Raw genomic sequence first — 62,430 nt, 5'->3', positions numbered from 1 at the left:
AAACACAAAAACTTTTTAATGAGAGATTTTTTATTTTGGTTTGTCAGTAAATGGCATGGCTCTTTGAAAAACACAATACATGTAACACACAAACGACACGTCCACTAAGCTGCCGGCAGACTTGGCGGTAAAGGCATGCGTACTTTCTACGTTAATTAAGATATTTACCATCTAATAAAACGGACGAAAACAAATGCTCATCGCGGTAAACAACGCTGAAGTTATGCTTACTTTTAAAATATAGAATATTGTTCAAATTCACAAAATGTCATTTTTCTTTAACTGATAACGAATTAAACTTTATAGACATTTGGGCCCAACGGCCAAAACAACAAATATGCCCAACCAAGTGAAAACATGTCCTTATTATAAATGCCCAACGGCTCAACATAAAAGTGCCCAGCAGCTAAACCAATCGTAGATTGCCATATACTTGTCCTATAATCAGGAAAGTTTAAATGCTCCGTATGCCATAGGAATCTATGAAAGAGCCGACACTGCCAAAAATAACTTAATATATGTTTTGCACGATACTTTTCAAAACTGAGCCAATCTAATAACAATGAATAACAAACTTTTTGTTAAAAAAAAAATTCTTTGTGTAAAACATGACTATATTTCTACAAGGGTTCGGTTTGCAGTAATATGCAAAAAAAATCATTCTGATATTCTGGCTAAAAACAAGGCATTGCCGGCGTCTGAAAGATGCACCCAATCCGCTTTCAAGAGGGATGTTATTTTATGTGTTAAGTAACGTCCTCCATTTAGACGCATCTTATTCCTTACACCGCAGTTTATTCTACGCCGGGCGTTTCCATTGTCTTTCAGTTGTGTGAAAATCGCCCTTGAGTTCTTGAAAGTATTTGAGAAAAAAAACACTAATTTGTAAAAGGAAACAAAAGTTTAAAGCAAGCAAACATTTTCTCAAGCAAATTTGAGATGATAACAGTTTTAAACATCCCTAAGTCATTTCCACCACAGTGAGTTATAAGAATTACCGGATCATCTGAAACTGTCTCTTCCATAAATCTTATCTCGTTTCCTAAATCACTTAAATTCATGCCCCAAAATCCCTGCCACCACACATTCACGTGCCTGAGCTCACGTTCATTCCACGGTGTATAGCAAAAGTGAATGCCCCATTTACGATTGACGAACCCAGCATCCAAACGTCAGTTGTTGGTCCTAAGCCGGGAATTAATTAAAATACCAATTAACAATATGTTCATACTTTTAAGAGAATACTGGCAGTTCAATGACTGATTCCATTGTGGATATATCCAGTTTATTTGGATTTAAACATACAGTTCATCATCCATTAACATGATCATACATATAAACAATAGTCAATATACCATTTAGTATTACATTTAGAATATATTACACACATATCAAATATATACTATTACTAAGGAAAACATGCATCAAAACATATTATCAAAGGCAATATTATACTTGTATGATTGGTAACAAATATTTAATTTATAAGCATATAGCATAGTTTGAATTCTTATCTTTTATAAAAATACATGATGCAATATGTATCTGAACGCCAGCGTCCGGCCGACACGATGACACGCGGAATCATCAGCCCGCCCGCACAACGACGTTCGTCATTCTAATAACCAGTTTTCACTATTTAAAAACCTGGTTAAAAATTGCTTATGTGAATTTAAAAGACATCATGTTGTCACAAGATTATCTCCCCTAAAACAATCATCTAGTTTGTTTTTTTTGTTTTTGTTTTTTTAAATCGTTTGAATTTTATTTATATTTAATTTTAGGTTTTAGTTAGATTTTCATTCAACTGACAATTTAGTTAATTACCGGCGGATTTGTAAAGCGATCTTTGTTCTCTGGCCTTAAAAAACAACATTGTATTTGTACAGGCTGAAATTGAAAAAGAATCGTAATCGCACGAAGCTTTTGCCTAGTGGCTTATAAAGCGGGGGCAGCAGTTCCCCTTCCCCAACTTTGCCGGCACATGAAGCCTTAAACCGTAACAATTATATTGGCAAAAGTGCACAAAATAAAATGATATCAAGAAACAATCTCCAGCTTCTGATAACACCTCAATCAATCTGAAAATAGAACCAGCATCAAACAACCCAAACCTTATCCATCCATCCTGGTCTCTGGCGCACCCTCGCCTCACGTCGCCGCTGCGGAAAAAAGCATATATATCGTAAGAAACTGCAGGCACCACTTCGTTAATCTTTGCAAATATGATATGACTGCGCGTCTATGATCAACGAAATTAGATTTGAACGATGCTGAAGCTTGCGGTGCGGAAGCCACTGGTGCACATGGGGGTACCATTCCATCCCTCTCACCTGTCGAGTCTGGAATCATAACACACTCTTACTCAGCATCAGACGTTGTGCCAAAACCTGGAAGTCTGGACAAAGCATCCGCATCAATGTTTAACTTACCGGAACGGTACTTGTTGGAAAAATTGAAGGCAGACAAAGCAGCTAGCCATCGCTGTAAAAAAGCATTGGGTTTGGCCGTGGTGAAGGCGTACGTGAACGGATTGTTATCCGGACCTCAATCCGGTTACCATAAAGGTGATCATAAAACGTACTGACCGTTCCAAGGCGGTACCTTACAATCCTTGATAAACATACCTAGTTTTTATATGTAGAATAAATGCAATGTGATGTTTGTGGAGTTTTGTGCTGTTGTTCCATGTTTCTTGTTTGTGATATTTTGTTTTTTGTGCTCAATGCTTGTTTCTGTAGTTTTTCACGTACGTCAACCACTGCCCACTTAAGAAACAAAAACGTTAGCTTATGCGCGGGGTAGTTGCGCTCACTTTGTCTCAAACCACTCGAGGCGTACGCGACAACACGCACGGCTCCATCCACCTTCTGGTATAAAACAGCTACAGCCCGTCTCTACTAGCATCAACGTTAAATATAAATGGTCTGGAGAAATCAGCACTGGAGCAGAACATAGCTTTTGAATGATAAAATCAAATGCATGTAACTGTTTCTCGCCCCAAATCCAGTGAACAGGGCTTCTGGATTGCTTCTGCTTTAGAAGGACCATCTACCAGCAGCTCATTCAGAGAATTTGCCAGCTACGCAAAGTTATGAATAAAACTTTTATTTAGTTTATTAAAACTTTCCAAGGTATCGCTGATAATTTCGTCTGGATATATCAGATATCCTTTAGATGCAGCTCACCCATACAGCGCTCCATGAGCGTCTGGAATGTGGCTGGGGCGTAAGTTAAACCTAAAGTAATCCTTTGGCATTCGTAAAATCCCAAAGGATCTACAGAAAATGCCGTCCTAGGCTTATCAGACTCCTTCATCGCACATTGCCAATACCAACTGTGAAGATCAAGTTTGCGGAAGAACTTAGAACACGACAAAGAATCAATGGTCTCGTCGATCCCGTTAGCGTCCATCACATTTCTTCAGGTGGTTTACGAACCTCCTCAAACATTCCCAGTGTAATCCTTCTATATGGTTCATTAAAAGGAGTTGGATCTGTCAAGTTGATCTCATGTTCTACCAAAGAAATACATCCAAACTATGTAAAACCAGGCGAAAACAGATCCTTTCAATCAGAAAGAAAGTCCTTGGCTTTAATCTGATCTCCCTCAGAAAGTAAACACCTGACTCCTCAAGACTTTTCAGAATTCCGTTAACTTTCCCTCAAAAGGATCAACCTGTCGAACTTCATCGACTTTTTACAAAGAACACAGCACAAATTTCGGCAGAAGTGTAATGGGCCGTGCATACTCCCGGTTGATTTTAGCCCCTTCTTGTTTATTCACCCGGCTTATTAGAACTATTACCAGAATATGAACCTGACCTAGGACCACCTCTACCTTTACCTGGTTCCTCCAGCTTCCCCACCCTGGTGTTAAGCTGCTTCATCAGCGTACTCAGCTCATGTAAGTGTTGAAGCATCTTGTGTTCCACAATATTCATATGTTCAATCTCAGTAAGCTGCTTGTTCTGAACTGGCTGACCAGATAAATCACCATACAGTGTAACAATAAATCATTGAATGAAATATCACAACAAATTCACTTATTTAACAATCAAAGTCGCAATTATTTAATAAAGTTATCATAAAATGTCAGTAGATTCACTTGATGAATGTATAAACTGTATATGAAATTGTCACTCTAGATATTTTCATTAAAATGTATTCCAAGTTGTTGAAATAAATGTTAAATGACAGTTTGAGAATTTTCAAAAGGTGAAGGTCACTATCACTGACGAAAGATGAAGCTCAAAATCATGTTAGTTATCAATGCAAGATTGCAAATGCGAATTAAATCAATCACTCACATATAAAAAATCACAATACCCGCATTGGTAGTCCATGACAATGCATATAATCACTAACATGTGTAGAAATATTCAACCTATGCCAGCTTTCCAATGTTTACAATACCACTTCCGGAAGAAAGCGTTACACTAAGCGCTGTCACATGGCAGACCACGTGGTAATGGAACCCGCCGCAGCGATTGGCTGATAAAGAATCGCACTTACGAAGTTCGACCCAGACTAACAATCCCAAACTGCAAACGCTCAGCGAAGTCCAACAGCAATACAAACCCGAGTCCAAACTGGTCACCAAATGTCGCACCCAGGCGTGCTGAATAATAGAAAACAAAACACATCTGTACTGTTCAGATTGCCATGGACGTGTGCCTCGAGACAAATACACAATATATGACATAATACAAACATACAGTACTGTTAAGACCAAACTTGACAGTAAGGGCACTTTTTGTGCAATCTTAGGTCACCAGAATTGCATAAGTGTAAGGCAAGGGTTAGCCAAGGGAAAGACTAAATGGAGACAAGGGGCTGAGCATATAAGGCTTCTTCAGTCTATGAAAATGTTATCTTTACAATTAAACTTAGCCTGATGTGTGAAGTTTCAACATATAATTTAATATTATTTTATATATAAAGAATAAGGCTTAAACTATAGCGCCTTATTTGAATGTACTTCTTGTATACATGTCAACTAGTATGCGATGTACCATATCAGATATTAATTATGCATTACTGTATTTCTGTATTATAAATTGTGATGAATTGCATGATTATCAACCACATTAAGTTGCATATATAAATATTGAACAGCTTAAACATGTACTAAACAAATATATTAGGTAATATCATTGTATATGTTTATCAATTGAAAATACGTTTTGCTCATCATAATTTGAGGAAATATATATATATATTATATATATTTTGATAATATTTGAAATAGTTAAACATTAAAGTTCACGCCTTATTGTTCCAAGTTTGAACTGTGAAAGTGCTGTGCCATTGTTGATTTATTCAAGGGATATATAAACCAAGATTTTCTTCCATTTATTCTGAATCTTTCAACTTTATGTTTATTCTTGTGTTGCAAATGTGTTCGAATTTAAGATGACAGTCAGACCGCAATGATTATCAAGTAAGTACACCATTATTAATTATAGTTGAAATTTCTATATTGTACCCAGATTTTATAATTGCATTTCTAATTTGAAACTCCATATAATATTGATAAACACTAATTTTAGAGGTTTAGTGTATTTGGTATTGCAGCTTCATTATAAAATTAAATACTATCCATTGAAGGCGTAATTTAAGCTTTCTTTAAGTGCCCGCACACCCTCCCCATAGTACACAATTCTGTGTGTTGATCTTTATCTTGATTTTTATCTTTATTGGCTGCAGCTGTCTATCAAATCCCAGATTTGTCAGTGTTAGCTGTGCAGTACTGGAGGTTTTATTAAAGAAATCAACAGAACATCTGATCGTTTCATTTTGTTAACTTTTTAAATCATATTAAAATCATTATGCTTTATAGTAAGAATAAGAGTAATGTGAGATGTTATATATTATAGCCCATTAATATGATTTATATTGTTCAGCATAAATGGAATAAAAAACTTTTTACTTTATTTGTTTATTATATTCTTCCCATCAGTCAAATTAATACATTGCCTATGCATACATTGTTTATGCAAGAATCGGTTATGTATTAATGAGACAATGATATTTTCTACTCTAAAAGTGTCAACTCTTAATGGCCCTGAGCCAATAAACAAATACCCAGTAAATTGGCCCTTGCAATGACATTAGTGCAATAAACAAGGGATGCACAACAGAGAATTAACATGACAATCATTCCTTAAACTAGGCTTTTAAGGAAACTTAAATCTATATCTATATCATCATTTTCAATCAAAGTGTTAAGAGTATAGATGTAAAAAAACAGTTTGTTTCTTACCATTTTAATTATGTACATCTTATTAGGTGAAAAGACTACATATTTTTTTAACAAACATAAAATTGCAATTGGTAGATAATATGCTGTTTTTTTTTAAATATCGACAATGCATGTCATGTATTTTTACATCAAATAGAAAGTTATAATATGAACGCATATTCATTTTAATGCCTACCCCTTTTGAGTCCTTTTTAATGTTATCATAGCAGGGTTCCTGACGCTTCCTGTGTATTGTTAATTGAATCTGACCTATCTGGGCTGACACTATTACAATGGTAATCTCATTACAAAAGTACAAAAGCATGAATAAGCTGTTTTATAATTTTGCTAAAATTCAATTCATTTTAATATCTGGTTTTTGGGTCATTTGGTAGAATATTTCCCTTTTGTGCTCTTACTTATGAAATTATGCTTGGGTTATGGGGCTTACACTTATAGACAATCTCTTTCAAAACATTTAATTCAGCTTACGCATTTATCATTTCACAGAATTCAAAAAACAGTCTCAACTCGAGGAGTTATTTTGTTAAAAACTTGTTTAATCGTTTGTGTCAGTTGGAAGATATGTTTATGAAAAATGCAAGTGAGCAAATCAGCTATGGACTGCAGAAGGGACGTATTCCCAGTGAGAAGAATGATGCGATACGCACAGAGGTGATGTGAGCACTCCCATGCATTCCATCAGAAGAGAAATATATGAGGTCGGAATGTGTGCATGTAATAGACAAAAACAATGTGTACTTGTGGGCAGTTGTTGAGAAGAAATTTGACATTTCATCTGTGCTTGATTACATTTGTTAAGGGGGCAAAACTGTGTTGTAAATATAATGTGTTGTAAATATTATGATAGTTATAGTGCCGTTCACTTATATACGTAGTGACTAATGACTTTAATTAAATGTCTGAATTACCAAAAAAAAATACAATTGTTCAGATGTTACAATAGTTACACAATAATATTATATAACACTCCTATTTCAAAATATTGGCTTACAAATAAATTTATTTATTTAAGAAATGTTTTATTCTTTTTTCATCTGCATTAAAATTAAAAATTGACAAACAAGACCAGTGAATGACAGGTATAAACCCCTTGTCTTTACTTAATGGCCCAGTTAAATGGCTTTACATCCATAAAGCCATCAATAAATACTAAAATATTTTATTAGTTAAATAATGAACTGGTAGAGGAAATGATCTTATCTGAGAAATCAATATAGAAAGGCCAATCTGAGTGGACCAGAAAATCAATACTGGCTCATCTAATAAACTATAGACTACATTAGTTTATCCATAGTGCACATCTTGTTTACTAGGAGTGCACTCCAAGTGCACAAGGGTGTAAAATTTGGCCTTAACTACTGTGAAATGGAATGTAAATGACGTTTACCTGAATGAAAGCAACTTTTAAGTTTTTTGGAAGAAAACAAAACATGTATGTACTGTTTAGATTTCTATTAACGAGTGCTTGGATTCCTCGTGTAAATGTTATATGTTACAGTTTAGGTTATATACGTAATAAGGAAGTAAAAATGATAGTGATGTATGATTAAGTGTGAATAAGGAAGTGAAAATATGATAACAAACAGGCAGACTGAAAGTGAAAGCAAAAGGTTAGTTATGAGGTTAGACACATAAAGGGACAAATACAATGTCAAACACATCGACAAATGACCCGGCGACAATATATTTATCTAAACTTTGATAAAATCATTAAATAATGAAACTTACCGTGAAAGGGAATATTTGTTGACACTGAATGTTATCAGAAATGAAAAATACAGCGTCCTTTTATTCTCAATATGTTATTTTGACTTTATTTTCATCGAGTTATTACTTCCTTCCGGTTGTCATTCGCTGCAAGCAGAAAACTTGGAATAGGAAAATATTGAGTTTATCACTGAATAAAGACAGGTAAGTTAAGATGATCAGAATGTTTGTATGTACTTTTGTGCATAAATATGTCATTGTTACACGACACAGTGAAATATCAGTACGATAATCGTGTAATAAACACAGTAGAGTGCATCGTTTTGACACACCCCTTTGACCACGCCCCCTCTTTAAAAAAATCCAAGGCGTATTAATAATGATGGAGGAACTGTTATTAATGATAAATTACAAAGATAAAATAATAAAACATCCAAAAACTTTTTTAAAATTAATTTTAATTGGACTTTCACTAAGCAAATGACACCTTCATAGCGGAGCTTTCTCGCATTTTTTCCATTGATAAGTGTAACAGAAGATTCAAATGCTCATGATGGACATGTGATGATATATGAGCATCAGATAACAGCACCCCCTCATTTACCATCAGGCGCTGACCACAGAGGAAAGCTTTGACACAGTTCATCAGTTGTAAAGGCATAAATGCTAAGTTACCTAGGACACTTAAACATGCTGCTATATATCAAGTTGCATGACTAATTGGAAGGCCTGTTATTTCCGATAATTTTAATCGTCTATGTGTGTCTGTCACCATTTCATAAATACTTTAATTAAACACTAATAAACGTCTCAAGTTCTAGCAACCATACAAGACATGCCTCTTTGTATGCAATGTAAGTTTGTTCGCAGTCAACTCTATATTTTGAGGATCTGTTATAGGTGGCTTGAAATGGTAGCTATGGTATCCTTTATAACACAGATCTACAACGCAGTTGCCTTTAACATACTAAATGTACCATCGGTTTTGACTCAAAACTGGCTCACTGGTTCTTATCTGAAACATAAAGTATTTAATTGATCAATATAACCTTAAATATATTTACTTAATCTTATGTTTTAAATAGGGCATTGAAATTTCATATCACAAAACATTTTGTTTTACAGTTTGCCTACATGTATACTGATTTCATTTTATCAATAGCAATAGTTTTACTGTCCTTAGCCGACAGAAAGATAACCCAAACGATAAACCTCAACATTTATTTATCGTAGCGTAGTAAAAACTGAAAAATACAAATAAGGCAATCCTAAACACAATTCAATTTATAAATACATATAGTACATTTTTATATTCAATACATATGCAAGTTACATGTACATCAAAACGTATTATCCATTTTAAATTTAAAAAAATCAATAATGTGAATAAATGGTAACACACATGAGATTAACAATCTATTGTTATAAAACAAAACTTCCAGAATTATTTAAACCTACGTCGTGCATACTCTAGGATCAGTGCAAAATGTGAGGATCTTCAATACGCATTCTGTCACTCGGAGCTGTAAATTACCAAAAATATCGATCTTATTCATAATAAAAAACAATAAAACCAACCTTAGATTAATTAAGTCATAGTACACATACATTGAAAGTTTAGTCTTATAAAATTGAGTTAGACACCAATTAATTAATAAACTCTTAGTTAAAAATTATTAAACTCTTAGTTAAAAATCACTACGTCCGAATAACTATAGCATAAGTTTCGTCCGAGGGCGGTGGTAGTTATATGTCAACACTGAACTCACTTACAGATATACATATTAAGATATGATAAACATAATGCTGATAGATTTATAAAAATATACTGACACAATAGGGCAATAAGACTAAATTTAGGGAAAGCTAGAGCTCGCTATAATTTTCAAATGACTAGTAAACAAGGTAGCACACAACAGTTTTCAAAAAAGTGAGGACGTTTTAAACCCGGTTGATAACAATTGAAACAGACAGAAGCGGCTTCAGAAAACTAAAATGACTTTTAGAACAAACATAAGAGGAATAATATGAATAACGTAATACTGTTTCAGTACAATAATTGCTCTTTTGCATCTAAGAGCTTTTCTGGGGGTTCATCTATTTTACCTTTTTTAGTTTACTTCTTTACAGCTTGTTTTTGTTGTTTTGGTTTCCCCATTACTAAACATAGCAATTCAAGTTACATGTATATTTAGATATAAACTTTATAATACAATAATTAACAAGGAAATAAAAGATTTTAAACCTTAAAATTTACATCGAAAATATCATAAATCCATCCTGGAAATGTCAAAATGATCATTCAACACATTAAAATGATTACTGGCTTAAATAATAAACTTGTTTTACAAAGATACCAACAGCTCATACGTTTGATAAAATCCCCCATTGAGTCTCAGTTTGAGAGTAACTTGACCCATAACTACCTGATTGATCATTTTCATATCTTAACATGTGGCAATTAACACAGTTGGCGAACTTAATTTTTCTACTTTGGGTTATATAAATGAACATTTTGACGTATAGTTATGGTTCATTAAAATAATAATTAATGGTAAAACTTCGCTGTCTTTACGGAAAAGTTTCCCGTACTTTTTCAAGAGCAAGTGCGCATGTCAGATTGACTTTCATAAAATTAAGTTGTGAAAGTCGAAATTTGTATATAAAAACTTGTTGGATTTTTTTTTTAAATCTTTAAATACCAACTGTTTACAATTTTTTGATTCAAAATTATCATATATGAATTTTTTCAATTGCCTTGATCCAAAACTAACCAAGATCCGGAATACACCAAACAAGTATTAATATTTCCTGTAGACGTGTTGTTTATTAACATGGTACACACACTTTTGAAAAAGTGTAGGAAGCTATGGGTTAATGACGTGTCGAAAGGAAAAAGTATGGTGTCCAAGAAACAGTTTCAATAACAAAAGCAAACTTTAAAGATTTCATTGTCTTAGTTTGTGTTTGTGTTGAAACTGGTGTAGGTTTCTGTACAATATAGTGGCATTCAATTTGATGTGATATTCACCATGGCTTTAAACAAAAACGGAGGTATAAAATTTTGTTTTGGTCAAGCCAGTGGACGAAATTCAACCATAAAGATCTAAAAGAGACGCGTATGTCACACAAAACAAACTAAAATACTAGAAAAAATATCAACTAATATAATATAAAACGCTATCAAATTGTCAGAAAACAAGTTTCTTCTAATAGGAAATATCTTACTAACTTTGTGGTGAAACGTTTACTTGTTTTGAAAAGTGAATAAATCAAAATTATTAAGAATATCCGAGTTTAAATCATCAAGGCATAATTCAAAATTGACTTGGAATAGAAAAATGAAATTTTTGGAGCATTAATATCATATGTGTGACTGTGTTAAAACGCAAAAAGTAGTTGAAAAGGGTATGTCACCGTATGTTCTGAAGTCAGAGACTAAAAAATGTGGCCTGTTTTCAAACAGTAAAGTTCATGACAATGGTTTGAAAGACATTAATGTTCGAGCTGTCTGGGGCACAATAACATCAGGTAGAGGTCCAGCCCAGTTATTTTAGCTATGCGTCCAATAAATAAATAACTGCTAAACTAGCCTATGTTAACGCTTCTATTGCACTGAGAGGAGAAATCGATAGATATCGCGGTTAGCCTGATAATCTCCAAAGTTGCCAATGTTTGTCCTTTCAACCAGGGTTGAAGAAACTGATAGGGTTTTGCCAAGACATTATCTTTGCCATTTCATTATTATTATTAAATGTCATTATATCTTTATTCTGTGGTGTGTTTTGTTAACGTTCAATATCGCGTAAAACTATTCTGAAAGACTGATGTTAGCATTTTCCCCGAATTGTTAATGAGGGCATATCTGTCGTAATCATGTATATTAAACAATGCCAAACAGGGTCCTCTTATGTTATTTTCAAATGATATAAGTCACGATTCATCGGGTTTTCGGTGGATTTCTCCTTTAAAGTTGTCACACACTGGCTCATCTTAATCATTAATTGGTGGATCAGGTGCCCGGTTTCTTCCTGGAAAGTAGTCACAGTTTTATCAATACAAAAGTTGTTATTACTTTCATATTCAGTGAAAAGTGCCCTTTACTTATTCATCAAAGCAGAAATATCGTCAGTCAAAAATGAAGTTGCGCCATTAAGGCATGATATATACAGTATTAAAGAGGACCTTAATAACGTAAATACTAAAATTGGTACAATAGAGAGCAAACAATCAGAAACCAATCATAAATTAACATATCTCGAGGATAATATATCAACCATCGAATACAATACATGCGTCCTCCAATCAGATATGGGAATGTTGTCAATGAATGATGAACGGAATGGTGAACGGCTTGATAGGGCGGAACAGCAGTTAAATAGGATAGATACAGAGAGACTTAAGTGTTCTTTGCGCGTCTTTGGGGTACCTGAAGGGGAAACGGATGACTCTAATTTATTTGACGTCGTAAATGATAACCTTTTTGCGTCATGAAAGTGACGGTTTGTCAAAGTCTTGTATAGAATCGGCTAAACGCATCGGCGAAAAGAATGATTTGAACCCTAGAATGATCATTGTAGAATTTAAAACGGCTGTTGACAAATTCAAGCTATTTGGGTATCGCGATGATTTGCGGGCTAGGGGGATTCGTATTTCCAATGATCTATCTTTTTCACAAAGGCAACACTTAAAGGATGTCACTAAGCGCGGCCTTGTTGGTTATTTTAAGAATGGCGAGTTGATTATCAAGAAGAAAGATACATCTTCGAACAATGAAAGCGGACGTGTTTTTCGACGAGGAAATCGACGTCTACCAACTATTGATGAACGCGCTGAACAAGCAAATATGGATGTTACATCTGCTGATAATTATTCTGAATATGGTAAATAGGGAAGTGGTCAAGGCCCAAATCAGTTTGAAAATTTGAGATATTACATATATTTTTTGACCTGGAATATTGAAGGACTTAAATCTAAATTCCATGTTGATGAGTTCATTTCTTTTATGTCACATTATGATCTTATTGGATTTGTAGAAATATGGGATGTCGATAGTAACTACTGCACACAGCATATGGTTGACTATGACTTTATTAGTAGTAATATAAAATTGTCTAGTGTTGGAGGAAGATGTATGGGCGGAGTAACGGTTTTTGTTAGAAAATCATTATCAAAGTATATTAAACGGATATGCGAACATTTTGAATATGGGGTTATACTGCAGATTAGTAAACATTTGACTAAAACTTGGAAAGATGTAATTTATATATGCGTCTATTTCCCTCCTGAGAAATCGCCATTATCTCGTACATATAATCAATCAGGGTTTAAAACACTGGAGCAATGTTTAATAGAAAATGAGCTATTGACATTTGATATAATCTTAACAGGGGATTTAAACGCTAGAACTGGATGTGAAAGTGACAATTTAGTACACGTAGACAATGTGCCACAACTACACGAATATGCTGATTTTATTTGATAATAGCGAAGATACTTTAAGGCATTCATGTGACAGATTAGTTAATAAATTTGGCCGAGAATTACTTGATACATGCAAAACATTCGGTCTCTCAATAGTAAATGGTCGGTTTGGAAGTAACGAATATACCTTTATGAACAGAAATGGATGTAGTGTAGTGGACTATTTCATTGTTTTAAAAGATATGATGCCTATCATTGACAATTTTAGAGTTCTACAATCTGAAGAAAGTTGCCACATGCCTATAGCAATAAAATTAAAGACAGATTTTAAAAGTACGATAGGAAATGATAAAGAGCAAAATAAAAGCAAGTTCTATAATCTAAACAACACAACAGCTGGAAATTATGAAGATATCCTTATTCAAAATATTAATGAAGGGCAATTTGAAGAATTGAATAATATGTTAATTGATGACAATACAGATATAGACATTATTGTAGAAACACTTGAAGACAAAATATTGCTTTCTAGTGAAACATTTTTAAAATCAGTTAAATCAAAACGATCAACAAAATCCTGGTTTGACAATGAATGTCACAAAGCTAAGAAAACAACTAGAAAGTTCCTACGCGCTTTTAGACTTAATAAAAGCCAAATTAGTCTCGTAGAATATACCAATAAGAAAAAAGCTTATAAGCTACTATGTAGGCGAAAACGATATCAGTATGAGAGGAATTACACCAAGAAATTGGAGCAGAATATTAATAACTCTAAATTGTTTTGGGGTGAAATTAAGAAATTATCTAACAATTGCTATGTTGACAGTTCTAATATTTCCTTAGATACATGGTATGAACATTTCAAACAGTTATTTTCTTCTACCGACTCGAGCGGCAACGCAGAACCGATGGGAGAACGCCAACCAGATGACAGTGTTGACGATATTACAGACTATATTTTTAATTCCCCTATTACTGACATTGAAATAATAGAAAGTGTGAAACATCTTAAGACTGATAAGGCAGTTGGTGGAAATTTGAAGCCAAGACATTTAATATATGGTATTAAACCGCTGCTTCCATTTATTGTTAATCTTTTTAATAGAATATTCACTACGGGTACATTCCCAACAGCATGGACAGAAACAATTATTATACTTGTTTATAAAAAGGGAGATAAGTACAATACTAATAACTTTCGAGGTATTGCACTCATTGATGTGTTGAGTAAAATATATATATCAATTTTAACTGCACGTCTGACATTTTATGTTGATATGTACAGTAAATTATGTGAGTCACAAGCAGGGTTTAGAACCAATTATAGTACAATTGACAATGCATTTACTATGTTATCTTTCATAAGTAAACAACTATATGTCCGAAAGAAACCTTTGTATGTCGCCTTTATTGATTTTCAAAAGGCATTTGATTCAGTTATTAAACAAAAATTGTATGATGTTATTAGCCAGAATGGTGTAAAGGGAAATTTGTACAATGCTATTAATGCTATATATTCTTCTGTTAAAGCTTATGTTAAAACGGATGAAGGATGTTCAGATGTATTCACATGCCCTGTTGGTCTACGTCAGGGTTGCAGTCTTAGTCCTGTTTTATTCTGTATGTTCATAAATGAGTTATCTGTATTTATGTCTAATAATGATGTCAGAGGTATTCAACTTTTTCCGGATTATACAGAGATATTCTTATTGATGTTTGCTAATGACATAGCTCTACTGTCGGATACGATAAGTGGGTTACAAAAGCAAATTAATTTACTGCATAAATATTGTCTAGAAATGAAGCTTACTGTTAATATTGATAAATCAAAAGTTGTTGTTTTTAAAAATGGTGGTAGAATCGCCAGAAGTGAGAAATGGGTGTACAATAGCAGATGTATAGAAGTTGTAAATGGTTTTACGTATGTTGGTGTTCATTTTACAAGTAGATTGTCAATGTATAAAATGTCAGAATCTGTTGCCCTTAAGGCAAGACGTGTACTAAATCATATCTATGTTTCTCTGCAGAATTTGTGTTATGTGCCTTACTCGATGTACTATAAAATATTTGATACTAAAATAAGACCTATTCTATTATATGGATCAGAGCTGTGGGGACTAAAACATATGCAATGTATTGAATCTGTACATGTTACTGCTTGTAAACGATATTTAAAAGTCCCACCCAGTGCATGCAATGATGCTATATTAGCTGATCTTGGGAGATTTCCTATGTTTATTATGTCTGCCAAAAGATGTTTGAAATATTGGATTAGAATCCTGAATTTAAACAATGACAGATATGTTAGGAAATGCTATAATATGCTTTTGTATTATGACAACTTGGGCATTGAATCATGGGTGACACATGTTAGAAAACATTTGTATATAAATGGTTTTGGATATATATGGGAATGCCAATCTGTTGCAAATGAGAAACTTTTCTTGCATCAATATGTTCAAAGGCTAAAAGACCAATATGTGCAAACTTGGAGAGAAAGGATATTCTCGAATAGCAAGTTATTTCATTTTGCAAATTACAAAGATAGCTTTGAAGTTGCATTATATGTACATGTTATTGATATTGTAAAGGTCAGAATCTGCTATGCAAGATTTAGAAGTTCTTGTCACTATCTTATGATTGAAAAGGGGAGGCATTATAAAATAGATAGAGACTATAGATATTGTCCATATTGTGAATGTATTGTCGAGGATGAATTTCATTTCCTTCTTGTGTGCCCCCTTTATTCTAAATTACGTGTTAAATACATATCTAGCATGTATCATGAGTTTCCAACATTGCAAAGATTTTATAATTTGATGTCAAGTCGAAATGAGCTAATTTATAAGAAATACTGCTATGTTTGTATACCATGCTTTTAAACTACGAAATAATTATTTCCATGATTATTATGTATAGGCATATATTTATGTCATTGTGCATAGTGTATTAATCATGAATTGAATGTTATATCAGCATATGAGATTGATAAAACTTTTTGCCATTTTACGCATAGTATATCAATATTACCTTCGTATGTGTTGAATTATAAGAAATGATGCACATTGTTAAATATGTCTATGTACTTACACTGATATGTTTGTAAAATAGAACCAATCTATAATATCTATATTACGTTATGAATAATGAATATTGAATTGCATAATTTTCATGACCTGTCATACCTGTTGTATTGATTTATATATATATATATGTATATGTAAATGATTGGGCCGGAGGCCATATATCATAATAAAATTATATATATATATATATATTCAGCAACGCAGTATTACAGTTGGCTGCTGATCCTCATACATAACAAGGTTGGCATAAAACATTGGTGTAATGATCTTGAGAAACGCGTTCATTTTCTGTACATCTTCTGGAGAAAGTAAGTCAATGCATGTCTTTGACTTGGAGCTTTGAATTATGGAGCAAAAATGACAGGTACTTGCTGTTTCTAAGCATCTCTTTTTGTTCCTGTCTCCCTCTACGAATTGCTGATGCTAGTACTGTGAAAAGATGTTACTATGACTCTTATTTCCAGCACAAAACTTTGCTTTGTCTGACATTAAATTCAGAGTGTGAGGAAAGCAACCAATTTGAATAGCTATGCCGACTGGTTTGCAGCAATTTTCATAATACTTGCATTGTCTGTAAAAATCCCATGTACTTAAAAGCCCCAATCAATTGCAGCATTACTAAGCTCTTCCCTGTCACTTGAGAGCGACTCTTCCAGTTCACGTGTCTGTAGTATCTTGGAGCACATTTCAATGTTTTCTGTGATGCAATAAGCTATGATTGTGACGTAGGACCAAGCAGCAGTACTGGTCTAGAAAATGGTAGTTAATACCTGACATTTCTGTCTTTTCACCCTGAACCACAGTCGTATATCTTTTGGAATTAGGTTTTTTCCTTGAAGTATTTCTTGAAGTAAAGTATCTGTTTCCCTGCCAGTACAAATCGATTTTTCCCTCTGAAGATTCTGGCGACTCTGATTTAGGCTCTATATATTCAGCAATTGTTGCTAGTGGTGTCGGTACGCTAGCCGCATCAGGAACTGAATATTTGACGTTAAATGTGTTCATCAATCTGTTTCTACAACTTTTCTAAACTGACAAAACCAATTGCTACCGCGCCTTACAGAGTAACATTGAAGCTTACAAACTGCGCTTACTTCACAAGACCGAAAATAATAACTTATAGAACTTGTGCAATAACGCTTATAAACTTGACATTACTCCAGTTCATGTAGAAAAGTTAATGTAAAAACTTTTAATGCATGCACGGGTAGGCCTTTTACTGATACTTTTATGTACTATACACAGCACCTTCTCACTCGCTCGCGCACGTACACGCACACGCACGCACACGCACGCACACGCACGCACGCACACGCACGCACGCACGTACGCACGCACGCACGCACACACACACACACACACACACACACACACTTTTTATCCGCCAAGGAAGATCGGAAACAATTAATGGTATAACCTTCATTGTAATTAATGTAGAATAAATTAAAATATAATACACTTCAGTTCTTCGAATAACAGTCTAGTTGAAGGAAATCCTATGCTAAATGCTATGTCCAGTATACCCCAATCACATGGAGTTACCCTCAAACAGCGATGACGTGTTCAGGCTTGATAAAGCCTTGAACCATAACCCCCTTGGCCGGTTTTGGCAAATTGATTTTGTCCGTTCTCATTGATAATCAGTTTTCAAACGGACACTTTAACAGTATGTATTGGAAAAGCACTGCTTGATTAAACCAGTACATGTCCAGGTACTTAAAGAATGTTGTCCAGTCAGAACAATACATAAACTGTATGTTTGTCATGATGTCTAGGCTAGACAACAGGCCTTTTTTCTCTCAATGCCCGACAGCAATCTTTATCTTGTTTTTAGAGTAATAAAGAATCATGACGTCCCGAGTACACAGAGACTTTGTTAAGGAGCCTATGGGAAACAAGTCTGCAACGGCGCTGCCTGGGATCGGTATTGTGGCAGGACGAAACCTGAGTGCGGCAGGATACGCCAAGGTGAGAAATAGTTATCAGTTTGAATGTGTATGCAACAAAACACATTCGTTTGGCTGCTTTTATGAACATCAGTTAAATTCATAATCTACTATGCACAGTCATTTTATGATTGTATTTCAATATATTTCAGGCGTCCAATGTTTTTGGCAAGTTCCTGGTTTTAAACCGAGATGAAACTCAGTTTAAAAAATGGTTAATGAGTACTGCTGGGGCAAATACTGGACAACAGAATCAGTGCTACCAATGCCTTGTAGAGTACAATAGCAAGTGGATGTAGTGACATGTTCTTGTAGTAGTGACATGTTCTTGCAGTGTTTTGACATCTTCATGTAGAAGTGACATGTATTTGTGGTGAGACGTGTTCTTGAATGATGTAAACAGTAAAAAAAATTGTTGTTTGTTTTTTTTGTCAAAAAGCCTCTGACAACCCAATTACTTATGTATTTTAGGCACGTATTGTGTTATCAGACTGTGTGAAAAAGAAAAAAAAAGTAAACTACCTTTACATGGGAACAGACCGAGTAAACAGTTAGCATAGTAATATTACATACATAATAATTAAAGAGAAAATCTTGGGGATCCTGAAGAAACCATATAATTGTGTAAACAGACGCTATTTGTTCAGGTAAATTCGCAAATCCCTATACGATTATGATATTGAGAAGTTAGCAGATATGATTGTGAATTTAACACAATAGACAAATGACGAAATTGCAAAACTTGAAATAAATCTACTGTCTATCAAAACGATGACTCAGAAAACACAGGAGAGTGTAAGCAAACAAATAGATGGGGTAGTGAAAGCACACGCGGATACTGAAAAATCTGACAAAGCTTCTAAAAACAGAGTTACTCAATGAATTAAAGAAACAGATAACCATCGGGATGGAAAAATTAAGAGAACATTTTCAAAAAATGGCAGACGAACTCATTGACACAAATGAGTTACAAATAGAATTAAACAGAATTTCAAACCAACATCGTACTCGGTGATTTGCTCAATATACTACTTTAGACACAAAAGTAGAAGCAAATGATTTTAAAATACAAGAGTGACAGAATCGATTAGTACTGGGGACGAACAATTTAATAAACTCCGTAGAACCGTTAGGATCAACAACAAATACTGCTTAGGTTTTAGCTTTAAAAGGGGAATTTATAAAAAAAAATATGAAAAAATGAATTTAAATGTTGATGAAGGAGTACGTTTATTAGATGAGGTGAAAACTTTAGAAACAAATTAAAAATCGCTAAAACGGATGCTGATGATGTGAATACAATACAGTAAAAAAGAATTGAACTAAAACAGCGACTAAATTGTTTAACCTATATGCTTGGGTTATTCTTTATGGTCAGCTGAAAACTCAAAATATGTCAAAAGTTAACGATACATATACACGTACAGAACATGTAAACCCTGCAATCTTTTCCCTTGGTTAATCTCTTTTATCAAGTGTCACAGTTCTGGAGCTAAACTTTTATCCACCAGCACATGGTGATGGACGAGTGATTCATATCTTTGACTTTTTCAACACAAGCAGACGAGGCAATACTCTTTCAAGATTATTTAAAACTGATGCCTATTATCTTGACATTATGATTCCTATCGGTGTGGCTGTTAACATATCTGGAACAATAAAAGTAGATTATCATTATAATTAATATAAATGGAACAAAACATATTGCTTTAATCCGTAAAGGCTAGACAAATTGATTCATCAAATACACCAAGTGAATTTACAACTAGATTTGACCGACTAATTGTTATGGATAGAAATGAAAAGTATCTTATTGAACTAGATAAGATTAACATAATGACTTATTCATGGTACAATATAGTTCAGATTACAAAAACACAGTAATTAAATATCACAACGGTAAAGAACCTAAAGACATACGTGGTGGAACATATGATTATCATGATGGACTCACCGGGTTTACCCGCTGGTTAACCCACTAGTTCACTAACAGGCTCTGGAATATGGAATTGTGAATATTGGATCCACAATTGCATCAAGAAGTATTCAAACAGCTGCAAAAAAGGCACTTGAAACAGCCGGGAAGGGAGCATTAGACACTGGAGCAAAAGCGGAAGGTGATGAAATGGGAAAATATGTTGAAAATAAGGCGATGGAAAAACTGGGGTCACTTAAAGCAACGCAAGCAAATTAAGTCACACCAACCGGAAATATAATAATGAAAGACTTCAAACAGAAAGAAACATTACACAAACCTACTATTATAGACAGGAATAAAATAATAGAAGAACTTCTGGTTACGGTCAGGAGGTTAAAAACAAACAGATATAGTTAGCGAACAAACAGATTATTAAAATAAAAATATTATAAATAACACATACCAGTTCAAATAGGTACGCCACTTACTCAGCCAGCAGATGGAGCAAGACACACAAGAGTGATTATACTTTTACTATAAATGATAGAAGCTCAAATTGTGATTGGTATTACGGCTACTTTCAAGAAAACCATAAATTAAATAATACAGCAGATTTTTAGAATGTTCATGTGTTATGGATAATTACATGAAACCACCACAGTGGACGCACCTACGCAAAATGGTGCAAGAATCACAAAGCAGCAGACAAAAAGAGTTAACGTTTAGCAGAACATCGAGTGTTAAATCCAAAATATATTTCAAAGGAACAGAAAAAGTACAATTCAAACACGAAACCAACACAACTAGATACATTTAAAGTAAATTCTGATAATACAACTTGTTCATTACATTTTGCTAGACTTGCGATTGGAAATGGTGTCTTTTATCTTGGCTTTGAGTATTCAAGTAATGATATGCCAAGAATATTTAGAGATGCAAATAATTACGACCACAAACTGAAGGATAGAAATACAGGAACATAACTAAATATATCAAATGTTCAGAGTTTGTTTGGTTTTATTTACTTTATCTGCAATTTAAGAGTTTTTCCATTTATCCCGACCCAAGCAAATTGTTTTACGATACAGACTAAATAGTGTATCAGGATCAGATTTCTTGGTATTTGCGATAATTTTATGTACAAAAGTTAATACTGATACCATTGGAACTTGTTATAATTGAAAGAAATGATATATTTATAATATGGCCTACAAACTATATCCAATACATTTAACGGATGGGCAAAAAATTCTTTAGCAAAAACGTATAACCAAAATAGTTAATTTACTCTTAGAATAAGATATGAACAGTTGCCCGGAAGCCTTCCTATTGTGTTATTAGACATACAAATAAATAACGTTAGAAAAAAACAATAACAAATAAATAGAACTGGGATGTACTAAACAAATTCAAGGGACAAACTAGTGCACAATCAAAGAATGGTGGATTTTAGGGGGTTTAGCAGGACTATGAGCAAAAACAGTACTTCCAATGGCAAGAAAGTTTGCTTCAAAAATAATGGCTGTATTAACTACGGGCGAATTAAGTAGTTTGACAAATAACGGAAAAGATAACCTATTTGGTTCAGGTTTTTATTGATAAAAAACAAACAATTTTAACAAATGTTGTTCCATATCTCTCAAAGAGACAACTTAGTGCGCTAACTAAATCAAAGGGGACCGGTAACATTCCACCATATCGATTGAAAAAATCTCAACAGTAAAATGGAAGATTTCTTCGTCTAATTTAGGAGGTATTAGTCGCAAGAACATTACTTGGAAGTATATTTGGGAAAGGACTATTGATCGTGGTCGTGGTCTTCAAGTTGACCTTGGTCGAGAACAACACGTTGATTCGCAAAAAGGCCATTCAGAAGAAATAAAAAAATCTTATTGTATCTAAAAATATTCCCATCTCTAACTATGACATTATTTTATGGATAAAGCAGTTAGGAATAAAAAAATAAGGGTATCTACAGTAAAGATTGTTTAAATGAAATAATATTACAAGTACTCCCAGTGCTAAACTAGAAATGTGTCCATAGGACACGGATGCCCCCACTTCGATTTTTTGTCACAGAAAATAAGCCATAATGATTATTCAGGATAATCTGCACAAGGGCAAGTCCTTTTCAAAAATTAGATCGGATAAGATATTTTTTAAGTATTGTTGGGAAATAAAGGGCCCTAACTCCTAAATGATTAAAGCGATTTCCATGGCTATCGAACTTGATCAAGGTATTATGGTCACAAACATGTGTTAAAAGTTTGGTGAGGATTGGACAAACAGTTTTCAAGAATTAGATCGGAAACAATCTTCGGGACGTATTTTTCAAGTCTTTTTTTGCAAATAAAGGGCCGTTATTCCTAAATGACAAAAGCGATTTCCATGGCTATCGAACTTGATCAAGATATTATGGTCACAATCATGTATGTAAAGTTTGGTGAGGATTGGACACATACTTTTCAAGAATTAGATTGGAAACATATATTTTTGAAGTATTTTTGGCCAAAAAGGGCCGTAACTCCTAAATGACTAAAGCGATTTCCATGACTATCGAACTTGATCAAGATATTATGGTCACAAACATGTGTTTAAAGTTTGGTGAGGATTGGACAAACGGTTTTCAAGAATTAGATCGGAAACAATCTTCGGGACGTACGTACGTACAGACAGACAGACGTACGTACGGACAAGGGCAACCCTATATGCCGCCACTTTGTGGGGGCATAAAAATATGAATGTCTGATCTTCAATCTTGATGATAATCCTGGCACATACTAATTAATTTCAATTTGAAGTTTCCTATCTAGGACTGCCTTTTGCAAAAATACCTTTCCCAGAAGTTGTTATCACTTTTATATTGAGTGAAAAGTGATTTTCCGTAATTCAGCAAGGGTTGGCTGCTGAAACTCATACATAACAAGGTTGGGGTGATGCAATACTGATCATGAGAATTGCTTCTTATTTCTGAACCTCTTTTGTTGAAAGCAAATAAACGCAAGTCATTGACTTGGAACTTTGAAGTTTTGAACCCTATCATCTAACATAGCAGACATAACAGGTACTTGCAGTTCTAAGAACCTCTTTTTGTTCCTGTTTCTCTCGACGAATTGCTGATGATGAAGTACTTGTGTCAAAAAATGTTATGATGACTCTTATTTCTGACATTAAATTCAGAGTGTGAGCATAGCAACCAATGTGAAAAGCTATGCCGGCTGGTTTGCAGTGATAATAATTGCATTGTCTGTAGTAATGCCCTGTACTTAAAAGCCCAATCAATTGCAGCATTACAAAGCACTTCCCAGTCACTTGAAAGCCACTCTTCCAGTTCACATAGCTGTAGTACCTTGAAGCACATTTCAAAGTTTTCTGTGATGTGATAAGCTGTAAATGTGACTTAAGACCTAATCGCCGTACTGGTGTAGGCATAGGTAGTAATTGCCTGACATATATGTCTTCACACCCTGAGCCACAGTCGTATATCTTGTATATATGAGTATGGATAACATATATAATTTAAAAAAAATATACGAATTAATAACGATGGGAGAAATAGTAAAACACATTACGTTGATTATGACTGTAGCTTCTACTAAACAAAATATTAAAACAATAATTTGAGAGACGATTAGAAAAAAAGCAGGAATACGAACTATAAGAGAAAATGGAGAATATTTTAAAAGGATTATGGATATAATAAAAAATATCGCAGATGTAGTCCGATACAAATTGTTGCAATTGGAAGAAACAATGAAGCCAGCAGAATAGAGTATAGAAGTATGTATGCTGCTGGAAAATATTTGAATATAGAGCCAGGATTGATTAAAATGTGCTGCGACGGTACAAACAGAGTCAAAAGTGCCTTTCTAAAATTGAGAACAAGATGGTGATTTGTGTTCCTAAATGCGTAAATAATTTCTTTTTAAGTAAATTAGGATGCGATTTCTAGAACCAATTTTAATGGTAGACAAGATGGTAATAACACCGATACAGGTATCTAACCATAATAAAATTGCTGAATATGAAGGTAACATTTTCAATTTATAAGATCCTAAAATACAGTTGGAGAAAACTGTTAAGCCGGTTTCTATTGTGGTTCATAAGCACCAGCAGCATGGTTAAAAATTTAATATACACTTAACATCGCATTTATTAAACCAAATGAAGAAAATGAACAAGTTGGTTACTTTCAGTCAAAAGCTAAACGGCTTTTTAATGGAAACAATACAGTTGAAATGATATAAACAATGAACTTCTAAATACAACAGCAGATTGGATTTCAGAAGGATTTCAGAAGGATCTGGTTTGACAATTAAAAGTGTTGATAAACATATCATAACCGTTATTAAGTATAAGCCTCTAAGTGGTACTAAAATCTAACACTACCAGTATTCATTCAAAACAGAAACCTAATATTAAAATTAAAAGGACAGTTGATGTTTTCGCTGGTGTCATTTGGCATACACCTTTCCCACACATAGAAACACAAAGATTTACTGAATAGAAAGATCACATAGAACAACTTAACTATGAAGGTATTCAGGTTCCAGTAAAGATAAAAATATCCCTAAAATATAAAGATCTGATGAGATCGGATTTAATTTCATTTCATTCATGGAGTTCATTTTACCAACAAAAGTTATTCATTATATATTGCAAAGACTATAGTACGGAATGCCGTTTGGGCCATCGAATGTGAATTTGTTAATCTAAAACACGATACTCGATAGTACGATGAAACAAAACGCGAAATCACGAAACTATGAGAACGAAAACGCGACAGTGCGATGGTGACAACGCCACAGTACGATATCGAAAACGCGACAATACGACAGTACGATGATGATAATGCGATATACTGTCGTGTTTCCATCATCATACTGTTGTGATTCAATCAGCATCGTACTGTTGCGATTTCATCGTCGTACTGTCGCATTTCCATAATCGTACTGTCGTATTTTCATCATCGTACTGACGTGCTATCAATTTGCACTGTCGCTTTCCTGCACGCATGCGCAAAGAAGAATTTCCCCTCCATGTGACAATTTAAATGTCGGATTCAGAGTCTGAAGGTAAACATTAATCCTGATTCATAAATCCACATGAATTTGTATATTAGATATATGTTATTTACGGAATTAAATTTGCCATCTTTCATCTTTGTATGTCAGTTCAGTTGTTCCAAAGAACAATTGTCAAGCCCGTGGGGACTCAAAAGAGGTTGTTGTTTAAGAGAGGGCTGCTGTACACATAGAGAGGTTGTTGTTCAAGAGAGAGCTAGTGAAAATGCCTTTCTATAAATGTTAAAGCCACTATGCAATTCTCCTGTCTGAGGGGGATATATATATTCTCAATTGAAATTAGTCTGTTGATATGATTTTGTATATTTATGTTTGTGTCTTACTATTGATAATCTGGTGTAACATAGATAGATAGATAGATTTATTTCGGCATAGGAAGCATATACATAGTTCACAACATAACATAGGATAAAATAATGAGCATTATTAAATGCTATATCACATACGAGAAAACTATGACATACACACCAACACCAAGGATAACACAAAAAAGGGCAAGCCCTTATTTCCATTGTGGTCCTTTGTATTGGCGGCATGACATAGAGAGGCGGACCTAAATATAATCATGTTTAAAAGTACTATTGAGTCATAAAAATGTATATCACAGTCAAATCTTGATTTAGTGACACTCCTGTTTGCAGCTAGGATTTAAAACACATTACTAAAATTGTAAAAAGATATTAGCAAAAAATTTAAAATCCTGAGCCGAAATAGGTAAAAACAATTTTAAATACTGGTTATAAGATGACTTTTGATGGCAACCTTAAAACTTTGTAACCTGTTGATCTCCGTTAATTCTACAGGTAAATCATTCCATAGTTTAATTCCAGAGAAAGCAAAGGACTTAAAACCATGACTTTTGACTTTAGGTAGACAATACCCACCCTTTTAACTAAGTCTTGTACTATAATTATGTACGGAATCTTGCGAAATAAAGTGTTCACCCATGTAATCCGGAGACAGGCCATTTTTTATCTTAAAAACATGACACAACATTATCTGTTCAACTCTTCTGTGGACCGGTAACCAGCTAAGGGACTTAAAGTGGGATGGGTCAATATGGGCTCTGGAATCCAAGTCAAGTACAAATCTCATTATTTTATTTTGACAAGTTTGTAACTTATTTTTTTAAAGACTGTGTCAAGCTATTATACCAAACAGAGCATGCGTAGTCATAGTGACACTGGATTAGAGACATAACCAGAAGTTTCTTGGTATGCTGAGTAAGAAACTCTTTCTTGCGGTAAAGAAATTTTAACCGAGAGTTGGCCTTCTTAAGAACAGACTCGGCCATGGAGCAAAATGACAGATTTTGGTCTATAGTAATCCCAAGATACTTGATAGATGAAGTTGATTCAATGGATGTACCAGAACAGGTTATATGCAGGTTAGATTGTGACCTAAGCTTTTGCCTGGACCCAAATAAAATTGACTCGGTTTTACCCAAGTGCAGTGACAACTTATTGTCCAATAACCATTGGCTGACCAATTCCATATCATCTGTCAACGCCTTTTCAACAACAGATAAACTTTTACCAGATACCATGATACCAGAATCATCAACATATAAAAGCAATTTATTTTTGACCACAGCTGACATATCATTTACATAAATTAAAAAGAGAAGGGGTCCAAAGATTGAGCCCTAAGGAACCCCACATGTTATTTTGGAATTGGAAGAATAAGTACCAGAGACATCTACAAGCTGCTGTCTATCTGATAAATATGATTTGAACCAATTTAGGACGTCAATACTAAGACCTGATGCTTGCAGTTTCATTAAAAGAATGGAATGGTCGACTGTGTCAAACGCTTTCTGAAAATCCAGCGGCACCATACTAACAACATTACCTTTATCGTTGTCATACCTGATAAAGTTTGTAAGGTGAACTAGACAAGTATCAGTAGAGAAGCCACTCCTGAAACCTGATTGTAATTTATACAACAGATCTTTATCCTTAAAATAAGCTTCAACCTGGTCATAAACCACCTTTTCAAGGATTTTAGATACAACATTTAAAATGGACACAGGCCGGTAATTACCAACAGACAATTTGTCGTTCTTTTTATAAAGGGGAACAACTCTTGCAGATTTAAGATCATCAGGGACTTGACCTTGGATAAGAAATAAGTTTATGATATGAGCTAATGGACCAGCAATAACTGGGGATCCATCTCTGATAAAACGAGAAGGTATATCATCTAAGCCAGTAGCTTTTTTGACACCTAATGAAGTTAAGTATTTAAGAACTTTACTTTCAGAAACAATGGAAAAAGAAAAACTGTTTGCAAAAACACCCTTATTTGCATAATAAGTATTAACAAAATTCTTACTAAATTTATGCACACTTTCTGGCAACTTTTCAACAAGTTTACATGCAACTGTTGTATAAAATTTGTTGAATGATTCAGCAATAAGTTTTTTTTCAAAACACACATTATCATCGATATTTAAACAAATATTTGAACCAGTTGAAGATGAACCCTTCTTGGAAGGCAAACCAAGATTTTTAACAGTTTTCCATAAAGAGGTTGAGTCATTTTTGTACTCCTCGAGTGTATTAGTAAAATATTCCTTTTTTGATTTGACAATAAGATTCTGAACTTTGTTCCTGAGAGTCTTAAATGATTCATAATTATCACAGTTTCTATCACATTTATATTTATTAAAAGCTTTATCCCTATCATTAATCGCACTAAGAATGTCTGAGTCAATCCATGGTTCTGTTCTCTGTTTAATTCTAGTCTGTTTCACAGGAGTTATATTGTCTATCACAGATAAAAGTAACTGTTTAAATATATTCCAGGCATCATTTACACTATCACTCAGCAAAACAGGAGACCAGTCAGTAGCTAGAAGACTAGCCTGAAAGTCATCTTTGTTATATTTTTTCAAAGATCTTAAAGTGACATTTTTATGAGAACAAATAGGAATTTTACTGACTTTTCTTGTACAAAATATTAAGCTATGATCACTAAATGAAGTATGAATTACACCTGACTGAGTAATTTTATCATTATCAGACACAAATATCAAATCAATAATAGTTGCACTTGTAGTACTAACTCTAGTAGGTTCTGAGATCAATTGTTTGTAATGAAACATATTAATAAATGACTTAAAACATTGCAAAAGAGGATAAGACTTAACTTTAGACACATCTGTATTAAAATTTCCTAATATTATAGATTCACATTGTAAAAAGTCACTACTTGACGAGCATAAAGAGTCTAAAATTGTATAAAAGTTGTGTTGCACAGGAGGTCTATAAATAACACCACATAAGATAGGTTTTGATTTTGGCAAAAGTATATCAATCCATGTAGCTTCTAATTCTTCATGATTGAGATCATCGCGTGTGTTGAATGATAAATCCTTCCTGATATATATACAAACGCCACCGCCTTGTCTGTTCCGATCCCTGCGCTGAATACAATAGTTGTTGATGTTAACCTCTGAATCTGGAACTGAGTCATCTAACCAGGTTTCGGAAACACAAATACATGCGGCTCTAGATGTACGAGCTACAGAATTAATTTCATGTAGTTTTGGTAAAAGACTTCTAGTGTTGACACATGTAGTAATATTACTGATAGATCTTACTGATTATAGTGTTTGCCTATCTTAAACTTTCTTTCAGATTCAAAGATTGGTGAACTTTTGATGCGTCTTGGGTACGGGGAGAATGTTCCTGCATTTCAAGCTCAAAGGGTAGATAATTAAAGCTTTCCTTTATATTTCAAATGTGTAAGTTATATCTGTATTTTGAACTGCCTCTGGTCTGCAGGGTACTGTAAAATGGTCAAAAAATAATAAGGTAATCCCTTTACAATAGCTGTTGTAAAATAATTAAAATTCCGTGTAGTTATCTGGTTGCAGCCAATTGGAAACTGTTTTTTCTGTTTCTAAATCTACAAAACATGAAGATTTGATATTTGGCATGTGACATACTATGATAGGTCATATTTGATGGAATACCCTTTTTCGTGTAATTGTTTCTGTATTATCTACATAAGGACTACTACAGTACAGGATACTACAGTTGACTCTCCTTAACGCAATTTTATGATCTTCGCCTGTTGTGTCTGGCTTTTCATAGGAAAGTCCAGTACTGGTAATATTATGTCATTTTTAAGCTTCATCTTTGGAATTTAAACCATACAGATTTGTGTGAAGAATGATAATTCTAAACTTTCACAGTAATATTGATGATTTCGAATATGACCCAGTGACCTACATTTTGATCATTTAAAGCTGCACTCTCACAAATACAAAAAGACTATTTTGACTGTTTTTATTCTAATTTTCTGTGATTGAGCCAATTTTTGCATAAATGCCTGGAAACCAGTGGTATGTGACTGTTGACAAAAATATCATATTTCAGTATTTCTTTTTTACATTGGATATTTGATGTTTTCGCTTACTTACACATGATTTTTTCTACAGTTTCCAAACTATTGAGATCGGTTATATAGTGAGTTATCTTATTTGCCTGAGCTGAATGCACTGACACCATAATAAGCTGATTCTAATACAAAACAAAAAATATCAGAACTGTCAAACTGTGAAAGTGCATTATTTAAACAACTTTTATCATTTTGTGTGCTGATTTCAGATCTATATTGGATGACTTTTGACTTTACCTAGTGCATTTCTGTAATGTTTGAATACATCTATTCCAGATCAAGTTGAGTTCATGTCCGTAGAAGATTTTCACAAAGTAATAATTAGATATATAAAAATAACGACATTTTTCCTAAGGATCGAAATTCTTTGTTTATAGACTAATACACCACTATACAACCATCGAAACAGTTTGTTTAAAAAAAATGGCACAAAGGTCCACCACACCTAGACATTTGCTAAACAGTCATATAACGGGTAAGCCTGTGCTGATAAGTTAGTTCATTTCCGATGTATAACGTTAAAGGTGAACAGTGGTTTTGAAAATTTGATATAACAAGAAAATGAGCAAAACTGTTGACCGACATTGGTCAAAAACATACATATCTGCATATAGTTATGTTTAAAATATATAATAGAACAGTTTATTAATATTATAATTTATATATATACACACACAAACAATGTAACTCGTCTTCCTAACCACATACTTCAAAACAAACTTGGTGAATGAACAGGTAATACAAACTTTGAAATAGTAGCATATGGATATAAGTAATATAAGTAATATGATGAAATAATGTGTATGAAACAGTTTTTGCCAAATGTGACCCACATTTACACGAGGTCGAGATTTTATCAAGGGATACATCCTGATCAAGTTCATATATAACTAACCAATCCGTTCCAATATATGGTTTCGGACGGGAAAAAAATGTGACGGGCGGACGAAAGGACGGGTGGAACGACGGACAACGCCAAAACAATATCCGCCTCCCGACACAGCCCAAGGTTCAATGCATTTATAATTCTGATCACACTGTAATGTCGATTCAAACATTTATTTTCATAAAAATAAGATAATCAGACAATATTCGATACAAATTGTCTTTATTGGTAAAATACACTCTCTAGTGAATCCTTTAGTTGTTTAATGCGTTGTTAATATTATGTTTTTATTACTTTAGTTTTGTACTCAATATATGTATGATGTCCATTTGCTTCTACACAGAGAAAATCGCTTTAATTGAAAATAATTAGGCAATCCCTTTACAATAGCTGTTGTAAGATAATTAAAATTCCGTGTAGTTATCTGGTGGCAGCCAAATGGAAACTGTTTTTTCTGTTTCTAAATCTACAAAACATGAAGATTTGATATTTGGCATGTGACATACTATGATAGGTCATATTTGATGGAATACCCTTTTTCGTGTTATTGTTTCTGTATTGTCTACAATAAGGACTACTACAGTACAGGATAATACAGATGACTCTCCTTAACGCTTTAATTGAAATGCAATACTTATGTGAAAAACTACAGAAACCAGCTCAGTAGCTAAAATTTAAACATAAACCCCGTTGAATGTCACAGGGTAAACGCCAAAGACATAGAACACAGAAACAAAAATATCGCAAACAAGAAAATGAAACAACAGCACAAAATTCACATTCCAGTCTACGTGCACACATCTCACGTTTTTACCAACAATCCTGAATAAACAAAAAAAAACGTAAAAGGTTAAACTTATCAAAGTATGCATTATTTCGAGGAAAATTTAATAATAAAACAAATAATGATAAACTTATAGGTTAACCCCAAGTACTTCAATTATTAGAGATCCCAACTCTATCTGCAGACGGAAGGATACAATTTAGAGTATCTAATGCAAAAACTTTTCACGTTTCAACACATTTTGTGTGAAACAAAACAAAAGTAACATAGAAGTCAAGCGAAATAATTAGATCTGTGTATTGATTCACATCTTCTAATTGCAGGAGACAACAATTATTGAATCATTTAAAAGTGTAAGCATTTGAAAACACATACAAGCTTGACTAATAATTATTACTAAACGAAAACGAATTACTTTAAAATATTTTGTCTTTTAAATGGTTCAGGGTAAATTTGCGACAGTCTATTTTTTAAATCATAACTATTCTTTTGGTCCAATGTGGCATGTCTGTAAATTAGTATACGCTGGTACTCTCATGATTCACTTGATCATTTTCCGTGTTTGGATCTCTTGTTTTTTAATTTCTTGTTAGCCGCCTTATGGCCCCGGTCACCACCGTCTTTAGGCACTTCAGGCTCGGTTGATTTGACAGCAGTTTTCCACAACGTAAACAAAGAATGCAGCGGTGATTCCAAATGGAACATGTCTGAACAATCAGTGATTGCCGATGTGTCGAGACATTTGAAGACATTGCACATGAACGTACAGTTGAAGAGAACTCCAGGGCTGGGGAGGTCCACAGGAGACATCAGGGCCTGATTTAGGTACAGTACACTCAGGTAGCAGGTCTGTAACTGTGCGAAACCGTGAATTATCTGTGTTCCTTTGCTTCCCCATGCTGCTTGATCAGTACGTGCGTTTCGGTGAATTGCCATTTTACTAACAAACTGTTTCACTCGAGTGTAACCTTGGTCTTCAATTGCGTTTACGATACTTGGGACCAAGCATGGTGTGTTGGTGCTCCTTTTCATTCCCATAATTGCACAACGTGCAATAAAATCAAGCCGATTACAGCGGCATTCAAATGGTTATCTGTAACCTTCGGATCTGCTTTTGTCCACCAATAGCGTAGGACACCTATGAAGAACGTAGAACACGGGTCGTCAGACACAGATTCAGTTAATTCTGAATTCAGTCCTAAAGCACCAAATATTATGTTTTGCCTTTCCTCTACGGTAATATCTGGGACATTGTGCAACGATGGAACCTTTAAAGATTGAAATCCATACAAAACCTCCGTCGTAGGCTTAATATAGATCTTCATCCTATCGCCTTGCTGTCTGTCGCTTTCTTCTATGCAACTTTTCCTTGTGCCTTTTGAATCTACTACATTGTCCGTCTTGACCTTTGCAGCTTTAGATTTGGGCCTAAGGAATACCGTTGTTAAACCATACAGGACACTTCTGATGTATCGGGAGCAAACATACGTTGAAGGTTCAGCCAAATGTTCTATCTGACAATCAAAGATTACTTTGTGGTTCACAGCTACATTTTGCAGAAAAGTCGCCATTTGGCAGGTTCTTAACATCTCAGAACTCCACACTGGCAATGCTGTCTTAGTGATGTAATCATTCAGTGTTCCTAAATCGAGTTTCGATATGTCACTTGTGTTTGAAACGAAGAACTTGGCCACATCCATACTGGTGAAATCTGCGATGTTTGTGAAACTATCTATAGAGTACCGAATGGCACCTCGCATTTCCGATTTCTGACCGGTTGGTAGGTCTGCAACATATTCCAAAACGTACTTAACAGCGTCTTCTACCAATTGTACGCCCATTGACCAATGTACTACTGACGTCATTCGAGCCCTGGCCCTCAGATTAAGAGGAATATCTTTATACTGTCTGCATATTGCTGTATAGAAATCCTTCAAAATGTTTTCATCTACATAATCATTACCACTAAATGTAGCAAAAATTGGTAGGAACTCACGCGGACCATGGACCCTCTCAATTAAACGGCTGTATTGGTAATGCTTTACAGAGATGTATAAATATTCATGTTCGGTTGGTAAAGTCCCTGGTTCAAGCATGGTACACTGCTCTGTATGTGTGTTATAAAGCCGCAATTTCATGTCGATATAGTATATACCGCCATATCGGATAGGTATAAATCCTCGATTCAGCTGAAAAGTGAAGAAATCGCTATCATTACTAAGAACTGGACAATTCCACTTGTTGGCCAACACTGCTATTTCTCTGTTTGCCTCATATAGACACGTGACGTGTGGTATTTGAAGCTCACGCAAGATATGGCAGAACGTTTCATCACATAAAATCGGTAGAACGTGTTCATCGCTTGCTTCAGGGCCCTTCTCACATATTAGACCAGCGCGCTCTCTTCTAGACGCCTTACGTTTTACCACAGTGTTCCATTTTCTATTATCTGGGTTATACCCGCCATCCATGACAACGTACGGCTCCACCTTACATGCCCGGAGTGTGCTGAAGAATGTTTTACACTTGTTTGCATAATTGTCATAGTCCCCACCATATTCGCTTGGTACATGATAAAAGTTATATATGAAGTGGTGCAGATTTGAGCCATCAATGATGAGTCGAGTGTCGTGTAGTTTGAAATCAGCAAGGAGGACATCCTTGTTTTCGTCTATTAGTGAAAATAAACCTCGCACGCCCATCGTTCACCTAACAGGATATGGAATCGAACGCTCTGCAATTGGATAACGTGTTATCGTAAGACATTTTGAGATAATACAACGAAATGTGTCCTACTGACCTTAATGCTTTGGTCATTGTTTTTCAAAGTTATCTGACTTACGCAGCAATTTTGGTCAAACTTTGGAAGATCATCTTTACAATATTAAGTATGGCTATTTCGATGAATTAAAATGTTTTGAACCGAATACGTAAAGCAGTTATATCAAATTTGAAAAATTAACTTCCATTTTAGGTAGTATTTCCCACAGGGACTTATCGGGTGTCGGTACTGACATGTCTTCACAGACAGAACCGGATCCCCGATACCCCTTATTTGGTCTGGCATGCTTAATCCAGGCACGCGATATGTCATAAAAGTTATGCAATAAACCGTGAAACTGATCTGAATTCTGCCTGCCGGAAGGCTGTAAATTATCTGCTCCATCTAAAAAAAATAGGTATTTATTTCTAAATGATATTATAATTCGATGCAGTGTAGTTTACTTTACATTTTCTATTTAACCTAGTAATAACGTAGTTTTTTATTAGAAATTAACCGGATGAGTTAAGATAAATGATATTATTATGTCACTAAATAAATTATCATTGTTGGCGTTTGTATGTTGTTAAATTAAATATAAATTATTAAATTATTGTAAGGTTTTTAAATGATATTCTTCCGTATTTCATACATATGGTTGAAAGAGTGGACAATATTAGTGAATGAAAACTTGATCATTTGAATCTGGCTTGAGTGAATTGATATCATTTGATCATCATCACTCTGGCGTGAGAATAACCACTTTATTCAAATATTTAGTACACTTCTGGTTAAAATTCATCTTTTCATTCCTGTCACTCTCATGTAAATGCGAATTTTCAGCTTGACCTTTGGCCAACTGACTCTAAAATCAATAGATTTTATATCATGGTCATGACCTACCTACCTAGAAAGTTTAAGATCCCTGAGACTAAGTCATCTTCATATAGTGACCGATAACCGATTTTCAATTCAAGGTATTATTCAGGTCACCACGACATTGCCCTGTGACTAATTGGCATTAAAATCAAAGGCATGATGTGCGTGTCATTACCGACCTGCCTACACAGTTTAAGAACACTGGGTCACAGATTTTGATCGGAAACCATGGGACCGGACGGATGGACGTACAGACGATCAGGTTTATTAGCTTTATGCAACCCTAAGGGGCAATGAAATCCCAGCTGCTGTAATACTAACAATTATAAACTTAAGGTTTAATGTTTTTAGATATGAGTTAAGTGTTACACAAGATTAGGATGAATTTCAGAAGCATATATGTGAAAAATAATCTTATTCGATATATATTTATTTTCGCTAAATTCCGGCATTTTTCTTGCTTAGTCGATGTTTCTCATTTTGGCACAGGTGTTTCTCTCGATTGTTTTACCCTATATATAATCTAATGACAAGGGATATCACACTGATTGTTTTTAGACCTTAAAAGAACAATATTGAAACAGGCTGAAACATTGTACAGGTTGAAATCGAAAAAAAACAACGTTATCGAACGAAGCTATTGCGTAGTGGCGGAGCTAGCGAGGGCAGAATGTAAAGTTTAACTACTTTTTATGTTTTCAAGCAAACGCCGTATATCGTTAATCGTAAGTAAGATTGCCATACTTAATTTATAATACTAGTATTCATTTTACAATTGAAATTTCTTCATTTTACAAAACTGATTAGATCCGTGCACCAACTGTATACATATCCATAATAATATTTTTTACGGTTGCCCCAGCCCCAAATATGAATTTCTGGAACCGCCACAGTAACCTATATTATGAATTGATTTCCCATGGACTCAGATTAAGGAACAAACACAGAAGACTGTTTCGGCTATACACTGCAATTCAAGGTTCGGCTTTAGTATCCGATTTGGCGTAAGATGATTTTGCGTTGATATTCAATTACATTGAAGTGATTCTACGTCATTGACCAGTGTATAAAAACTATGTGCATATTTCACTTTTAAGATGCTGGTAAGTTTTGATGTCTGCCGGAGAAAGAGTGTCTCCATTTCCGTAAAATATTGACTCTCCCTTTGAAATAATGACTCCCCACGATCGTGTCTAAATCGGAAATTTCATTAACCGGGTTTTCACATTGTGAAACCTAGTTATTAGAATGACGAACGTCGTTCTTTGAACGGGCGGACGGACGGGCGGCATCACCTATAAAACTGAAAAACTTTAGCTTGGGTTGACATATCTTGACCAAACTTGGTATATATGAAGAGTTTATGGAATGTTCTTTCCCTAACGATTGGTTACATGATGAGTAGAACATAAAGGAGGTCAGCGCCTCTCCAATGGTCTTTATAGAGTCCATGTGTGTGTGACCTTAGCACAAATGCCCAAGAGAGAGAATTTACCCGACTCCCCAAATTGTCTAGCAATACAGATTTTGGTTATTATTCTTTTACCGAAACAGACATTGCCTTAAAATGGCTTGTTATACAATTTTAAGATAAAATTACAAAATGTTATTTAAGCTTTAACAGAAGTAACCACTTTAAAGTGACACTGTTATTTAAATTCAACACATACACATTTATAATAAACTTAAGTTTTAAGTGTTCAACCTTTAACTGCTTTCTAGATAGTGCATTTACAAAAAAACTATTAATTACTGATAACAAGATTGTGATTTTTATAGCTGAAAATGCAAAAAATAATAAATAATTTATGAGTTCTATAAGATTTAGAGTGATCTACTATCGTTTAATAAGATAGAAATACCGTGTTTTCTGCACCTTTCTTTCAAATTAAACACCGTATCCTTCATAAGAACCATTGTTTTTGATATTTATTTTATCCTTTTCGGTATATTAAAACAATTGTTTTAATTATGGTACATCTTTAACACAAAATATTTATATCGCTTTATAAATTATATAAGAAAATTAAAACATAAAATAAAACAATATTGTACTCACAAAACTATTGAACTAATATATTCATCTATCATCCTTTGTGTCATAGAAAATGTAGTCTATACGGTGCTTTCTCAAAATATCTTTAGGTCAACTTAACGTTCGCTCCCTCAGCGAAATTCTAACTAATACATAGATCTACAACTGTATCAGTGAGTATCCAAGTTTATATCAGTAACAATAACAACGTAATACAGGTAAATTTTCAGAAAATTGCCGTGCACATCATACTGCAAATTCTACCCTCTACGTTCGACACTTGTTTTCTGAAAATCTGCTTGTGATTATTCCTGCACATAAAGAACCATTTACACACACATATAATTTTCCCAGGAATATTACTACCTGGATACTTGTAACGATGAAGTAAACATCCAAATGATGATATAAAAAGTGCAGTCATCTCTGAAAACACGCACAAAAAAACAACTTATATTTGTTTTAGCTTAAACTGGATGTTTGTCGGGAATTATATTTATATATATATATATACATCAAGATATATATATATCAATAACATACAGTACTATTTCGCTCTTCATGACTATAATTAAACTGTACATGGTTTATCAACTGTCATATAGGATAAGTACTTTGAAAATAAATAAAATGAAATATACCTGAGAGGTAAGGATAATTGTTTTGACCGTATTAAGTGCAATATCAAATTCCGTTCAGACGATATGCTTTCAATAACTTGTCCCTTTTTGCCAGATATCATTTTTTAACCCTTTACTATCTGTTTTCTCATAAACATACATATCTGGTTTGCCCCTGTAGTTTCCATTCTAATAGTTCTACTGTCGATATCATACGATCAAGAGAATACATCTGATCAGTTACAAACGATGGTGAGTTCACATTCTTTATGCCAAGCGCAAAACAAAACTTTATATTGGCTGCTTACACAAAATATCCTGAGACCCTTAGGTCACCTTCATGCTCGCATCGTCAGCGAAATTTGTCACTCACTGGAAACCATTGTATCGTAATTGTCACATTCAATCATGCTATTATGGAAACAACTTTTGGGTTTATCAACCATGCCATAATAAAAGCAACCTATCTGTTTGCGTATGTTGTTGATTATTAAAGAATTGTATGTGTTATCATATCCTTAGGTTATTGGCTGTAAGTAGTAATCATAAAATGTAATACTTTTGATGTGTAAAAATACTTAAGTCATAAAAACATATATTAAATATTATTTATACGATATGCCCTGTATAATGATTCACCAGTACAATTAAAGGATATACAGTTGCAAAAAATGTCTTATTTGATAATGTCACCTGCTTGGAGCGTTATCCTATGATTGAAAGATGCTGAAAGAATACATTTATCATGAGATTGATGCTACAAGAGCAGTAGCATGCATTTCAATATTATTCAAAGAATAAAGCTAATCGTTAGTATTTTGCCTTTTTTTAGTTTTAGATATTTGATTCGAAAACGGTAGTGTTGTCTTAAAGTGTTATGCAAAACATAACTTGGTAAATAGAGGTACGAAATAACTGTAACTTAAAACTGTTGATTTGCCATTGTATAATCTACGCTTAAGAACATGAGGCAAATCTGAATTCAGTATCACTGAATAGCATCAAAGACTTCATTTGCTAAGTTTACAAAGGGAAATTCAAAAATTAAAGCTTGCCGGACCATAAACTAGTGATTTATCGGTGGGAGTTTTTGTTTGACCTATAGTTTGTGCTTAAAAATAAACAACAAGTGGTAGTAAATGCATTTGTTTTAAATACTACCAATTAACCATACATTTTATTGAAAAAAAAAACGAAATTTGCAATAATGTGGCTTACCGCACTGCTCCATGCCTCTAAATATACATTAGAGTTTTAGCCATGTTGTAAACAGGACATGGTGCGGAAGAACATTGGGCACACTGGGTCGGGCTATGAAGAACTTGAACATAATGAATTGGTATTTTTTATGTTATCACTGCAGTTACACAAAATACCAGTCCTGGTGATGGTCAAAATCATGTGACTGCCTTCTAAAATGGCACGCATACAATTAGGCGCGCTTTTTTTTTAAATCTTTAATTTAATGTAATTTTATAATAAAACAATAGATAAAGTTGGACTTTCTATATATAATTATATATAATATCTTAATATATAAAATATGAATTATATCTCTGCTGTATATCTATGAACGGTATAACTTACGCACAAAACTTTGATGTTTTTATGATTCGTTAATAATAATAATGTACTCTTCATGTACAATTAAATCCAATAGTTAATGCCTAGTTTAGACTGAGTTTTTTTCTTTAAATCTATGGAACACAAGAATCAAGCTCGAACGCAAATAAGCATATTTGTCATCCATATGAACGTCAACTTATTTCGATTGCCTTATAGATCTATTTATTGTAACATATACATCTAATATAAAGCGAACATTAATTATAAGCTTAGTTATATTTATTTATAAACATAATGAATAATAATATGTAATCGATATGAAAGAGTATATTTTAAAATGATTAATTAACTATACTGATATAGAATTAACATAATTCGACTTAACTAAACCGGGTTTATGTTTAAACTTTTTGCTACTGAGCATGTTTTTGTAGCTTTTTGCATAAATATTAAACGTGGAAGATCACTGACCCTTCCTCAACGAACTTAATTCCAACATTTTAGTGGTAGTTGTGTCCCCTTGACCAACTTAAGTCGCAATGGAAACCCTCTAGGCTGATTATTTACTGGCAAATTTTATAATAAATCAAATTGTTCGGTACACAAGGAAGTCGGCTAAGTATGATATTAAACTATATCAGTTTTACTATCTTTCATGTAGAAACACTATGTTGATCTATGCTGTATTCACACTCGCTCTTATTTTACTTATTTTAAAAGCATGATATCTATATGCTGATAAATTATTAAAAAGTATTAACATTCTCAGACTGAAAAAAGTTGTACAGTATTATACATATTGGGCCTAATTCTTTAATATCGTTTTATAATATCTATCTTTGATATTAATATACATGTTACATTCCATCAACAAACGGATTTCACCCTCAAGCACTTGACAGAGAAAACAGATGTTACTTTATCTTCGTACATTTGACCATCTTCCTGTTTCGTTATGTAAACGATGGGAATTAAGTCTTAACCGAGTCGTAGTAGTTCTGTCTTTTTCTACATTAACAATGTTCAAGTATTTTTGCAATTCAATCTTCTGAATTATCTGTAAAACGTAGCTCTAGATGATTCCTTTATCTGACTAAAAAGCTTTTGAATAAAGTCATCTTTGACTCTTTGTTTAAACACGCTTATAAATACATTTTTGACACCATCACCGTATGCATACCATACCTCATTGAAGCCAAAATTACACAGCAAACCCTCAGTAAATTAACATTTTACTGACCGTTCCAAGGCGGTACCTAACAATCCTTGATAAACATACCTAGTTTTTTTATATATAGTATGTATGCAATGTGCTGTTTGTGGAGTTTTGTACTGTTTTTCCATGTTTCTTGTTTGTGATTATTTGTTTTATGTTCTATGTCTTTGGCGTTTACCCAGTGCCATTAAACCGGGTTTATGTTATAACTTTTTGCTACTGAGCTTGTTTCTGAAGATTTTCGCATAAATAATGTATCTTACACTGGCAGTCTAGTTCTTTTTCTATCAATGTCTCTTAACATCATTGTTAACACATTGTTGATAAGCATTCTTATCAGTGTATATATACTAAACTAGTTTGTGTGCACAAGCCCCATCAAACTCAAAAATGTATAATTCTCTCAGTGTTAGTTGCGTGATAATAAATATATATTTTTCTCTAATTTTCAATCAAATATTGAATATGGACAGGTGAAAAAAATATATCTAAAAATATGTTAGACACACAATGATAGGGATTGTTTTATTAAGACAACGGCCGTGCAACACAGGTTTTCAAGCTTTAGAAGTTTTCAATGTATATGTATACGCTGCCAATGGACAGAAACATATTTAAATACAAACATGTATAGACAATACAGAAACTGGGTTTTAAGAAAAAGACCTTAGATTTGTCCTTGAACCAAATAACATTTGCTTGCGGAACATATAGTACTTCTATATGACTTGTTTGTAATGTACGAACATTATATACATTGTTATTCATAACAAAGTGTCTAAATATGTATATTGCGCAGACATGCTATCGGGATACATACCGATTGTATGATTTAACATAAAACAGATCCTTTGGTCCAGTAATATAATATAAACTACCGCGACTATTACAGTAGACAAACGCATTATGACTAACAGGGTTGATGATGACCAGGAACAAAACTGGTAGACAAAAACACAAATGATGACCAGGGACAAGCCTGGTAGACAAAAGCATTAATGATGACCAGGGACAAGCCTGGTAGACAAAAACATTTATGATGACCAGGGACAAGCCTGGTAGACAAAAGCATTAATGATGACCAGGGACAAGCCTAGTATACAAAAGCATTAATGATGACCAAGGACAAGCCTAGTAGACAAAAGCATTAATGATGACCAGTGACAAGCCTGGTATACAAAAGCATTCATGATGACCAAGGACAAGCCTAGTAGACAAAAGCATTAATGATGACCAGTGACAAGCCTGGTAGACAAAAGCATTACTGATGATCTTGAAAAAGCCTTGTAGGGAAAAGCATAAATGATGACCAGTGACATGCCTGGTAGACAAAAGCATTAATGATGACCAGGGACAAGCTTGGTAGACAAAAGCATTAATGATGACCAGTGACAAGCCTGGTAGACAAAAGCATTAATGATGACCAGGGACAAGCCTGGTAGACAAAAGCATTAATGATGACCAGGGAAAAGCCTGGTAGACAAAAGCATTAATGATGACCAGGGACAAGCCTGGTAGACAAAAACATTAAAGATGACGAGTGACAAGCCTGGTAGACAAAAGCATTAATGATGACCAAGGACAAGCCTAGTAGACAAAAGCATTCATGATGACCAATGACAAGCCTAGTAGACAAAAGCATTATTGATGACCAGTGACAAGCCTGGTAGAAAAAAGCATTAATGATGACCAAGGACAAGCATAGTAGACAAAAGCATTAATGATAACCAGTGACAAGCCTGGTAGACAAAAGCATTAATGATGACCAGGGACAAGCCTAGTATACAAAAGCATTAATGATGACCAGTGACAAGCCTGGTAGACAAAAGCATTTATGATGACCAAGGACAAGCCTAGTAGACAAAAGCATTAATGATGACCAGTGACAAGCCTTGTAGACAAAAGTATTAATGATGACCAGTGACAAGCCTGGTAGACAAAAGCATAAATGATGACCAGGGACAAGCCTAGTATACAAAAGCATTAATGATGACCAGAGACAAGCCTGGTAGACAAAAGCATTAATTATGACCAGTGACAAGCCTGGTAGACAAAAGCATTACTGATGATCTTGAAAAAGCCTTGTAGGGAAAAGCATAAATGATGACCAGGGACAAGCCTGGTAGACAAAAGCATTACTGATGATCTTGAAAAAGCCTTGTAGACAAAAGCATTAATGATGACCAGGGACAAGCCTGGTAGACAAAAGCATTAATGATGACCAAGGACAAGCCTTGTAGACAAAAGCATTAATGATGACCAGTGACAAGCTTGGTAGACAAAAGCATTAATGATGACCAGGGAAAAGCCTGGTAGACAAAAGCATTAATGATGACCAGGGACAAGCCTGGTAGACAAAAACATTAAAGATGACCAGTGACAAGCCTGGTAGACAAAAGCATTAATGATGACCAAGGACAAGCCTAGTAGACAAAAGCATTTATGATGACCAAGGACAAGCCTAGTAGACAAAAGAATTATTGATGACCAGGGACAAGCCTAGTATACAAAAGCATTAATGATGACCAGTGACAAGCCTGGTAGACAAAAGCATTAATGATGGCCAGGGACAAGCCTTGTATACAAAAGCATTAATGATGACCAGTGACAAGCCTTGTAGACAAAAGCATTTATGATGACCAAGGACAAGCCTAGTAGACAAAAGCATTAATGATGACCAGTGACAAGCCTTGTAGACAAAAGTATTAATGATGGCCAGTGACAAGCCTGGTAGACAAAAGCATAAATGATGACCAGGGACAAGCCTAGTAGACAAAAGCATTAATGATGACCAGAGACAAGCCTGGTAGACAAAAACATTAATTATGACCAGTGACAAGCCTGGTAGACAAAAGCATTACTGATGATCTTGAAAAAGCCTTGTAGGGAAAAGCATAAATGATGACCAGGGACAAGTCTGGTAGACAAAAGCATTACTGATGATCTTGAAAAAGCCTAGTATACAAAAGCACTAATGATGACCAGGGACATGCCTGGTAGACAAAAACATTAATGATGACCAGGGACAAGCCTGGTAGACAAAAGCATTAATGATGACCAGTGACAAGCCTGGTAGACAAAAGCATTAATGATGACCAGGGACAAGCCTGGTAGACAAAAGCATTAATGATGACCAGGGACATGCCTGGTAGACAAAAGCATTAATGATGACCAGGGACAAGCCTGGTAGACAAAAACATTAAAGATGACCAGTGACAAGCCTGGTAGACAAAAGCATTAATGATGACCAAGGACAAGCCTAGTAGACAAAAGCATTTATGATGACCAAGGACAAGCCTAGTAGACAAAAGCATTATTGATGACCAGTGACAAGCCTGGTAGACAAAAGCATTTATGATGACCAAGGACAAGCCTAGTAGACAAAAGCATTTATGATGACCAAGGACAAGCCTGGTAGACAAAAGCATTAATGATGACCAAGGACAAGCCTAGTAGACAAAAGCATTAATGATGACCAGTGACAAGCCTGGTAGACAAAAGCATTTATGATGACCAAGGACAAGCCTGGTAGACAAAAGCATTTATGATGACCAAGGACAAGCCTGGTAGACAAAAGCATTAATGATGACCAAGGACAAGCCTAGTAGACAAAAGCATTAATGATGACCAGGGACAAGCCTAGTATACAAAAGCATTAATGATGACCAGTGACAAGCCTGGTAGACAAAAGAATTATTGATGACCAGGGACAAGCCTAGTATACAAAAGCATTAATGATGACCAGTGACAAGCCTGGTAGACAAAAGCATTTATGATGACCAAGGACAAGCCTGGTAGACAAAAGCATTTATGATGACCAAGGACAAGCCTGGTAGACAAAAGCATTAATGATGACCAAGGACAAGCCTAGTAGACAAAAGCATTAATGATGACCAGTGACAAGCCTGGTAGACAAAAGCATTAATGATGACCAGGGACAAGCCTAGTATACAAAAGCATTAATGATGACCAGTGACAAGCCCGGTAGACAAAAGCATTTATGATGACCAAGGACAAGCCTAGTAGACAAAAGCATTAATGATGACCAGTGACAAGCCTTGTAGACAAAAGTATTAATGATGACCAGTGACAAGCCTGGTAGACAAAAGCATAAATGATGACCAGGGACAAGCCTAGTATACAAAAGCATAAATGATGACCAGAGACAAGCCTGGTAGACAAAAGCATAAATGATGACCAGGGACAAGCCTAGTATACAAAAGCATAAATGATGACCAGAGACAAGCCTGGTAGACAAAAGCATTAATTATGACCAGTGACAAGCCTGGTAGACAAAAGCATGACTGATGATCTTAAAAAAGCCTTGTAGGCAAAAGCATTAATGATGACCAGGGACAAGCCTAGTATACAAAAGCATCAATGATGACCAGCGACAAGCCTGGTAGACAAAAGCATTACTGATGATCTTGAAAAAGTCTTGTAGGCAAAAGCATTAATGATGGCCAGGTAAAGGCTTAGTAGACAAAATACGGAATATTTACCTTTTATGAACAATGCGTAACAAGGGTACGTAACTTATAAATTGTCAACGGTGCAGACTTCCTAAGTTGGAAAGTGAATGAAAAATAGCAAACTGAAAGTGGAGTAACAGTCCTGTACATGTATGATTGATTTCTCTACACCAGATCGAAATAACGGTACCGTAACCTTGGATGCAAGAAGTTCAGTACTGTTCTTGGCTAATGAAGCAGACACCTTTAAAGACATTGTTCCCTGACTTTGAGTAAGTCCTATACATAATGCACCCAAAATGCGATTTTACGGACAAAGGATGAACTTCACAGAAACCGTATGATATTGTTTAACACTGAGTAATGGTACAGTCACACACACGAATATGCCCGTGCGTTGTGGTAAGGCGCGGATGGGATTGTTCTGTGTGTGGGGGGGGGGGGGTAACGAATGGGAAAGTGTAAGCATGTAACCCATTATATGCGACCCATAACCTTACAGAAGTCAAGTTTGCATATGCCTTTAAAATATCGTTCAAAAGTCGTTTCTGAAATAGTACAACTCGGTCTGTTTATGCTTCATTCGGGTTATTATTTTCGATGCTTTCCATTTAAAATACATTGTTTGGCAAAACGATTATTTAATATACTGTTTGCTTTTTTGATAAATGCAAAAATGTATTAGTCTGTGCTATATGGAAACATAGCATGTGTAAGATTTTATAAAACCTATCATTAAGGTTTTATCGCTGTAAGTATCGAAAGAGACCAGCTTAAGATATTCCTCACAGAGACCTTTACTTTTAATTGAAATATTAGCGGAAAAAGAAATCTCGTTACTTTCGGATACCCGTTGTAATGTGTTGATATCAATGCTTTTTGTAATACGGACGTATAGGTGTTAAATGTGCTCTCTCACTAATTGTCAGTTTTTGACATTTTTGTATATTTTGTTTGTCTCAGAATTAGCTCATTTTGGCATCAGTGGCTTCAAATCAGTCATATTCGATAACTCACAATAACACAGATCTCAGTTGTTTGGTAATCTGCCAGAACTTTCATTTTTCTTAAAGCGTTATTTACGCTTTTAGCCACAGAATATCAATTTTCAAAAGAAAATATAAAAACTGCGATCAGCTCTCTTGTCTTATATCACTGCTTTCTAGACATTTACGCAAAAAATGGCTCATTCAAAGACAAAAAAAGTTGTCATAACAATCAATCTGTGATAGTGCAGCTTTAATTTCCGAATTTGAGCTTTCATTATACCAAAGCGTGGTCTTCGTTTGTGTCAAGGACAAACATCACCTGTTTGAAATCTTGTTTGCAATCTTGCCATTCATGGAAAGAAAAGAAAACAGAGCAGGAAAATATCTAGTTTCTTAAAAGCATATTAATATCATGTGAATCGTCTTACGGAACGACATGTTCAACGAACCATGCAAACTACCGCCTATTAACTAGTATTCAATATGCCGGGGGTGTTTTCGTCATTGCAGGATGAATTAAGTTTTCAAATTATTTAATGTCTTTTCAGTGAAAAATAGAATACAAAAAAAGTTTTTCAATTTCCTGAATATTTTAAAACCCACTGCAAAAAAAATCTTACCACTTAACAAGTTTTTTTTAAAAGCTTTGAAGAAATTTACACTATGTGGACGTTTGGGTTATAGGCTTCATGGAATTGCAAAATCCCTCCCAAGCGTTTATGCTGCATGAACGTACGAAATTGCGACTCAGTTATTAAATAATCACATGCATACATTTTCCATAGGACTATTCTGGTAACATTGAAAGATTATTTCCAGGTCTATGATTCTCTTGACTCATGGCCTAATCCTTTTAGAACAAACATTCATTAACATTGACATGTGAGTGAGTGAGTGAGTGAGTGAGTGAGTGAGTGAGTGAGTGAGTGAGTGAGTGAGTGAGTGAGTGAGTGAGTGAGTGAGTGAGTGAGTGAGTGAGTGAGCGAGTGAGCGAGTGAGCGAGTGAGTCATTGAGTGAGTGAGTCATTGAGTGAGTGAGTCAATCAGTCAGTCAGTCAGTCAGTCAGTCAGTCAGTCGGTGAGTTGGTGAGTCAGTCAGTCAGTGAGTCAGTGAGTGACTGAGTGGGTGAGTGGGTGAGTGGATGGTCCTTGTTTTAAAGTTAAAGTCTAAAATTCTCCTTTCATTATTTTGAGTTTTTCAAATACGAATTAAGAGACGATGTAAACGTGTCTTCAATGAGTTTCTTAAATCTCTTCGTGATAAAGAAAAAACTATATGAATTAACGAGTACTTTTTTGTTCCGGTTTTATATTACCTTAACCATGTTAACATAATACCATTTGCATAACTGAGTTTAATTGGCAGAAATAAACACATGATTTCTCGAGACGCACGCAAACCATATAATAGCTGTGCATTTCGACCTAGGCGATCAATGAGTCATAGCATATAAGTTGGATATCAAGAAACTGAGGGATTTGGAAAAATACTCTCAGGAAGTTTATGATAGTTTGTGTTAACGAATAAAAGCTTGCTTGATACACACAGTGAGTACTTCTATCATTTTATAATATTAAACTGCAAACAAACGTTCTGCTTTTTACCTTGGCTGTTTTCTACTCAACTTAATATGAGAGAAATAAATTTCTACAAAAATGCTAACGTACATTTTGCGTATTTTAATATGGACTTTTGTGTAAATGTACAGAACATACAATGTAGCAATTCATAAATCAAACTTAAAGGGACTCGCTTATGGTTTTGAGAAAACAACTTACATTTACAGACAATGACTTTGCAAACAGGCAATCAGTTAGTACTAGGCTTAAGGGACTCGCTTATGGTTTGGAGAAAACAACGCATGAAACAGCGTCATAGCCCTGAACGTTTGCATGACTTTATTCGTCCAGTGTGAAAACGACAATCACAAGGAAACAATACACATGTACTTTAATACAGATTTGTGGGAAAATGTGAAAAACAAAGTTGACATTTTCTTTTTTCAATAACTTTATTTAGCTATCTATACATCGCCCGACAACCATGATTGAACAGTAAATAGAAGCTGATGGTTCTACAAATTGATAAAATGTTAGGAACATTAAATATGAAGAGAAGCCTGTATAAACGTTACTTAGTTTGTCAGTAGTGCTCAGCACGTCATAAATCTCTCCGTGTTCATAATTATGCAATATTTAAATTTAATGTGAACTTCGATGATTATATGTATAAAAAGGTTGAAAAAATATGTTTAAACCAATATGAAAGAGGTCGTTGTGAGAATGGCCTCCCTGCTTCCACCAGGCTGATCATCTGATATTAATGTTGCATTATCATCATCATCCAATGTTAATCTGAAATTATAGTGAATTTGTCAACAAATGATGATGTAATAAATTCGCAGTTCTTGAATACTAGTACAAATTCAGTGTTGTAGTGCAAGTGCATGATTGTAATTCACAGTTTGGTAAAGGAAGAAAATAGTTGGTTGGTGTTTATAAAAGAAGCAAACAATGGCAAAACAATTTACAGACTGCCGTTTGTATATGTATACCATTCAGTTTTGGGTTATGATGTGGCAATGGGCTTTCCTGTCAGCAATATTATTGGTGTCGTTTCCTCATTTCAGTAAGAAACTTTAGGAACTGTTTCTTCCTTAGCCTTTGTGTCTTTAAAGGTGTCCATCCCATACAATCCTCTGTCTTAAAATGACATATGGGTGTTGTTTTTGAAATTTGCGGGTTGGGGGGGGGGGGGAGGAAGGGGTCATATTTGGATATGTATGTATAATAACTGTCCAACATAAAGATAAAGAACTAGCACATTTGTTTTTAAGAATGTCTTTATTATATTTAATCTGTACATCTGGGATAATACATATTATCAGACATACAATATCCTCAATTGCATTAACCTCAAACAGTCAAAGTAATTGCTGTGTTATTAATAAAAGAGTTTACCTGGAATTCTAAGGCCATATCTCTTCTTGTTTTCACCATCCATTGTTTTCTTTTATTCTTCTTATTCTTTTGGAAATTTATGAAAGCTGATTTTTAAATTGAATTACAGTTGTAAACACAACAATGATAATTAGAAATTTTGTTATGTTGCACACCACAACTTAACCTGAAGTAGTCATTGATATCAGTGACCCATCTGAGCCTCGTTCTGAGTATGAAATGTTAAGCATGCACTAATATTGAGAAAGGCCTATAATGACCAGGAACAAACCAAGTAGACAAAAGCATAACAGAAGATCAGGGACAAGCCTGATAGACATAAGAAATAATCATAACCAGGGACCAGCCAAGTAGATAAAAGCATTAATGATGACCAGGGGCAAGCCTAGTGGACAAAAGCATTAACGATGACCTGGGCCTAGTAGACAAATCATTAATGCGGACCAGGGCCAAGCTTTCATAGTTTGCTTGCATAACCAAAGTGTTGATGCAAATGCAACATTTACTAGGGAAAAATAATCCGATTAAGTCTAAAATAAGACTGAACTATTATCCTTTTTATGGACAGTTCGTAGCCGGGGTACTTTACGTATAAATTGTCAACGGCGCAGATTGCATATGTTAACAGGTGAATGGAAAAGGCTTAATGGAATTGGAATACCAATAATAGTCCTGAACATGTATGACTAATCTATCTACGTCAGATCAAAGTCATGGTACCTTAACATTGGATGTAAGAAGTACAATACTGTTCTTGCCTAATGAAGCAGACACCTTTAAATAAAGTTTGCCCTGACATGTCCGTGCGCGGATTGGATTTTCCATGGGGAGTAACGAATTGGAAATTGTATTTATGCATCCCATTATACGCGACCAATTACTTTTCAGAACTCAAATTTGCGCGCGCCTTTAGAATATCGTTTGAAAGTTGTTTCTGAATTACTACTACTCGATCTGTTCGTGCTTCGTTTGGAAAATTATTTATAATACTTTTCATTTAAATACATTGTTTGGCAAAACAATAATTTGACATAATGTATTTGTTCTAAAAATCCAAAAACACGACGGGAATCCCCATAACCAAAAAGTTGGTTTCAGTGCAAGAATGCGTCACCAAAACGCTCGATTCGATCCGAAAATCAAGGTAATACATATTATTATAATAGCTTCTTGTGTATAAGCATATCCATGTTTTCCTTGAAACTTTAACCGTTTTCGAGAACACTTCTGCAATGTACGAAATCCGACTTGTATGTAACAGGCCCATTTATCATTTTGGCTTAGCGGAAAAAGGTAACAGTTCGGGAAATGATTTAAAAATATATGAGAATGAAAAGAAAATGGTTGATTACAGCTCCGATTTTTGAAGAGATAGGTTGCAGTTCCATATATAGGTTTGATAGAACGTTTTGACAACATTTTTTTTATTTTTTGTATAGGAACGAGCCAATTTTTGCGAAACCAGTTATATAAGAATGCTGGCAAAAAATTAAATCGCATATTTTTACATTTAAGTTCAAAAATTGATGTTTTATGCATTTTTCTTAAACCGTTAGTAACGACTTAAGCCATAACACATTAATTTTCGAACGGAAATATGAGAATCATGATTTGATCTTTTGTCAGTAATCCTTTATCATTGGTTTGCAGATATTTTACGCACAAATTTGCTCTTTCCAAGACATTTTTTTTTTTTGTAAAAACGGTATATCTGTAAGAGTGCAGCTTTAAATACACTCCTAATTTCAAAATGATGACTCACTATTTAAAATGATTTATGAAGTAAACCTCAAACTATACCCTTTTTTTACACAAACAAGATTGTACATAATTGTTTACAGGTTTAATTTAATCTACTTTGCAAAGCGCTCAATGTCAGTCTCTATAAACCCCCGGTGTATAGGACGTGTTGATTCTATCTCGTGGTATTTATGCAATACAATACCAAGCATGTGAAACTGCATCTGTTGACGGGCTCACTATGTTTGACCCATATACTCTGAATATGGTAGGCGGCAATATAGATATATATTGCATACCCTGTTTGCCTTGTAAGGATGTACTTTACTTGATATTGTGTCTTATTGTTCGGATGGTATAACGATGTCACTTTAAGCTTTAAAATACGATACTAAATACAATGCCGACTTGACCTTCGGTGGTTAATTTTTGCTACGTATCTACTCATGTTTCACTTTTTTAAATATTTTTTGAACTTACTCAATTAAAACTTAAAGCTATTTTCTCAATGTTTGAGAAATTGTTATGAAGACCTGTTCTTAAATTAAAGTATATTCATCCTAAACCCGAATATATCTTTGGAATTTAAAAGAAAACAAATGATGAAAACAGTATGCATTTTGCTAAAGTCAAGAAGGTATATAACAGTAACCAAGCGTTTCTTTTGATAATCGCTCTAAAACATATACTTGGTCTGGGATATGTTTTTGTTTAATTTAGTGTTGTGGCACCAATTCTTTCTTATGCATGCTCACAAAAGTTATATATATACGATGCTTTTCTATTGACGTTAATTCATAAAAACATACGACATTGACGATACATTGACACAAGGGTAGGTTGTTATAAGTTGAAGTCCAACACCATTGATCTTTTCGTGTGATTGGCTTAGCATATGCATGTAAAAGTTGTATTCATTGTCAGTGTGTGTATACCACGTGATAAATTGCGTCATAAATGCTACGTCGGAAGGCAATATTTTGCTTGGATTGAAGACTTAAAACAATGATAACTTTTCATTGTCTTTACCATTTTCTAATTGTTGTTTACAAAAAGAACAAAAGAATATGCTTAAATTTAAAATAAGACTTGTACACCCATTAAAAAAATCAAACTAATTGCATCCGGTAACCCTCAATGTTAAATGTAATACAAGTAATTAAAACCGAAACATAGCTTGTGTAAGATTTTATAAAACCTTTTAATAAGGTTTCATCGCAGTGAGTATCGAAAGAGACCAGATATTCCTCCTTTACTTTTGATTGAAATGTTAGCGGAAAAAGAAATTTCGTTACTTGAGGATACCCGTTGTAGTTAGTTGATATCATTTTTTTTTTTGTAATATTGCCGTATAGGTGTTAAAGTTACACTCTCACAAATATACATTTTTTATCTTTTTATTATTTGTTTTGTCTCGGAATCACCTCATTTTGGCATCGATGGCTTCAAACGAGTAATATACAATAGAACAGTCTCAACTGTTCGGTAAACTGCTGAAAAGTTCATTTTTCTCAATTAATAACGTTTTTTGCCTCAAAATATCAATTTTCAGACGTAAATATGAAAACTGCGATCTGATCTTTTGTCAACAGTCTTATATCACTGGTTTCTAGACAATTACGCAAAAAAAATGGCTCATTCAAAGACAAAAACGAGAGAGTGCAGCTTTATTTCAAAATTTGAGCTTTCATTGTCCCAAAGCATGATCTTCGTTTGTTTCATGGACAAAAAGACGCCTATTTGCAATTTGCCATTCATTGAAAGAAAAAGGTCAGACCAGACTTAATATCAAGTTTCTTAAGAGCATATTAATATCATGTGAATGGTCTTACGGAACGAGATGTTCAACGAGCCATGCAAACTACCGCCTACTTATTCAATATGCCGGGGTATTTTCATCATTGCATGATGAATTAAGGCTTCAATTCATTTTATGTCCTTTCAATGAAAGTTTAAAAATAGAAAACAAAAAAGTTTTGTCTGTTTGCAGAAACTTGTTTTTTCTGTTTACTGAATATTTCAAAACCCACTGCAAATATTTTTCTGCAAACTAGTCAAGTTTTTTAAAATAGCTTTCAGGTAATTTAAACTATGTTTTCGTTTGGGTAATGGGCTTCATAGAATTGCAAAATCCCTTCCCAGCGTTCATACTACACGAACGTACGAAATATACGAATCAGTTATTAATTAACCACATGCATACAAAGATTTTCCATGAGAGTATTCTGGAAACATTGGGTTTTGGGTGGGTGGGTGGGTGAGTGAGTGAGTGAATGAGTTAGTGAGTGAGTGAGTGAGTGAGTGAGTGAGTGTGCGTGCGAGCGTGCGAGCGACTGAGCGAGCGTGCGAGCGACTGAGCAAGGTAGCGTGATTCTCACGTCAATTCAAATATCAGCGTGCGCATTGCTGGGACACATTTTCAACGACGTTATTCACGAAATGTTGTTCATTTCGCATACAATTTGTTTCATATGATCGCAACACCTCATGAATACCAAAGCAAAATATTTCACTCTTGTCAAGGCCACTCGTATAAAAAAAGCTTTTGGTGCTCATCTATAAACTATTTTGATTATGAAGATTTCCACACGTAAATGCTAGCGTTAATTTCGCGTCCTATAATATGGACTGTTGTGTAAATGTACAGAATATACATTGTAATTTTTAAATCAAATAAAGAAGAAAATATAGTTCTAAAACTTTTTATGTGCAATTAAAAGTAAAACCAATTTATGCTTACTTTGGTAGTTGAATTTCTTTATTTTTTTCTAGTCTCAACCGGTGTCCTAATTCCGCACAGTGTTTTGAATACCGCCGTATATTGAAAAAGACTCCGGAAGTTAAGTTGGAACTAAAGCATAGCGAGGCGTACATAATATTGAAAATAATATTTGGTCACATAGATCATGGCCTTCTGGTTGTTATGCAAATAAAACTTTATAAATTTTAAACTTCATAAATGTGTCCGGTTAAAGTTCTATGTTTATAAATACATTAAGAGCGTGTTTTTAGAATTACTAAGACACAACATTTTTGACCGGATACTGTATGTCTACGATGCTTAAATCTAGTGCAAGCAATAATTAAAACATGCACTACAAACGCCGGGACTGTCTTTCTTAGTCCTAAAACTATATCATTATGTTTCCTTTTTATTAAGTTATTTACCAAGTAATATTTTTGTATCGTTTACATTCAAGCTGATAATTCGCAGAAATCCTGCATCTTCAACTATAAAAGTCTGAACGAAAGGAGATTTGTTTATGCAATAGTCTTACATGTAAACAGAGTGGCATTTGACAAATGTTACTCGTTAAGAAGTGTCCAGCTACTAATTATTTATGTAAACAGTTGGAAAGTTTAATTTACCTTCAACAAAGAACAGGAAAAATGATGCCGTTATGCCCCTTTATGCCCTCTGTTCCATTCAAATACCAAAAAAAATCACCCATTATTTGGTTATAGTCCCCATTTTGATTCGATGTTAACACAACTTGCTTTAAAGTTAGATGTTCCTTTCGAAGACTAGTTAGATCAGTGCATGTGTGACTGAGTTATGGTCCTTTAATAATCAACAATAGAACATATGAATTCCGATAGAGACATTATTTTGTGGCATGTTTTGACTTAGTTAAAATGTTCACTCCGATTGTTAATGGATACAGCCTAAATTATTCACAAAATAAAGCCAACAGATTCACATAAATGAGGCATCAATTTCCTACAAAACCTCTAAAATTCATCGAAATAGGCATACTTAAGATTGACATCTCGATAAAAGATAAACGAGTTGTCCAAATTTGCTGCGGAAACAGACAATTGTTTTGCCAACTTTTGATAAACAATGACCGAAGTATCCAAGTCAGTAAAACAGGCTCTGCTTGACCTACTTTTGCAGTTTGTACTCAACATGTCTTACAATAGCGTGTTATCTTATTGCAGACCGGCCGAATCCATATCCTGTGAAGCCAACGATGGGCGTGTCTGGCTTGTTTAAAGTGATAGACGATAGCAAGCTCCTTACTGATTACGATCTTCATGACACTCGACTCATCATTGATGGTTCGAATCTGTACCACTTCTTATACAACTTGCCAGAAGAGTATGGTGGGAACTATGACACTTATGCAGACACTTGTAAAACCTTCTTTGCCACCCTCAAGGCCTGTAAGGTGGAGCCTTACGTTGTCCTGGATGGTGGGTATGATCCAGATAACCAAAAATGGAACACTGTGGTTCAACGGAAGGAGTCTAGAATCTATAACGCTAGTAAGATATGTAAAAAGGGCCCCGATCCAATCAAGCCGACCGTTGACATGGATGACGGGAATGATCCAGAATGGAACACTGTGCTAAATCGTAAGACGTATAAAAGAGCGCGCGATGTTCTAAAACGTGAGAACGGCACTGAAGTAACCAAGGACCATGTTTGGCCGATTCTATGTGAAGAAACGTTCTGTCATGTCCTGCGTGAGCTTCAGATACCACACGTCAAGTGTCCATATGAGGCAGACAGAGAAATAGCAGTGTTGGCCAATATGTGGAAATGTCCGGTACTTAGTAATGATAGCGATTTCTTTATTTTCAAGCTAGAAAAAGGAGTTATACCCATCATTCATTGTTTGGCGAAAGATATCGGCATGACATTGAAACATAAGAAACAGACGAATACGTTTTCTTCCTTGAAGGAACCAGCGACTATACCAACCGACCAGGAAATTGTATACATCACTGTAAAACATTACTGCTACACAAGTTTAATTGGCAGGGTCAATGGTCAATGGGAGTTCCTACCAATTCTTGCTACATTTGGTGGTAATGATTATGTAGATTTCAACAAGTTGAAGCGTTTCTACACAGCGATATGCAAGAAGTATGAAGAGAAAGATCTAAGCCTGATAACCAAAGACAAAACTCGACTGAAGTCATTGTTTCTTTGGTCAACGGGCGTTAAATCGGAAACAAACGCTATCGATGAAGTATTGGAACATGTTGAAGACTCAGAAGAAGAGAAATTGAAACTGCAAGACGCTATTCGCTACTCCTTACAAAGTTACAAAAACATCGAGGATTTCCCTACCATGGATGTTGCCAAGTTTTTCGCAAGTGACATATCGAAATTCGATATTGGAACGATGATTGATTACGTTCAAGAGAAATCATTGCCAGGGCGGTTATTGGAGATGTTAAGAACCTGCAAAATGGCGAACTCATTTCTGCAGAATGTAGCTGTGAACCAAAGAGTTATCTTCAATTGTCAGATAGAAGACATGGATGAACCTTCCACGTATAATTGCTCCCGGAACATCCGAAAGGTCCTGTATGGGTTAACGGGGAAAAGTAAAATAGAAGAAAACGACAGACAGAAAATCAAAATAATTACGGTTGATATTACAGCTTCTACGAAGGTTAGGTTTGGAACTCAGTACTTGGACGTTCCATCGTTACAAAATGTCCCAAATGATACCGTAGAGAAGAGGCAAAACATCATGTTTGGCACTTTAGGACTGAATTCTAAACTAATCGATTCTTTACCTGCCGACCCGTGTGCCACGTTCCTTGTAGGTGTCCTACGTTTTTGGTGGACAAATGCAGAACCAAAGGTTACAGAGAACCATTTGAGTGCCGCTATTATTGGCATGATTTTATTGCACTCCCACTCCATACGGTCCGATGCTTGTGAAACAGTCAAACAACAATGCTTGGTTCCAAGTATCGAGCAAGCAATTAAAGTTCAAGATAACGATCAAGTTGAACAGTTTGTTAGAGAAATGGCTAATGAAATGGATATTCATCGAAACAAACATACCGGTCAAGCATATTGGGGTAACGAAGAAATAAAGATAATTCACGGCTTCTCACAGTTGCAGACATGCTACCTGAGCGCCGTGTACCTGAATCAGGCCCTAATGTATCCAGTGGACCTCCCCAGCCCTGCCGTTCTCTTCAATTGTACGCTCATGTACAACGTTTGCAGGAGTCTCAAGACATCTAAAATCACCGATTGTTCAGACAACGTTTGCAAGAGCCTTGAGACATCTAAAATCACCAATTGTTCAGACAACCGGTTCATGAGACTTGAAACATCTGAAATCAACGATTTTGCAGACAACATTTGCAATAGCCTTGAGACATCTGAAAACACCGATTGTTCAGACATATTCCCTTTGAAATCACCGCTGCATAATTTGTTTACGTTGTGGAAAACTGTTGTCAAAACAACCGAGTCTAAAGACGGTGTTGCCGGTTAATATACTAGAGATTAAAACACGGAAAATAATCAAATGTTTGGATTAAATGGGTACCAGCATGAATACGATTACAAACACTCCTCAGTGGACTCAATGAATATTTACTTTTGATATGAATTTCTGAACTGGCGATGCTTTTCTTGAACAATTTAAATGAAAAAGCCAACTTAAAAATGCACTGTGCTGTTTGTGGAGTTTTGTGCTGTTGTTCCATGTTTCTTGTTTGTGATTTTTTTGTTTTGTTTTTTTATGTATTTAGCGTTTGCCTGTGCCATTAAACGGGATTTAAGTTTAAACTTTTGGCTACTGAGCTTGTTTATATAGTTTTTCACATAAGTATCGTAAAGAATTAGCCTTATATGTTTTTCAAATATGTTTATAACTTAAAGCTGCACTCTCTCGGATTGAACGTTTTGACAACTTTTTTTATTTATTGTCTTGGAACGAGCCAATTTTTTGTGAAAACTTATGGAAACCAGTTATATACGACTGTTGACAAAGATTTAGATCGCAGATTTTTATATTTAAGAACAAAAATGATGTCTTATGCATTTTTCTTAAACCGTTAGTGTTAAGCCATAAAAAATTAATTTTTGAACAGAAATATGAATATCTGCTATCTGATCATTTGTTAGCAATCTTTTATCACTTGTTTGCAGTTATTTACGCAAAAATTTGCTCTTTCTAAGACAAAAAATAAAAATGGTGGAAAACGGTATATCTGTGAGAGTGCAGCTTTGAAAAATTATGGATTCAATCAGTAGTGTAATCATGCCAATTGACATATGCTGTTCAATGTTTGTTGTTCATTTGCAAATAAAATTATATGAGAGACAGAGAGAGAGAGAGAGAGAGAGAGAGAGAGAGAGAGAGAGGACCATTAAGTTAATATATGTAAGAGGCTATTGCCGACGGTAAATTGGACATATATTGACCGAACTATTGATATTAAGAATGATTTTAGTTACTAAAGAAATGTTTTGAATTTTACTGGTAATTTTGCTTTTAACGAAGAACATTTAAAAATTGGTGAAGCATTAACAGTGCCAAATGTCTGATTCTGTGAATGTAATGATTACGATCTTAAACCATTTGCTGGCATTTTCAAACTGTATTAATGGAAAGAAAAACTGGGTAGCAAATGTTCAAAAAATCTTTTTAGTGATTATTGTTTTGCTGATGAATTTGTTATCTGTAAATGTTATAAATGCGAACTCATTATTTTGTGAATTCATAAGTAGAATATCTGATTGTTAAAGGTAAACATTTAAAACGACATAATGAATGTGAAATCACTCTTGTGTTAATTAAAAGAAAGAATACAAGTGCATTTGAATATGAGCATTACTTAAAGACATACCCACTGTTAATTCCATTTCATCTGTATTCTCCATGTTTTGATCTTTTTCGAATAAATCTGCTAAACAATATTATTTTACTCATCCGTCTGTGTACAAGATCATATGACTTGGATAATAACCTTTTTTACACAAATCGTATCAAAGACTGCGCAGATCACAAAATAAATAAAGTTAAGTGAACTTGTGTTTTGGTGTATTTTTGCCATTTGTTTAACTTCGCTATTGTGAAATATATGGGAGGGGAACACTGGAAAGTGAACAACCCCATATCACCCCAAAATCACATATGAAAAATCGTCAAGCTTCAGTAATCATATTGACCAATTCACTAACCATCCCGATATATCCCGTTTGATCGTTCGATAATATACAAAAGTGCCCTAAGTTATTATGCAGTACAGAAATATTTAAAACAATGGAGATGGCTGGTGAACATAATGAAACTGACCCGAAATGTCTAAATAATGCAAGCATACTCCGAATATAAAAAGAAATGGACGAAAGCAAAATTAACTCGAGCCCGTAAGATGATCACTACGACAAAATATGAATAACGAAGTCGAGCTCCTGTAGCCTTCTGTACTTCCTCAACGCTTCTGGCGTGAGGCCATAGTTATTTTTACTATATGTTTCATATAGACACTAACCTGGCTTTTGACTTTATACACATCCCAATTGAAAAACAAGGACATGGCATCTCTAGAACAATTCAAGACACAAAATATAATCACATGAAACCACCACGTTGACCATTGACCCGGCTGTCAAAATTTAGTAGAAATACATAACCCTACCGGCAAGGAGTCAATCGGCTACAAACAACTAATTTTCAGACTTCCACAAGCTATGGTTTTTCCAATATTTACACTGAAAACTATCAATTTCTGTCAAATTCAGTCAAGTTCTCTGCAAAAAGAACATTTTTTGCTTCTGTTTCATTCCATTTTAATAAAATATTGACACTTGAAAACAAGCACTCTTTTTTCTGTATTAACATCCGGATCTTGGTCAACGGGGGGCAGATAACTGTGGTTTTGAGCCTTCTACCTGGATCAAGACAAGATCTTGTCTAATCTTGCAAAACGTACGTAGACGAGTGACAGAGGCTTTGCAAACGAAAGTATTTCAAATAAATGCCTACCGCGAGATTTTTGCCGAGAGATAAAAATTATACCAATGATAGCCATGTTATTCAAGCTTTCACTGAAGACGAACGTTCACGAGATATGAATGACGTTTTCACATGTCCATTAACAGTGACTCCAGAGGTCGAAATAATTTACTGTGACACTGAAAATGACTTTATAAAACCTGACAATAATGCAGTTCTGTTCTGTAACAAATCCCGCCATAACTTGCACTCAGACATCCGTAATATTGCGATAACTTTCGTCGGTTTCAAGGACCGTTTAACAGCATGCTTCCTCTCAGCATTCGACTAGAAGTAAAATTAATACGTTACTCTACAGTGACATAAACTTGAATCAGCAGTCACAATTAGTAACAACGAATCGTAGACTCACAAATCAATGTACTGCAAATAAGAGCACCCCAGCAAGAAAAAAACGTCTACCAAAGAAAGAATGAAGAATGCAAAAAGCAATACAAATGCCGTCCAACATATCGAGCTTAAAGAGCATACAAACTCGCAAACTATTTCTGGTGCCACGACAGCAAATAAATATCAGCAATACTCCCTTAAAGCAAAGGCCTTAAACTTGTAGTAAGGAACGTGGAATAAACTTTACCAAACGCTCAAGGCCGGGGCAAAGTAATTACATTCCTTATCCAAATAATCGTTTTATCGCCGTGAAACACCATCAGACTACGTCATACATCATAGTAAACGTTGATCCCGACGTCGTCTTGCAAGATATTTATGATAACATGACAAACATTAATGTTCTAGATAAACGTGTAACTCTATTTCGTCGACGCCATAGCTCGTCCGCCCAATCGAAACACATAGCGTTATCTCCATTATAAGCTTAGTGCATGGTCGATATTGTACATTGGCACGTTGAAATTAATGTCGCTAAATCTTACGTCCACGTATTTACTTAATCCCGCCTAGTCCTACAGATAAGCATTATCTATGTACATTATGAAATAACACTCTTCAAAAGAAGACGGTCTTAAACTGCGTACACGCATTTCAGAGCGTTTACAAAATGTTATAAATGGTTTGTTTTCAATAGTCAGACAGGGCATCCATCCTATCGGCATAAACCCCTTAGTCTCTACAAGTCTCTGCAGAAAAAAAATATAATGTCCATTGCTCTCTTTGGCTCCGACCACTGGAACTCTATGACTAACACACTTAGGCTAATAACCGTTTCAAGAACTTTGCAGTCAAATATATTCCAGGGTTGCCTTCTTCTACCAGATCTGGAATTATCTAAGGGAGATGCCTATGTCAAAAAGGAAATGGTTTTGCGCAAGCTGTTTACGCTTCCAAACAAATGTATTATCACCATTTTTTGTGAAAAATGTAACGTATATTTATATGTAACGACTCTTATCAAACGAGGATTTATACCAGATTTATGTAAGCTGTTGACTAAATACATCATGCATTTGTACTAAATAGCTTTTTCTCTGTAGAAAGAGCCATTTCATATAAACAAACTTGGAACCTCATTATTATGAATGAAATGCGATACAGCGTATTGATTATGTCATGATTTCCTTTACAAAATTCGAGAAATCGTGAAGTTGAAATCGTGAAGTTGAAATCGTGAATTCATGAACTAGAAGATCCTGATATCGTGAAGTTAAAATCTTGAATTTGAAAAAGAAAATCATGAAATATTGCGTTTGAAATGTCACCCCGGTTCTTTCAGACTTAATTTCTCAAATAAATGCTCTTTTAAACGGACATGAATGTGAAAGCCTTATGACTTGGAACATAGCCAACAGACGCTGCAACAGCACCTTTAGAACCTTTTATGGACAATGACAGTTCATACAATTATATTATTACGCTGTATACATGTATACTTTGACTGCGACATAGCGATTATCACAGTGACTGTAGCTGTGTTGCTTATCAATTAGTACATACTTTCGTTTCCTTATTTGATTAATTTATAATGTTGAAATGATCTGCATGTGAACATTTTGCCGTAAAATTCTTGTTTCGAAAAAGTGGTCATAAGGAAATACTTGAATGTGTCATACGTATTTTAATTCTTAAAATATTACTTCAGGTCATCTAACTGACTTAGAATACAACCTCATTTGCTGGCACGTTGTAAACGCAAAATCAGACGCAGTATTGGATGATTGGCAGTAGGCGGACCTTTAAACACCCGCGAAAGTTGAAATTCTTAATGATTAAGCGTAGTACTAAATGATAGCCTTTCTGCAATAACTTTGGTTGAGAGTGTAGGTTGTATTATAAATGATGTAACTTATTGTGTTAGATAACATGCAGTAAATTCCCAATTAATAAGAATGGGCGGGGTGAGCGGGGTCATCTTACTGACTTAAAATATAACCTCATTGGCTGATACATTGACAACGCAAAGTCTGACGCAGGGAGTTTGTATCGGATGATTGGCAGTAGGAGGACCTTTTAACAACCGCGAAAGGGGAAATTCCTAATGGTTAAGTCTAGTTAAATAATTGCCTATCTGCAATTTCATTGGCTTAAATGTATTTTGTTTTCTAATCATATATAGTATTCCCATAAGATCTTTATTTATCCTCCTTTCATTTATTTTAATAAGCACTGCATTTACTATAAATATCACTAGTTCAATTTATAACGTTGGCCAAAAGCACTGTAAGTAAGCAAGCAAGCAGGCAGGCAGGCAGACAGTAAGTAAATTACCTTCATGATAACATTTCTCAAGCATTGGTACAAAGATAAACATATAAAACTATGTAGGTCGCAGTGCTGTTTCTCTTAAGCAAAGGGTTTCCAATACAGATTTCAAAATTTAATGCCACAATGCAGAATGAAACGAGTATAAATGCTGTGCATAAAGTGTACTCCTTCTTGAAGCATGAGCTGTATTTCGCAAACTGCCTTATCTTGTTATAAAAGTGCCCTAAGTGATTATGCA

General features: G+C 34.7%; 3 protein-coding genes across 5 annotated transcripts; 2 read left to right on the top strand and 1 right to left on the bottom strand.

Annotated features, from left to right (window-relative positions):
- Nucleotides 1-7,610: 7,610 nt before the first annotated feature.
- LOC128209860 (barrier-to-autointegration factor-like) lies at nucleotides 7,611-18,836 on the top strand. 3 transcript variants are annotated; one of them, XM_052914112.1, is made up of 3 exons: nucleotides 7,611-7,699; nucleotides 18,319-18,452; nucleotides 18,583-18,836. In XM_052914112.1, exons 2-3 carry the CDS (start codon nucleotides 18,333-18,335, stop codon nucleotides 18,727-18,729), a joined length of 267 nt encoding a protein of 88 aa, XP_052770072.1. In that variant the 5' UTR covers nucleotides 7,611-7,699; nucleotides 18,319-18,332; the 3' UTR covers nucleotides 18,730-18,836. The 3 variants fall into 3 exon arrangements, with proteins under 3 accessions (XP_052770072.1, XP_052770071.1, XP_052770070.1); XM_052914111.1 differs by lacking the exon at nucleotides 7,611-7,699 and adding an exon at nucleotides 7,708-7,877; XM_052914110.1 differs by lacking the exon at nucleotides 7,611-7,699 and adding an exon at nucleotides 7,885-8,178.
- Nucleotides 18,837-30,440: 11,604 nt separating this feature from the next.
- Nucleotides 30,441-37,375, bottom strand: LOC128209942 (protein asteroid homolog 1-like). Its single transcript, XM_052914216.1, has 2 exons — nucleotides 37,209-37,375; nucleotides 30,441-34,243 (listed from the first exon to the last, which is right to left on the bottom strand). The coding sequence occupies exon 2, from the start codon at nucleotides 34,209-34,211 to the stop codon at nucleotides 32,538-32,540; it is 1,674 nt and encodes a 557-aa protein (XP_052770176.1). The 5' UTR covers nucleotides 34,212-34,243; nucleotides 37,209-37,375; the 3' UTR covers nucleotides 30,441-32,537.
- A 10,064-nt stretch (nucleotides 37,376-47,439) lies between these two features.
- On the top strand, nucleotides 47,440-58,544 carry LOC128209276 (protein asteroid homolog 1-like). The gene is made up of 2 exons (XM_052913236.1): nucleotides 47,440-47,595; nucleotides 54,691-58,544. Exon 2 carries the CDS (start codon nucleotides 54,723-54,725, stop codon nucleotides 56,997-56,999), a length of 2,277 nt encoding a protein of 758 aa, XP_052769196.1. The 5' UTR covers nucleotides 47,440-47,595; nucleotides 54,691-54,722; the 3' UTR covers nucleotides 57,000-58,544.
- The last annotated feature ends 3,886 nt before the right edge of the window (nucleotides 58,545-62,430 follow it).

This window comes from Mya arenaria, chromosome 11 (assembly GCF_026914265.1).
Source record: "Mya arenaria isolate MELC-2E11 chromosome 11, ASM2691426v1".
Lineage (NCBI taxonomy): Eukaryota > Metazoa > Mollusca > Bivalvia > Myida > Myidae > Mya > Mya arenaria.
The sequence above is the reverse complement of the archived record's forward strand: the minus strand, read 5'-3'. Positions and strand labels throughout refer to the sequence as shown.

Excerpts from the sequence above, each read along its gene's own strand:
- LOC128209860 (XM_052914112.1), top strand. The coding sequence starts at position 18,333 with ATGACGTCCCGAGTACACAGAGACTTTGTTAAGGAGCCTATGGGAAAC. Across the intron at positions 18,453-18,582 it reads GTGCGGCAGGATACGCCAAG|GCGTCCAATGTTTTTGGCAA; the intron begins GTGAGAAATAGT and ends AATATATTTCAG.
- LOC128209942 (XM_052914216.1), bottom strand. The coding sequence starts at position 34,211 with ATGGGCGTGCGAGGTTTATTTTCACTAATAGACGAAAACAAGGATGTC.
- LOC128209276 (XM_052913236.1), top strand. The coding sequence starts at position 54,723 with ATGGGCGTGTCTGGCTTGTTTAAAGTGATAGACGATAGCAAGCTCCTT.